This window comes from Sparus aurata, chromosome 12 (genome assembly GCF_900880675.1).
Source record: "Sparus aurata chromosome 12, fSpaAur1.1, whole genome shotgun sequence".
In the NCBI taxonomy this organism is placed as follows: Eukaryota; Metazoa; Chordata; class Actinopteri; order Spariformes; family Sparidae; genus Sparus; species Sparus aurata.
Genome location: NC_044198.1, coordinates 2,276,570 through 2,348,658, shown reverse-complemented (window position 1 = coordinate 2,348,658; position 72,089 = coordinate 2,276,570). Strand labels below are relative to the sequence as shown.

Below are 72,089 nucleotides of genomic sequence, written 5' to 3'. Positions count from 1 at the left end.
TCCTAATGGGCTGCAGGTGAATGATTTCTAAAACATTTAATAATCGGGTACGTTTTGACAATCGATTCTGCACCGTTACGTTGTGTGAAGTGTTACGGCCTTCTCTAGATTGGAAGTGGGACAGAGAAGGGGGGGTTGTGGCTTGCAGTAAACTTCCTCCGCCCTAAATTCAAACCTGGGTCCACTGCGTATGTGGCATGCACTCCAACCACTCGACCACCGGCGCAGATAAGACACTGCCTTCTGTTGTCACCGTGAAGGCAGGAAGGCAGCGCATCATAGGGGAGGATGGAAGTGGAATGCCACAGATTTAGATAGGTAGTGGAGTGCAGCCAGATGTGATTCTTCCTTTTGGAAAGGGACAGCGGTCAAGTGACCAGGTTTGACGAGCGTCCTGCAGTAGCGGTGTTTAACCAAAGAACTCACTCAGTTGTTTCATATCGAAGTGGAATTCACTTCGTTCATCGCGGAAGAGTTGGGCAGAATCACAACTACACACATCTTGTTGTGTGCCACATTGACAGGGCAGACACAACACGCAAATGGCATTCTTAGCAAATTGGCTTATTTGAAAATTGTGTTCTGTGGCTCACTACCACTCACTTATCCATTATGTGGCTCAACCCATTACCATTCAAATATGCCCTGTTGTAACGTGCAATTCAGACAAAACTACCTGCAAATGCCATGTACATCTGACTATGTTTGTCATCACTGCACATAAATATGTGCAGAATAATGCTTCACTTGCCCTCTTTCAAAAATGTATTTATGGCTGTCTATCAGTGTCAAGCTTTTGATCTAAGTTCTGCTTTGTTTACTAGTTTTTATTCCAAGAAGTGCATGCTGCCACCTTTTGAAGTTTCAATAAAATCTGATGAATATGCGGCTGACTTACTGGAATTGAATGGAATCATTCAGAGGTTACCTAGATAGGATACATGTGCCTTGAAAGACAACAGTGCCATCTACTGGCGACTTGTATCACGTACATCATACATTCATGTGCTTCTAAGCTAAATAGACCACTTCCTGTTGGACTGAGAGTGTGGGTGTAAATGAGTCATTTGTGCGTCTTCTCATAACACACATGCATGCCAAATTTCATTCATGTACATGCATGTAGGGCGCCAAAATTGACTGCGATAAAACTTACTTCATGTTTCCAGTGGGTTTCCAGTGGGTGGCGCTATGGATATGACACAGTATTGATGCACAGATCTATTCAGGGCGACTCCCTCTAGATTCCCTCTAGATTTGGCCGAGCCAGGAAATAGTATGAAGGAGATATCAGGACTTGATGCTTCATGGCGAAGGATTGTTATGGCGGGCTCCGCAACTGCCAGCAGGAATGACGTAGGATAAAGATTTTAATAACTTTTCATCTTCAAGGTCAGAGGATGCTACTGAGTGACTTTGAAGTCGGTGGTGTTACATCTGTAGGAGGAGATAATTTAAGTACGAAGATTGGCAATATTTCAAAATGGCGTCCAAAATCAAAATGGCCGACTTAGTATTGATGCTGAGATTTATTTGGGGAGACAGCCTCTACACTAAATAGAAGTTTGGTGTGGATAGGTAATTGTATGTTAAAGTTATAAAGCCTTGATGTTTGACCGCGAGGGGAAAAAATGGTTTCCACCGCCCCGCCCACTAAAGCATGTCGCAGCTGAAAGATTTTAATAACTTTTGTTCTCCAAGGCATGAAGAAAATTCCTGAGTTAATGTGAAGACTGTGGTGTTTAAGCTCTAGGACAAGATAATTTTCTAAGTCGGCATGAATTTGTCAAAAATTCCGCCACACATCTAAATAACTGACTTCCTGTTGTAGTGAGAGTAAGCATCCAAATGGGTTTTTTGTGCGTCTGGTCATGATGAAGGTGCGTACCGATTTGCGTCCTTCTATGTACAAGTAGGAGGCGGGGCATCACAATAGGGGGCGCTACAGAGCCCACGCGTCAACGCCACGCCCCATGACCACACAGATCTCATCAGGGCGACTCCCTCTGCATTCCTGAGAGATTTGGCCGAGATAGGAAATTGTATGAAGAAGTTATGAGGACACGATGCTTTACGGCGAAGGATTCGAATTTCCCGCTCCACTGTGGCCAGCAGGTATGACGTAGGATAAAGATTTTAATAACTTTTCAACTTCAAGGTCAGAGGATGCTACTGAGTGACTTTGAAGTCGGTGGCGTTACGTCTGTAGGAGGAGATAATTTAAGTACGAAGATTGTCAATATTTCAACATGACGGCCAAAATCAAAATGGCAGACTAAGTATTGATGCTGAGATGTGTTCGGGGAGACACCCTCTACACTTACGAGCAGTTTGGTGTGGATAGGAAATTGTATGTTGAAGTTATAAAGCCTCGATGCTTGACCGCGAGGGAAAAAAATGGTTTCCACTGCCCCGCCCACTAAAGTATGTCGCAGCTGAAAGATTTTAATAACTTTTGTTCTTCAAGACATGAAGAAAATTACTGAGTTAATTTTAAGACTGTGGTGTTTAAGCTCTAGGACAAGATAATTTTCAAAGTAGGCATGAATTGGACAAAAACGCCGCCACACATCTAAATAGCTGACTTCCTGTTGGAGTGACAGTATGGTCCCCACAGACTTTTTTGTGCGTCTGCTCACGATGAATCAGCGTACCGAATTTCGTTCATCTACGTGCATGTGGAAGGCAGGGAGGAACATTAGGGGGCGCTACAGAGCCCGCAGGTCACGACCTCGCCCAACGGCATTAAATTATCAAATTTTTCACTAGATGTGACGTATATTCCAAATTTGGTGAGTTTTTGGGTATGTTCAGGCCTCCAAAACTGCAGTTAAAGCGGTACACTAGTCCTTCCAATTACAATAGGGACCTCACAGGTCGATGACCTGCTCGGGCCCTAATTACTTATTTTCTTTTATCTTATCCTGCATGTAGACTTGTTTTAACACCAAACCTACAATTCTAGATTCTGGCTAACTGGTTGGATGATATATTTGCAAACAGAACCGTTAGAACCATTTCTAAATGGCTGCCGAGATAAACCAACAGCAGTCGCCATTCAGACACAGAAGGCGGGCAAGAAAAGGAGACAAAGCTGGAGGGCTGTGAGCAGAATGTTTGCAGGCTTCCTTTCTGTTCCCCTCCCTCATTCACTCCACCCCAGTTAGCTGGAGACACACAGAAAAACAGAGGCTGTTTGAGAAAAAAATGGAGGCAAAACGGAGCTACACAAAGGCAGTGCTTGCGTTCTCCATCGCCAGCTTACTAATCGGCGTCTTTGCTGTGCTAGATGCATGCCTGTTGCCCATTACATGGCAGCATTGCCATGGCGACCGGGGTCTGAGTAATCATTTGTGCAATGACCCCTATTCTCCAGAGGGAAGACGGAGGGATGCAGGAGCTGAGGGGGAGGAGGTTGGAATGAAAGCAGAGCCAGCAAAGCAGAGGAAGGGAGGGAGGAGGGGAAAGAGGGAGGGAGCGAGTGAGGGCGGGGGGATGGGGGGGGAGACAGAGCAGAGCAGCAGGGACCCAGACAGAAACAAAAAGAAAAGAAAACAGATTTTCTTTCTCCTAGCAGCAGGGAAAGAACCTTTTTATAATGAACAGGACTCTCTTTAGAAAGAAGGGACAGGGAGAACGCAAGTTCAAGAAACGATGGAATTCAGTACCTGATAATGGAGGGAGGATAAATGCTGGACTGGAAAATTAAATGTGGATGTTTTGGACAACAGTGGGAGATAGAGAAAGGACAAGACATAATGTTCTTAGACAGTGAAGGAGCTACTGTGCAGTGTTCATTACCAACAGCATAATAAAGCATTAGTGGGGCTACAAATATAAGATTTGTCCTGAAGGTGGTGCTATAGAAGAACGTTTTTGGTGCTAATAATAACACTGTTTTCATTTCATTTCGGATGTTGCTCAAATCTAGGAATGCAGTATCATCACAAAATTATATCCATCATACAGAACATGATTTCAGGAGCAGATCATTAACACTTTCAGACATTCTCTCATTAAAGACATTCTGTGTTACATTGTTCACATGAAACGTGACAGGAATAGTTGCGTTTAGAATATCAAAAGCTCACCAATCGCAGTGTAAGGTGGGTGTGTGTCAGAATCTGTCTGCTGCTTTAAAGATGAGACTTCACTGTAAATCTTGTTGTAAGTGTTGTAAGTGCTGCTGGCCTCTACAGGCTGAACAATTCAATTTGTCCTGACCACACCTAGCATCACAATGTTAGGTGTGAATGATTACACTTGGGACCACTCCCCCCTCTGAAGTGTTATAGGCAGGGTGTGACAGAGCATGCAGAAACTCCTACATGAGAGGATTTTCAGGCTGGTTACAGTTATTCCTTTAAAGGGATTAAAAGAGCTGATGTGATTGGCCATTACTGAGCTCACCATCATTAAAACTCCACCTGCTGACTCTGCAATTGTCCTTCTGATAATGTATTCATGCTTCTTCCACCTCTCTGTCAGCCTGTGCAGTGCTGCACTAGGACTGTGGTTGTCTCTTTGTTAATAAAAGTGCAAATATTAGTAACGACCACTGTGGATGAGTTTGTGCTTCTTCAGGAAATATGATTGAAATCAGCAAATTCCTAAATATGTGTACAGATTGAACTCATGACTAATTAAAGCTGCATCAGTAAATGCTCTTCTACAAACAATTGTTCAAATGTCTTTGTTAATTGAGAAACTTTTCCCACAGAGAATGTGTCATGTCTCTGCAGTTCCCTTCAGCACCACACAGCATTTTGTCATCTTTCAGCTCATTGTTTCATTTTATTGTCTTCCATTTCATTGTTTTAGTTCAGTCCAATGGCTCTAGCCAACCTCATCTCCAGCGGTAACAAGCAGCTGTTTGCAAAGCATGAAATCTGATGGGTCTTATTGATGAATGATGTGAAGAATTCACAAATAATTAATGTTTTTTTATAAAAGACACCACAAAATATTTCTTAATGCGCACACCAATATATATTGCTTTATATATTGTATACATGTCACACACATAAATTCATTCATATTAAGACCCTTTCAATTCCATGAAAATAGCTGTGATGAACCCACTGAACACCACCTGCTTGGCACCAAACTACAGAAACAGAAAACTGGTGACTAGCTTGTGAACATAGTGGATTATTTTGATTCCCATGAGACTTGGTGTCAACCTGTTCTCAATCCTGATTCTTCAAATAGCAGCTTGGTCAGGGGCTTTAAGCTACTATGATTTTCTACCTACACCGCTATGGGTAGATTTTCAAAATAAAGTTTGCTGACAAACACAAAATGCTATGACATGTTGTGAATTGTGGACTGTTATTAACATTGTGAAATGGTTGTGATGTGGTTAGGTTTAGGCACAAAAACTACTTGGTTAAGTTAAGAAAAAGATCAAACTTCGGGTAAAAATAATTGCGTTCAACCTAGGTAATTTAGGTACCTCATGTCACAGTGTAGAAACTACTGAGATCTTGAAGCTTAGGCATGAATGACTGAAACCACAGTGGATTGTCATGTAATGTGCTGTGTGTATTCACTTAGTCTGGCTTTGTGCGCTAACACACATCTGTGGATGCTGACGATCACTGTAGGACTGGCATGTTTAACCTACTGTGGCAGAGAAGTGACAGCAGATCAGAGGCAGAACTGAACGTGTCAGTAGCAGGGCATGTTATTTAGCATGGATTAATACTAAAGAGGGAACACAACAGCTATTTTTTCTGTGTAGCATTGTTTCACTTTCACTTCGGTTTGGTCTTGTCCCACAGTTTTAAAACACACAGTAATGATTTGCCTCATCCTGGTTGGATGCTGTTATTTTCAATCAACAATCGCTAGTAGGACCAGCATGCTAATAGCATAACAACATATGAGCTTCATCTTTCAGCAAACTGATCAGCAGGGGTTCCCAACATGTCACACACATAGACCGTGGAGTGAAACTCCCAAACTGCTGCACCAACCTGCAGCATTTTGCTGCACCACCAGATTTGGTGTAAATGCAGCCTACATCATACTCTGGACATGTGATCACGTCCCAGCTCGAACTTTTTTTGATCTTAAAACTACACTGCACTGGAGGGCGCTTCAACAAGTGACACTGTAGGGGAAACTACATCTTAAAATTTAGAAGTGTATGGCCACAGACTTCGATGCTGTTTTGAACATATTTATTACATTTCTGAGGGTCACTTGCAATAAAAAAACAGCAAAGGAGTACAGATGAATAGAACCCTCTTTTTCAGCCCACCCACAATACCCTCTCCACATGGACAACTAAGGTAAACAAAAAGAATTGCACAGTTTAGTTTAGAAATAATCAGGGTAATCAGTCGAAATGAAGAAAACAACAATGTGTTTTCTTCTAATGTACTTTGAGATCTCAGTCCATGCTATATTGGAAAGGCCACTCCGAAGGGGTTCCAGATTTCAAAAAAGCGAAAAAGTTTGTCTTTGAACCAGAAGCTAATGGGAGGAGTTCTATCACACTCCAAATCCACGGTGAAATTGTGGGTACAGAGTCTGAGATCCACAGGAGAAGAAAGCAGCTCCTTTCACCAAAGAGAAGCACCTGAAGCAGCTTTAGTGAGGAGGGGCCGACACCCAATGCAGTAAGATTTAAACCCAGAGTAAACAGATAGGTGTGAGGTCTAGTTTTTTCCTGATTATGATATTCATTTCTTTACATATCTTCACCCAGAAGTCATTAATAGAAGGCATTAAAATATACAGTGGAAATATGAACCTTCATTTATTACATTTATTATTTTGAAAGCAATGGATTAAATGTATTGCATTTCATCAGTGAGATTTGGAGCCTGTGTTTGACCATGAACTGCAACTCTGTGGCTTTGTTGGTAAATAAGCAACCTGCAAAACCTGACCAAACCTTATCCCACACATCAGCCAAGAAATTCTCTCCCAGATCCATTTCCCAGATAGATTTGAACTGAACCATGTAGTCACTTGATGAAATTGCCGGAGCTTTGTAAAACCTAGTGATAAGTTGAATAGCCTCCTCCATAGCTTAAATGGAAAACCCATTAGGATGCAACTTGATATTTGGTACATTTGGAAATACTTAAAAATGTTATTCTGTGGAAGATTGTACTTCTCTCTGAGCTGATGTGACAACATGGTGCCCTCCATCAGCAGGTCACCCACAGTCTTTGTACTCCTACAAAACCGTATTGAAAAGGCTTGGTTGACCAAACCAGGAGAAAAACCTGGGTTTAAGTGAACATGTGTGAGGAGAAAAAAAAGCCATTTTGGTTTTCTAACTTTCTTATCGTCTTCCAAACTTTTAAAGTATTTTGTGGAATAAGATAAAATAAATGTGCCTTTTAAATAAAGGTGAGCCCATTTTATGCATATAATATATGACACAGAGGAATAGGCCAAATTAAGCCAGATGGATTGTGTGTAATTTTCATATCAGTGCCATATATGAGTGCAGAGAGATGCTACCTAATAGTGTCTAAGAGCCGGCACTGCCAAAACCCCTTCCTTGATCAGGCATTGTAGTGTTTCAATCTGGCTTGCTTGTTCCTCCAGAGAAAGGAAGTCAAAGAGCTGTTTATAACAGAAAGTGATTTTCTTGTTTAAAGAGCTGGGATCATTTGGAAAGGGTACAATAACTGGGGAAGTATAACCATCTTGACAAGATTCACCCTTCCTAAGAGGGACAGTGGCAAAGCTGTCCAAAGGGGCCATGTCTTCCTTAATCTTGCGAATTATGGGCAAAGGATTGGCTTTGTATAGGCCAGAGAAAAAGGGAGTAATGTGTATGCCCAGATAGACAAAACCAGATTGGGACCAACGGAAAGGGGCAAAGCATAGTCGAGACCAAGATACACGAGGGCTAAGGGGCATAGCTTAAGGTTTAGAGTAAGTCATTGTGTAACCTGAACATTGGCCAAAAGAATTGATTATTTCAACAACTTTTCTGATAGAAGATTCAGAGTTGCTTAGATAGAAGAGGACATCATCACAGTAAAGAGAGATTTTATGATATGTAGGGGGCCCACTTCTATGCCTGTCACCAAAGGATCACATCTAATGGCCTCTGCTAAGGGCTCCATGGCAAGGGCGAACAAAAGTGGCGAGGATGGACACCCTGCAACGCAGACGACCTCAGGCCCTTTGTAATGACACAGGCATGACGCGCAGCATTCAGAAGAGATATCCACTTATACATTTGTTACCAAGGTTAAATTTTGAGAGAACTCTCAGCAGGTAAAGTCACTCAATCCTGTCAAAAGCGTTCTTTGCACCAAGGGTAATGAAGAGAGATCTGGCCTCTGACATAAACCATACTGTATGAGATTCAAAAGCCTCCTTACATTGTTTGTTGTTGCAACCTATGCAAACCCAGTTTGGTCCACCAAAATTAAACTTGGAGGGGACACCATCAAAGCCTTTTAGCCAGTATTTAAGCCTGTAATTTTCGGTCTACTTCCAACAGGGCAATTGGCCTGTAGGAGGTGCATTCATCTGCAGGATTGTGCGTCTTTAAAATTAAAGAAATGTTTGCTTCCATCATAGTGTCAGGGAGAGCCCCAGAATCAAAAGAAAGAAGAACTTATGCATCAAAGCCTCAGCATTGTGATCTGATTCAGAAAACAAGGAATGAGTTGTTAATATATTTGTTGTTATAGACTCTTGTACCAGAACTGTTCCATATAACTGGAATAATCTGGGAGCCAGCTTTAGCTTTAATTGAAAGGGCTAAATACTTGATTCATACATCTTATGCTTACCAAACAGTATGGATTTCATAGCCTCTTTAGATAGAATAGTCTCCAGAGCTGCTGTGGTAGCAACAATTTGTTTGTTTAGTTAATCTTCAAGAAGCTGTTGTTCAGCCATCTGTTTTTTCTTAAGATTCACTGAAAAAGATATAGTAGAGCCCTGAATAACGCCCTTATCAGTTTCCCAGAGTAAACGAGGACACACATCTGGGGTGTTATTCTCAGTAATGAAATAATTCAACTGTTCAGGTAAATATGTTTTTAAAATTTAGATTTTTAAGAAGATGGTTTGGAAGTGTCATTGCCCCCTAGTGCTTTGAACCCTGACGGACATGACCAAAAACACTGGTGAGTGATCACTAATAATGAAAATGCCAATGGAGCAAGAAAGTACTCTCTTGAGGGCATATTTAGGGGCAAGGAAATAGTTTACTTACGAGGATGATTTATGCACTTTTGAGTAAAATATACACTGCAGAGTCATAGTGAAGTAGAGAGTATTATAATATTATTTCACCAAATAAAAATACATTGTGTTCTTCCCTTAGAATAACTGATATGCATTGTTCCTGAGAGGTTTCAATAAAATCACTAAAATAACTAGCATATAATATATTTAGTGTGATAGCCATACAGGAATCAGGCAGTCCCTCCCAATTCACTGACCACATTTTCATCAATAAATCATTATACTCTTCATATCCATTACCCTTTATTGCCTCCGTTTTAAAAAAAAATATATTGCTTACACGTAATGCCTAAAAGATCTGCTACAAACAATGACTCTTCTATGAGACTGAACAGACTAGCTGTAGAAGATACAGAGACAGATAAAACAAGTGAAATTGTTCAGATATTTGATAATAACTGTGAGTATGGATACATGAGCATCTTTGCTGACACCTGCAACTGGGGTGCAATGGTGACTCCCTATGCAAGGTACAGATAGGAATAAACATGCATTGTAGGAGGGTGAGGGTTGAAAAATAGGAGGATGTCAGTACAATAAACAGAGGAGTGGTAAAAGGTGCCAGAGACAATGGAGGAGTGAGGCTGAGAAGATGAGGAGAGGAGACAGGCGAGGATGGAACAAGGGAGTGCAGATACAACGATGAGAGACTGAAAATAGAAAGAGACTGCAGTCAGAGTCTAGAGAGACAGACAGAGAAAGCTAATCAAATTAGTATGTTTTATGAAAATGTATTATTATCAATTTCATGTAGCTTTAGAGTTTAGATCTATATGTATTTATTGTATATACTAATATAATCATGTAGTGGTAGTTAGTTAGTTGCTTTTTATTGTCTCCCTTAGGAGGGGGGGTAGGATGGAACATGTGAGTGAAGGTACATTGACTTCACTGGTTACATGAAGTAAAACTACAGCGACAACTGTCTAATTGTCATTTTATGAAATCATGTGTTCATGTTTCATGCTGAGAATGAAGTGAGCTTTTTTCAAGAATTACTGAATCAATGGAATATTTCACCATTGGGAATAACACGCTGTCTCTCTCTCTCTGAGGGTCGAAATGAGAAGATCAATTTAACCAGCCCATGAATTTCTCTTTTGGTTCTGTATTTTTCTGACAGCATAGATGTCTGTTTGCTTTCCACAAGCTTGCGTAGCTTCTGTAGCCGAATGAGATAGAACTCAGTTTAAGGTACTAGAAGCGCTCCTTTATGTTTCAAAGTGGAAGGTGAGGTGAGGAATGTGCAGTTGGTTTCACTACTAAATCCTACACACTGAACCTTTAGCCATCATGAACAATTAATACGAATTGGCTACTGTTCCCTCAGAGAACTCAGAGAGTTCCAAATACCTGACACCAAAGTCAAGCTATTTTTGTGTCCAGCACTTGGTTCAGCAGGTTTGTTCTTGTCAACAACGTATTCTTTGTCTCAGCAGAAGTGTACTAAGTTAGCTTGCTGAACTAGAGTCTGTCTCACTCGTCCTTCAGCTCAGCAGGTGTATGCAGAATGACAGAGAGTCTCTCCACTTTGGAAATTAAAGGTCTCATGCACATCTGCATTGGTTTAACTCATTATTCTTAAAGAGTAATTCAAAAAGAACAATATCAGCAAACCTAACATAACTAAGAGACAAATAGCTAGTTTGGCTCTCTTCAGAGTTTAAAGCATTGACAACCCTTGAACTGAGATTAGGTACATCACAAAAGGGTCAATCCATGCCAATTTCCCTATGGCCTCCCAGTTCATGTCATGGATGTTTGGGGGAAAAAATCTTGTTGAAACTTCTATTAAATTCATGACACTTTGTAAAATCCTACAACTGTACTCCAAATACTTTTTAAGTTAAATTTTGGCTGAGCTTCATTTCTGTGATTTTTTGTATGTGTATTTTGAACCTCACCAATTTCTCATGTTCTCTGGATTGGGATGGATTTTGTCCTGAACATCCAAGAGACAATAACGGAACGTGGCAATATTCATTCATTTAAATAGTTGTTGCTGAATGGTTACAGTAATCAAATTATTAACAGGAAGTCATTTTTTACCAGAATGAAGAAGCCGTCATTTTCAAAAATGTGTACCTCCGCCAAGTTTTCACTTTCTTGCAACCAATGTTGGTTCTACGTGGTATTAATGTAGTTATGTGTAGAGTTAATGTAATTCTATCACATCTAGTTTTTTGGTCCTGAATACAAAAATGAGTGCCACAGGTCTAGTTAAATATGGCTTTGGATTATTTTAATTTCCTTGATACTTTAGTATGGGAAAGTGTTCATATTCATTGTATATATGTAACAAATTAAAAGCTTTTACATAATTAGCTAATTTATCAGTTTCTTGGAGAGCATATGAAATAAATGAAAGATTAATTATTGAGCTTCAGATGTTTGTAGGTGTAATTCTGCCAGGTTTGTAGGTGTAGTATGCTGTAACTTTACCATACAGCAACGCAGATAGCTTTCTCTTATTTGCTCAACTGTTGTCATTTATTATACAAACAGCAAGGTTGTGAATTATATAAGGTAACAGAGAATGTTGCTGTTGGATTAGAGTAGTTTACCAAATTCATTTGATCATTATAGTTAGTATTAGCAGGTTGGAGGCAGGAATACAAAAACCTGAATAAATGAAGCCAAAACAATCTAGTCCATGGCTACATTCATTGAGAGGTAAGAGAGAAGATATATTTAGGTGACCTGATCCTTTACAATCTCTCTGTAGTTTTTCACATTGATAAACAGTATGGAACTTCTCTGATGGTGTAGCTGTCATCGTCATCCTGCTGGCAGGGTAATAACCAGGTATTCTTATGGTACAGCAGTGCGCTATTTATCAAACTGTGGCTATACATGTATTGTTACAATGCATTGCTGTAATTGTGATGCATTGTCATGTTGTCAGGCATTCTTTTATTTTTTCAATGCATTGTGTGTGAAAAAGTTGCTTATTTCCCCCTGAAGCTTCTGATCAAATGTTGCAGGAGATTTCTTACAAAACACTTTCTTCCATAAATCATTATATCATAGACTGCGATGTCGGGATGCTCTTCCTTATATGTTGAATACTAGTGCAAGCACCTCCAACAAGCCTTTATCTCACGAGTGGTGGTCTCTTTACATTAAACTGAAGGAAACCTGTTTTCCATCACAGGGACCCTCTTGGGTGTGCTCCTCTTTGCAAACAGCTACTTCTTCTGGAAGAATATATGAGTGTGTGTCCTGCTCTGCGTCGTACATCCATCATTCATAGGGAAAATTACAAGCAGGCGTCCTTCAGCCATCCCTCTGCATGGTCTTGGTCTCATCCAGAGGGAGCTCCACTCCTACTTCATCCTGCATTGAAATAAATATGTTGTAGCTCTCTGCAAGCTGTAGAAGCACAGTCCCACCTAAGAGAGAGAAACAGTAACAAAGTGATAATCACAAAGGGCAGAAAACTAGTGCTGCACTGGCCTCTACAGGTTCAACACAGGTTATTGCACTCTCTTGGCAAGCATTTGAACCTATGACTAAACCTGTAGAGGCCACTGCAATGCTGGCTGCCTGCAATTGTAACTGTGGGTTCGCTCAGATTCTGTTTTCTTCAATATCCTGTTATCCTTTAGTCATTCCAGGTGTTTCACTACCATAACAATTACATGGTCACTAACACTGTGAGTGATCAGAAATTGTATCGTTCATCAGTTATTATTCCAACATTTTTATTGACAATCGAATCATGAATATTCAGAATTGCAGATCACACAGTTTGAGGAAGCAGAACTATTCCAGGCACATCAGACTGCTGTGATGTCATGAGAAACTTGCTGTTTTTGGCTTACGCATCATGCCCCACAGTGACTGTCATGCTGCTGCCATATATATTTTGCAGAAGATACATTGGCAGTGTGTCTGTGATGTCACAGACAGGTAAGGTTGACCCTAACCATCTGTCATCTGTAACCAGAAAGCCAGAGTTCAGTCATAGAGGGCACTCAGAGACCAGCACTGCTTATAATGACAAGTCTGATATTCCAACACATCCTCATATCTTAATGAAACGAATAGGTCGATGCCCAGTGGCTCCCAAAACTACATATATTACTGTTTCGAGAAAAACACAAGTATTACAGTGTACCAGCGACAGGTGTGCTGGACCGTCATCATACAGTTGCAGTCTGGGTAGGTTTAGGCACAAAAACCACTTGGCTAGGCACTTGGCTTTCTTTATTATTGTTTTTGTTTCCTGTGTAAAGCACTTTGTGCTACATACTCATGTATGAAAAGTGCTTTATAAATAAAGTTGATTGATTGATTGACTGAGATACTACAACTACTTGGTTAGATTTAGACACTGAAAGTACTTGGTAGGGTTTAGGCACTAAAACTACTTGGTCAAGTTTAGACACTAAAACTATGTGGTTAGCTTTAGGCACTAAAACTACTCTGTTTTGGCATCAAAACTACTTGGTTAGGCTTAGGCTCTACAACTATGTGGTTAGGTGGAGGAAAACATTGTGATTGGACTTAAAATCATGTTACATACGTAACTTCAGTTTTGATCATATGTGATATAACTTAACTACCTTCCTAAGCGGACTTGACACTATTTATACTACTTTCCCTCACTTCCTTCTTTGCTGCTGAAATAATCTCTAGGGCCACAAGAGGTCACTGCCTAACAAGAAAATTGCATGTAAGCCATAATAAGCTGCTTTCACAATCGACCTATGTAGTTGTTTGTGTAAGGAGGGCAGGTTAGACATGTCTGTCAATGTGCCAAATGCCTCTAAAACATACTTCAATTCAAAAGCTGCATTCATTAATTTTTGGCCACATGGGGCAGCTCAACCATGCCACAAACCCAACATTGACACATCATTATGGATCACACTTCTTTTCTTGCCAAGGCACTCCCTGCACAGCTTCTGATTGGCCATACTCTGTCTCTGATTGGCCTACCCTGAGATTCTTGTCCTTACCAATCCACTGCTCATGTTTTAATCTGACCAACCCAACCAATGAAGACAACCAATCAAAGGTAGAGTATGGCAAGAAAAACATTGGGCTCTATTGTAAGGCAACAACTGGAAACTAGCTTATAAAGATGTATCTATCAGAAAATCAAGATAACAGTCAGACATTGATCGACACACCAAGCAGATCCCAGTTGCATTCTGCATGACATTTGGGAGAAAAATCAAGTTATTAGTCAAAACTAATATTTAAGTAACTCACTGTCTCATTGTGCCTCTGGTGTGTGCAACCTGTTTGTCTCCTGCTGGTTTACTATGTTGCTCAATCACATACCTGCATTACAACTCTCCCATGGTAGCAGCTTGAGTATCTTGTAACTTCTCCCAGTTAGTGATTTGCTCTGTTTTACTAGATTACTACACTGAGAAGCATGACTCTGACCCAGGAGCAGTGGTTCACAGTTAACAGTGAGCAGCATTTTAGTGAGAAGTTGGTCCTCCTGAGGGACCGGACAAAATGTTCTCCAGTGAATCACTGCCTGTCTGAATATTGTCTGTGTGGAAAAAGAAGATCTTCTGTGGCATTTATGATGCAGTATTTTAAAAAAGTTAATCATTACAAAGGTATCTGAAAGGTTTACACACACACACACACACACACACACACACACACACCACACACACACACACACACAGCAGACACTGAGCAACATCATCATTCATTAGGAGTGATGTTTCTGGTCACCTGAAATATCAGTCTGATATCCATGCTCTTAGACTAGCTAAATGTACCAACTGTGTTGCTGAAGAATCTGCAGTTGGCTGATCAAATGCAACCATAACAAATAGAAGGAGTCAACTAAGAGCCTCAGTAGAAGAAGAGTTGGGACACTGAGTGGAATCCAGTGCACTTTGGGAATTCTTGAAGCCACCATCTAGTGGCCGTTCATGGCACAGTTTCAGCCCTGCCGGTGACTGCTTATATGTCTTCACTGCTTCTGATATGGGTCAGTGTTTGGTGACACTGTGTTACTGTTTTATTCATTCAGATTTTAGATGTTTATCAGTGAGATTTCTGCCTTTACCTCAACACTATTTTTTTGTAAAATGTATACAACAAATTCATAGGGACTGTTTCTGTGGCACAAAAACAAACAAAAAAAAAAACAGTTGACAGTGATGTCTGTGGATTATCCAGGGCAACGAAGACAATGTTTTTTTAACTGCGATAATAAATAACCACAGGAGAAAAAACAGCCAGTCTTTATGTGATAGTGAAGTGTATGGCTGAGTCCTTAATCAGTGGTGAAAGGAGGTGTTGAAAGCAGATCTTCCTTTTTCAAATGATAATGTCCTGATGTCAATTTGTCTTTTTCTTGTCATGTTTGTCAAAGTTCCACACACAACTTTAAACTAAACGTATGCTTCTGTTTCTTTTCCAAAGATTGACATTTTTTCTAAAAACTTGGAAGCCCAATCTTCAACAGAAACTGTGACTACTGAAACATGTAGTCTAACCTTTACCCGGAACACAGGCTGGTTTTTGGAAGTCCCAGCTCTACTGCAGCTGAAATGAGGGCATTCCTGTTAGACAGCCTGGGTGGAATTTGAATAGTACAGAGGAACCGCCTGACGCTCATTGGTCGAGGACCACATATTTCCTGAGCGGCAGTCTGTCACTCAGCAGATCCCAGGCAGCTGAATGGCTCTCCCTGATGAGGGCGGACCTTTTGTCTTTGGTATATATATTTTGGTTTGAGGCCATCTGCAAATGATTGCTGGCTCACACAGGGAGGCGGATCACTGTGTCCAATGTTTCTCCACAGAGCTGACTTGAGCTTTTCTCCTCGAACAAAACGAGTCCCGCTCAAATAGCCGACAGTCGGTATTACTCGGGCTGGAGGTGGACTGGGGGAACATTATAATGATCAACACCATGGAATGCGCAGTGGACGCGCAAAGCCTGATCTCCATTTCCTTAATGAAGATCCACAACTCCAGGACGCAGAGAGGGGGCATCAAGCTACACAAAAACCTTCTGGTCTCCTACGTGCTGAGGAACGCCAGGCAGGTCTACATCAAGGAGAAATACGCGGAGATCTACAGGATGCAGCAGTACGAGGAGGTGATGACGGTCTGCAACGAGATTCAGCAGCTCAACCCGCTGGAGCTGGACGCAGAGGACGCCGACGACGAGGAGCAGGCGCGGGCTGCTTGCTGCGGCGAAGATGTGAGTCTGTGCGGCTCTGCGTGCCACAGAGACGCGGCGCACACCCGGACAGCGAGCGCCCTCCCCGGCTGCTCTCACCTGGAATACGACGGTAAAGAACCGGAGCCCTCCTTCTACCGGAGCTGTTGCATGGAGGCTTCCCCTGTGTCAGAATGTGACCAATTTTCTGCGAACGGCAGAGCGCACTGCAACAAAACCACAGTCCTGGACTTGGACACGCATGTGGTGACCACGGTGGAGAACGGCTACCTCCATCAAGACTGCTGCTGTGACGCGCTCCAGTGCGGCCAGGGCGCACAGTCCCCGGCCAAGAAACGAAAGGTAGAGTTCGCTTGTTGTGTATCCGACGTTGAAGAACTATCAGATTTTACAGCAGCTCGCAAAAGGGTGAAACGGGAGGACTGTTCGTACACACACCCGGACTACACGGACACTTCCAACATCTCCAACCTGATCTCCATCTTCGGCTCGGGGTTCTCGGGGCTGCTGAGCCGACAGACGGACTTGGAGCAGATCTGTAGCAAACAAGTCCTGGCCAGTCTCGGAGCATGGACTCGGGCGATCGTGGCGTTTTGAGTCAAACACTTTATTTTCAGGGGGACCTGGGTCAGTTGTACCGTGTTTTTCCTCAAAGTATGAGCAAGCAGAAGCCAGTGGAGAACTGTTTCCTGGTAAAGAAGTGTTCTCACACAGAAAGTTTACATATGAACTATGTTTCATGTAGAAGAAGTCATTTGTGCAATCATCGAGGAACAAGTATCAAATGTTCTGTGGGGACATTTTTTCATGAGCACACACGAATCAGTGAATGAATTTGTCACCAGTGGTTCGGTGCAGGGGTTTATACATTAGCATATCACATATCATAACCTCATTTTGAACGTTGCAAATGTTCATGTTTTAGCTAAAACATTGAGAAGGAACATAAAGCAAAATCCATTGGAGCACTCTGATCCCACAGTGTCTGAATGATGAGCTGAAGTCCCAGTGCTGACATTAGCCAGCCTCCATACTCCTGTGTAACAGATAGGGCAATTCAAATAATACAGAGGATCAAAGTATCAAATATTATACCTCAAAGCACACCTTTGTCTTAAACCCCATCAGTAACATGTGTGCACAGTTCACTGGTGCACACTGGGCGACATCACACAGGCTGACTCTGAATAGGAGGAGATAGAGGCATTGCAACTGACCCTGTCTCCCCCACAAGGCCTGAATCAACTTTATTTTTGCAGAAAAAAAGAAAAGCTATTTAATGAGAGTAGTTTTGGAAGGGAGGAGAAAGAGTTTGTGCCATATGTATCATGTACAGGCTCTCCTGCTCTTAGAGCGGGAGATGCACTGCACACTTCTGTGACTAATGAAATGGATTGACTTCTGTTGCCTTAAATTTGATGCACACTACTGCTAGCTATCGTTATGAACTGAAAGTGACTGAATGTCTCTACTGTCCCTTTGGAAAAACACCATCTCCAGTTTGGACCTTGCACACTGAGCAGCTTGTTGTCATGTGAAACAAACACCACATTCAAAACTCTCTCCTGATCACTTTCATGGTACATGGACTGAACCAGCTCCTGCCACTTCATCGAGTGCCAACACTTCAGTTCTGTAACACTTGTGGGCTGTCACTGCCCTCATCACCTCACCTCCACTCCAGTGTGTCACAGCACACAGGCTGGGGGATTTTAGCAGTTTGAACATCCTCCTCTCTAAATCATGGTTGTTGCTCAAAGCCTTCACAGCAGTTCATAATTCCTGTCTTGGTTTTGTGAGTTTTCCGTTGTTTTGTAAAATAATAGTCTTAGTCCTTTTGTTTTAAAAAGGCAAACTCATGATTTTAGCCATAACCTGAGAATCCACGCATTAGCTTTATGAGCACTGTGTACAATGTGTACCAAAAATAAAGAGAGTATTCAGCCATTCTCTACATATTTTGTTGTTATTCTTGTATTTTTGTGCTTACTAAATTGTATATCACCGGGTAAAACTGTTCCAGAAAATATTTGTTAAAAATTTATAATCTTAATAAAAAATTAAAATCCTAATCTTTAACTGTTGTGTTTGACTGCAGTGATGAAGCTGTGTGTTGATGATGGCTAATGGAGTTACTAACCTTTGTCACACATGATGACAAACACAGTAATACACAGAAGCAAGACACCATTTTACAGTGTATATAAGTAATATATTACTGCTTGATGAATCACTTAGCAACGTGTCACAGATCTGATGTAAGCAGTTAAAAAGAGCATATAATGAAACAATAACAAATTAGTCAACAATAAACAATCACAGGGTTTTTAACTAATAAGCTGTACAAGTCCAGTGCTGAGGTATAAAAATAGCTCATGCACAAATCTTCAGGACAAAATTGACAAATCTCAATTTCACCAGAAAAAATTTACCATGTTGGTTGACATGGCCAGAATTCATTTGTGAAGCTGAGATTTGTGCTGCTTTCACAGCTTTACTCTGAAACTCTGAATATATGAATTCAGTACCACAAAACAAAATAGTGGGAAGGTGCATCCTTTCAAAGATGAAGCTAAATGTCCTCAGTCGTCCCTATTTATACATTATTAACACAATCTACTATCTGTAGTTTTAAAGGTTAAATTAAAAGTTTGGGAAATACACATCCTCTTTCTGGCAGACGGTTTGATGAAACTGAAACATAAGAAGCTGCAGCAAGCAGACGATTAGCTTAGCGTAGCTTAGTAAAAGAAATGGGGATAAAAGTAGCTTGGATCTATCGAAATGTTACAAAATGTGTCTACTAACACGTCAAATGTTCATGTCATTTAATTGTGTGTTCAATTTACCTCAGAGGTCAGAGTTGGGAATGATGTCATACCCTAGTTGACCACATTGCAGCACAAGTTGGAAACCAGGTTAGCTCAAGTAAGCTATTGTTAGCTATAGCAATTGATAACACCCATGCATTACCTGGTATTTTGCACAGACACGAACCAACGTTGGACAGTTCTGTGTGTAGGGCTGTCTTGATAAGACACAAATAAGACAGACATGCTAATGAACAGTTTATGTTTGTGTTTATGAAGTATGAAATTGGAGAAATAACACCTTCCCAGTTTAAATGGATCCTATTTCTTAAGCAACTTCCTGGTCTCACTGCTGGTGGCCTGGCAAGCGCTAAGAGCAAAGAAAAAGTCCTGCAGTTACTGCATTTTCAGTCTTCATTTTTTCTAAGTAATGAAACAAACAAGATGTAACATGTTAATTAGTGACCTTCACAGGAGAGCAGGTGTTGATATGTTTGGACAGATCCACGCTAGCTGCTACCTGCTATGCTTTCAGTCTCTGAGCTAAGCTACGCTTACCAGCAGCTTCTTGTATCTTTATATGAAACAAACAATGGTCCTTGCTATTTATGACTGTTAACAAATGTATAAATAATTTATAAATAATTCTATATTGACTACACTTCCTGTTAGCCTTCATCTCAGCTGGAATTTCCTCCCAAAACTCTGAGTCCTGTTATCTCTCCTGTGTGCCACTTGGTGGTGTTCTTTAAAATCAATGAATGAAGATATCAGTGGGGCTGTATGCAGAGCAGAGCCACCTCAGGCTGACCCTCCCTCAAACTCTCCACTTACCAGCCCGCAACACCCTCCATCTCTCCTTCTCCTCCTCCTCCTCCTCCTCCTCCTCCTCTTTCATTCCTCCTCCTCCCGCCTGGCTGTTTTTTTCAGAGTGAGGCATGACTCTGCCTCGACACATCGCATCCATTGCTGCTGCTCGCTCGCTCCTCTACCTCTGCAGCATTATTCCAGCTGCCACTACCCATAACAACTTGGAGTTGGTAGGTTGTAATGGAAGTGATAAGGCAATGTGAACAATGCATTGTGTGGTTATATAGTATGACTTGCAGGAGGTTAAAATATCTGAGTATTTATTGCGAGATCTTTGATCAAACATAAAGGCTCACAAAAAAAAACAAAAAACTAGACAAGACAAGACAGCCCTCCAAAACTAAGAAATGGGCTGGACAATGGTGTTTACACAGCTCCTCCATCTGGATTGGAAAAGAGTGACACCCACCCACACACACACACACACACACACACACACACACACACACACACACACACACACACACACACACACAATCAAAATCTTTGATTGACATTTTCGCATCAGTGATTTTTTTATTTGACTTCCCTTACTTGTTTATTTACTTCAATTACTTTCAATATTTTGATTTGGATATATGTCATATATGAAATATTATATGATAAACATACCAAAATGTATGTCAAATAAAAAATATACTCACAAAACCAAAAACTTAGATATCTGAACATGCTAGTTGAATAGTTCATTGCCTATACAATGAAAAAAAAAAGAATTCAGTTAAAGCTCACAATCTGAAGCAAGATAGAAAACAAAAGATGGTGAACTTATTTCAATCATTTTGTCTATTTTACGCATCACTCCCTTTTTTTTCATCAACACATCCACATTAAAGGACAATACCAGGTGGTGGGGGGTGGGGTGCTGGGCGGAGGAGGGGTAGACAACAGAGGGAGGGGGGTTGACAGGAGGGGGTCATGCTTTGTCAGGAGCAGGGGTCGATGTGCCGGGGGGAGGCCACATGTGACAGCAGAAGGGAGGGGGTAGGGGGTAGACTATAGGGAATAGGTGTACAGGCGGAGGGAGGGCCAGACTGTGGCAGCCCACATCATGCAGGTCAGTCAGGTTGGACAGAGGACTGTGGGGGGACGGCGGGGGGAGGGGAGGTCAGGGAGGGGTCTCTGTCAGAAGGGTCTGATGCAGACCAGGTCCAGGTAAATGTGGACATCAGAAAACTCTCCATTCTCACCCGTATTGTAAAGCAGCCTGACGTCTTTTAGCTGCTCTGATATTCTTTTGAATGTTTTCTCTCCAGGTGTGATCAGTTGGAACAATGATGTCACAGTGGTGTGGACAGAGTAAACAGCCTTCTGAACATCTGTACGATGCTCAGGCTTTCACAGACATGCTAATGATCCTGTAAGGCCCCACTCAGATTGACTTAAATGATGCGGCCATTCCTTCACTTGAATGAGGGTAGGGTGTTAATGCTGCTGCGGTGCAGACCACAGGGGGAGGCAGAAACAACCCACTCCATGTGGCCGTGCAGCAAACAATAATTATGATCTGTTGATGCAGACAATCACTGGGAGAAACGGCACACAAAATGACAAAGCAACAGATCAGAGTCTGGGCAGGAAGGGTCAGTCTCATGCTGCTAGCAGCGTAGCTAATGCTATAGGGGGACGCAGTGGACACTTCTCAGTGTCACTTAACGTTAGTTTAATGATGAGTGTGTGCCTCACATCCTGATTGTTAACTATTATCTGTGGAAATGGACCAACAGTTATGAGCAGGACCAGCATGCTAGCAGCTGAACACGGAGCAGCTTCTCCTTGGTGTTTGACAGAGGTTGGAAACCACTTTTAAATGTATTAGCACCACCTTCTGGATTGGCTTGTTGTTATAGGGACCATGGGTGACACTCCCACATCATCGCAGCTTATTGCAACAACACCTGATTTTGTCTGAATGTAACCTCATATGTTTCTGCTTGATATAATTCTGAAGCTGATACATATGGAATTCAGTGGCACTAGATATCACAACAGAGCACCAGCATCTCAGAACAAACCAACAGAGAAAAAAACAGCAGAATCTGAACACACACTGCTGACCAAACTGTAAAATAAGCCAATGCTGATCAAATATGGACCAAAACTGTGTTATTGCATTTTTCACTTTAAGTGTTTTCAGAAACATGTTTAAGTGTACTGATTCACTGTAACAGTAGAATGTTCATGAATATTCAGCCGCCATTTTAAAACAGAGGCTCACCTATCTCAGATCAAACTATCAAAGCAGGCGGTGCTGATCAAATATGGATCAAGTCTCTGTTTCTGCTTAGCCTCTCTTCAGATGTTTTCACAAACTGTTAATCTACATTATGAGAATGTTTATTACCAGGGCACCATGTTGAGAGCAGACACAGAGAGGGCTTAGAGGACTACTATCAACACACGGCCAGTCGGCGACCAAGACAAAGAATAAAGACGTTCGGATAAAAGCACGTCATTACTGCATTATGTCGACATAGAAAAGAGATGTTTGCTGCTGTAATAATGTTCAAAATATGATATAGTTAACCTTAAAGGGTCGATTCACCCAAATTACAAAGACAAACTTATTTTCTTTTACCTTTATTGGTAGGCCTATCAAACAATGTAGATTCCATTCATCCAGGTTATCTGTACTAACACTGCAATCTACAGAACCTCATGTCTGGTGGGTCTTCAACAATTACAACAATGTAATTTTTTACTGTAACAACTAAAGCACTACACTAAACCTGTGTGCATGAGACCTGTTTACTGTGAGGCTCGATATGGTACTATGCCATCAGAGCTCATTTGGAAAGATTTCATCTAAGTTGATCGAATTTACATCCGCCAGTACTCTCTCTGCTCTGAGGTTTTGACCGTAAAAAGCTGATCAAACACTCCATATGTCCTCATTGTCGCTTGTTACTGTGTTCAGATGGCTGCAGTATAAAATAATCAATACAGCAGTCCATGACTGACCATGAGCCACCGTGATGGCACTGGTGACTTGGGGGGGGCACATTCTCAGTTGCTGCTGGATCTTCAAGAGTGAGTTCACAGCACTGTGACGAGTAGTATTCTTGCCCTCTCTGCTTTATAGTTTCTTTCTTTAGTTTCAATACTGTGTAACCTCCAGCCACACCCAGTATCACTGGTGGATGAGTGGGGTCAGAAGTATGTTTTGTGATGTCACTGGGTCTCACTGCGGCCAGGTTCAAGTGACTCTTTGAATGTGTGTTTATGTAGCGTGCTGTCGGTAGTCATCTGATTCTCATTAGAAAACATGATTTTAGTGCAGCTTCAGTTTTCACAGTTAAAGGATGTTTCCACACATCCAAAACTTTAAAAGGTGACACCGTTCACTGCAGTCGACACAGAGAAATAAACTGGCGAGTGGCAAGAAAAAACTGGTAGAAACACAAATAAGCTGCAGATTATATTTGAGTAAAACACAGCAGTTCTCCTTTTTCAATGAAAACCAGGCCATGCTTCATTCAGTCAGATATTTATACTAATGTAAAATGACACAGATCATGTTCCACCCTAATGGGTCACACTCTTATTTGCACAGTGGAGAAAAAATAGACCACGTCTGTTTTTACATACGGGCCACTCTTTTATTTGCATAATACTATAGTGGAACATTCTTTGCATATCATTTGCATATCAAGAACAGATAGGCCACACCCAAACAAAACATTAAAGGGAAAGATAGACCACACCCCTTTACATGCTTGAATTGATGATAATAAATTCTAATGAAGAAACATTATGTGGCCACACCTTAACATTGAAAGAATCAGGCCACTCCCACATGAATATTAAATAACTCACTGGATATTACTGTATACCAAACAATGGTTAACTACTTATCTGCATTTTAGGGATAATATACTGCATCTTATTTGCATATCATAATAAAAACACATGAGGTCACACATCTGGGACATTCCCCTGGAAGAAGTTCATTTTGTATGTAATATTAATAAAAAACTATAGCATAATTATTATTACTCAATGGACAGAGTGGAAGCCTGTATAAATGGAAGTACAGTGACTGGCACTCAGTTGGTGGAGGGTCGGTCATTAATTTCAGGTTGGTGGCTCCTGTCCACATGTTGAAGTGCCCTTGAGCAAGAAACTGAATGATCATTTGTTCCTGATGTATGTGTGGGAACAAAAAGAGTTAGTAGGCTATTTCTATATTCATTGCTCAAAGTGTACATTTTCTCTGAGCTCATTAAAATTTGATTTTAAGAGGTGGCGCTATGAGCATGAGTTGTGACATCACAAATTGTTTTGAGTGAAGTATGAGACATCTTGTGTTAAAAAAGTAGGCTCCATCTACATGATTAAATGCAGTAGTTATACTCCAGACACACGTTAGAGAATCTTTATGCATGTCTTAATACATGTGTGGAGGGGATCTTTGAGTGAACTGTAAAGAAAAATGAAGTGTATGTGTATATGTCTGGATATGTGTGAGTGTGTTGCTGTGCTGTAGAAAGAAAGTGTTCATACAGTTACCTTAAATCCTTAATTGGAAGTGAAAGTCCTGCATTTCAAATCGTACTAAAATTATACTATGCAGGATTATCCTAAAAAAACAATGTAAGGACTTCCACAAAACTACCCGTCTTAATCATCGCATATTACCCTTTAAAAGTTTGTCTGTAACTGCAGAGACCTTGCCCTCACGTATTTTCTTAGTATTCTGCTGTTTTCCAGATGTTTCAGGATTCTTCGTTGACCCTGGAGAAGGGGGTGGGATGACTTAACTTCCATTTTAGGATGATCTGCTCCTTTAAGCAGCAATACGCCAAGTATTAGCTAAATAAACGTACATAAGAGATCAAAGTAAAAGAACTTTCTCTGCAGAAAAAAAAGTCCAGCCACAAGGTCTCTATCGGATTAAGGTCTGGGTTTTGACTCGGCCACTCCAGAACATTCCCCTCATTGTTTTTTAATCATTTCTGTTCACCTCTGTATGTTTCGAGTCATTGTCTTGCTGGAAAATAAATCTTCTTCCAAGTCGGAGTTCTTTTGCAGTCTGAATCTTGTTTCCATTTTGGTCTCATCAGACCAAAGAACCTTCTTCCAATTGACCTTGGAGTGTCCCACACGCCTTTGGTTGAATTCAAGCTGAGATTTAAAGAGCTTTCTTCAACACTAGCCCCATTCACACTGCTCTTTGAATGCAGGGATCCTGCACCAGTTCTCCGCCTCATCTGTGTGAGAGTCTCAGAGGTGGTGATGGGTGAAATTATCGCTCTGGCGCTGATGTCCCACAAAGCAACGTTACAGGACCAAACAACAGTAATGTAGTAACTGTCTTTGGCAACTTATATGATGAAAAAGTACAGCAGTTATACCCAGAAAAGTGTCTGTCATCTTGTCTGCCATCCTGTCTGTCCTACCAACTGTTACCAACATTTCTGCTTTTTTTGGCAAAAGACTTTAAGTCACCAAGTATTTGTGTTTAAAAACAAAAATGACTGTGACGGTCCCTCTAAGAGCCAGGAGTACTGATTAACCAGTGACTGGACCTTCAGACACATGTGCCTTTATACTACAATCAGTTGAGAAACATTCACTGCATTCAGGTGATCTCACTTTCTCTAACTCTGAGACTACTAGCATCCAATGACTGGTTCTCTTGCAATGGATGCTAGTCAGTCACTTTAATTGGATTAAGTCCATTACTTTAAAGGGGTTGAATACTTAGGAAATCACTTATTTTACATCATATATTCATAATAAATTCACTTGACCTTGTAGAAATCTGATTTTTTAGTTTATTTTTGTAAATTGTTTAGTTTCTATATTTTGTTTATGTTGACCATGATTACATTTATAAAAGCCATTAAAAAGAAAAACAATTAAGAGGTGAAAACTTTTTATAGGCACTGTAAATGGGTGTGTGCATTTGATTTTTATTAGATTTTTTTGTGTTTTTCTTACTGTTCTCAACCAAGAGATAAACTCCTCCAAAGGGCCACAAGATAAACCTGAGGGGATAGGAAATAATTCACGTTAGATAATAAGGCCTTGCTACACAAAAATGTATATCCTCTGAAAATGATCCTTTTATCTTTTAGCCTTATAGTGATAGAAAAAAAATTACCCTTTTTAACCTTTTGACAAGGGGCCCACATTCAATGGTGACAAGCCAGAAAGTTTTGGAACATCTTTAAAAATTGTAATATGTAACATCGTAACCTAGAAACTATTATTTTTTGTCAGAAGTATAATCACTTGAAATTATACTTAGTAAAGGAAGTAAAGTACCTGAGTGCTTTCCACCACTGCTATCTATCCACAGTTAAGTCTGCAGCTGCATCTCATTTCAGAATCTTCCTACATGAAGTCCACATTTCAAGCCCAGACAAGTCAGAACGGGTCGATGCAGCTGTCCCATTCCAAACATTCCTCCAAATGAGGCCAAGAAATTCAGCCTTGTTTTCCGTTTAGATTTGCACCCCCAAATCCACCATACAAACTCACTTATGAATCGTGAATTCAGCCAGTCACATCTACTCATAGTCGGCCATTTCCTTGTTGCTTGCTAACACCTGACTGGTAAATATAAGTGGTAGAAAACATCTGTGATAGCCCCAACTGACTAGTCGTGATGCATCACTTCAACACAAAGGACAACTTGAAAACAATACTTCTAAACCGTCAAGATCACTTTCTCTATCACAACATGCATAGTAGTGAGGCCACACAGTTAGCATATTACTTTATTTGCAAATCCACCAATTTGCTGCTGAGCAGAGGTTGAGTAGACTGCTGGTTAACAGTCCACATGTAGTGATGAGCAGGGTGTGTGCACAGCTATCAGACACCTTTCAAAACATTTTCAAGATCATTTTTTAACAAAAGTAAAGACTTGTTTTTAGACCAACCCTCTTCTTATTAAAGGGGTAATCTGTAGTTTTGTTGAAGAAATGTTAATGAGACAGGAAAGATTTTCATTGGCTGATTTTTTTTGTTGTGTGTGTGTGTGTCTAAACAAACCAAATAATCAAACTTTCTTTGTATTCATGACTTAATAAATTGATTAAACAAACTGACTTTACAGGACAGCACAATTTTTACCATTTGTTTATATGTGGCGGACCCTGCCACCTTTCTCGCTTCAAATAGTGTTCTGGGATTGAGATCAGCTTGTTTATTCACTTATGTAGAATGTTCGTATTATCACCTCATTAATATTTGAATCATCAAAATACTGACTTTGAATGTCTTCTCCAAAACTACACAGTGCTCTTTTAAAGCACTGCAGGTATATAGGTAAGGTATACATCAGTCCGGTTCAGTGTTGGGCTTTATGTTTAATATGGTGATTAGAGTGAGTTAGGGTAATCTACATTACTCTAACAAGTCAGTGCAAGTATAAAGTGAAAAGACTGTTAGATTGAGCATATGTAACATCACAGATGTGGACATTCATGCATTTGTTTTGAAAGAAAGGAGTATTTACACTTTAAAATAACTGTCATCAATAAATTATACATTTGTTAATTTGATAAAATAAGTGTAATAGTTATTAATGTTAACAACAGAATGCTTTATAATCAATTATTTAAGTAGTTGTAGATTTTTGGAATCATCACTTGTAACTTTAAAATGACCAATGGCTTAATAAATGTTTTATAAAGAACTGACTTGTTTGTTGACAGTTAAATAACGATGAACTAAGTTTAACTAAGATTTATTTTGATTAATGATGGCTCTAATAAGATGTTACCAGAGAAATTAAGGGACATAAAAATGAGTTCAAATATTTTTGGCAAAAGAGACCCCTCATATTCAAATTCAAGAATATTTAATGAGTCTGAAGGACTATGATTTCTGAAACGGAAATTAAAGCTCAGGTTGGGAGACTATAGAAACCAGCAAGAGTAAGCTACATTTTGAAAGTATCCAACAGAAAAAAAAACCCTTTCCTCTGGTCAGATCCCCTTCCTCCTCCTACCAGAGGTACTCCTCAGAGAACGCCTGACTACATTGACACAAGCCCACTTCACACTGCCATTTCAAGGTGGGAATCATGTGCCTATACCCTGCCTTGCCATCTGTGTGAAAGTCACAGAGGCAGAAAGGGGAAAGGTTTTGTTGTGCTTCTGATCTGCCTGTGGCGTGAGTATCAGAGCCGCATCAGAGACGAGACGACGAGATTTAGAGCAAAACACTTTAACTCACCTTGTCTGTTTCCTTCCACTACTGTGTTGGTGTAGTTACTGTCTCTGACAACTTGTGTTAAAAAAGTAACTGTGTGGCGCGCAGGTGGTCGAGTGGTTAGAGCGCATGCCATAAACGCAGCTGACCCCGGTTCGAATCCGGCCGGAGGTCCTTTGCTGCATGTCACATCCCCCTCTCTCTCCCATATTTCATATCTGTCTACTGCTTAATAAAGGAGTCTATGCCGAAAAAAATCTAAAAAAAAAAAATAAAATAAAAAATAAATAATTGTCACAATCTGCCCTCCTGACCGAGACTTCAGTGAACTTTCCCCCTTAAAACAGCCGTCATCCCCACGAGTTAGAGTCAGACAGTGTCCAGTTTACTGATGGTCATTATGTAATTATGCAATTTAGGGCGAAAAACTTAACTTTGTCACTTTCCAGGATGCATGGTGGGTCAGGATCTACCCACAGCACATTATAGCTGCATCAATATGAATATAAACAGTCAGCAGGTACATATTTAGATTAACAGTTGGAAACAATTAGAAAACAACACACAGATGTCAATGTCATGACGTGTACTGTCGCGCCTCTTTTGGGTCACAACACTGGCATGCTGGATGAAATGACACACTGGAGCATCTTTAAGCTGGTGCTGCTTGGTCCAGAGTGAACAAACAAAGGCAGTGTAAACGCAAGCCTTCTTTTCCTCAATAATGCAGTGTCTGTGTGAAAAGGGCTCCAGGCTGCTCTCCTCTCTCTCACTGGTCAGCAGGGAGATATGTTAGCATCTAGGCTGTTATGTTTTATAAGCTCTCTTAGTCTTTTTCTAACAAAACACACAAAAAACTGTTTAATGTCACAATCTGATAAGTAAAAGCAAAATAGCTAAGCTTAGTCTAAAAAGGTTCCCTAGCACAACTGTCACTCTTCACTGAAGGTGTGTGCTTTGGCTATGAGGTTAGCTTGGCTCAGGAGCTGTGTGGTGTATGCTTATGTAAGCTACTACCAGAGGCTCTTTTATTGGGCTCAGGGACTGTGTGCTTTGTGTTAGTCAGTTAGCGCCTGAACGACAGTCTGTTACTGGTGCTCCATCGTTGTTGGCCGAGGGGCGGTGTGTTTTGTGCTACTGAGTTATCAGTGGCTGTGTACTGCGATTGCAGTCCACCGTTGCCATTGCTAACCATACCTCATTTCTCAAAATCTAAAACTGAATATGATCATAATGAACTAGCTCTTTAGGACCTGCAGACTTACTGAGTGAGCAACATTTTCAGGCTGACAAGAACAAACACTGGAGATGATGCCTGGCTTTTAGCACACCACTTCATCAGGCAGGGGGGTAGCAGAACACAATCAAAACATAACGTATTCTGCTAGGTTACCAAAAAGAATGTAATTAGGTTACAGATACATTCAGTGAGTGAAACTGAACAGCCTACACAAGTGTGTCTTTCCTACAGACACGTTATCAAGATTAAATGTTAAGACTGTTATCCAAAAGTAACATTACTTTAATACTTGGATCTAGTTAGTGAATACATTTTTCAACAGTAATTATGTAGTAACTGTATCGTAGTACGTTTTTAAAGTAACCCAACTCTGCTCTTTATGTGCTGTATTAACTAGTGACTATCACAGAGACCTACTGATACAAAGTGATGACGGTCACATAAGAGTTGAAGAGGATTTCTTAAATGCACCAGTGCTTTTTTTCTCTCTCTCTCTCAGAGTCGAGCTCTAATACTACATTGATTCTTCCGTAAAGCGTCTGGTAGAGAGACTTGACTCTTGTGAAGAACATGCCTTCACAGGCTGCGTCATACAGCAAGTCCCTCGGTCGCTTTTGGACTGCTATGCTTGGTTCCACCCCTCTCTGCAATGCAGTCCAACATCCTGTATGTAAGGGGAATTCCACCTCCGTCCTTATGAGGACTCATAGTAAGTAAAGAAAAAAATGACTGTTGCATGTTGTTTTGGAGTTCCCCTACTCCTGGAACCACAGCTGTTAAAAGAAATCATCCTTCACATGGAGAACTAGTTGTTCTGACTCATACAATATTCAACACTTTCTTTCCTCATTTCAGAATCCATCTGTCTCACTGCTTGGTTCATCTCTGGGTCACAAGCACGTCCAAGTCTTTTTCAGTTAAAACACTGGGGCTCATGCAAGCGGCAGCCATACAAACACTTCTGTCATGTCGCAACATCTTAAAGAATTTGGGGCACTCGTATTTTGGAAGTCCAGACGTAATATCATAATGCCTTGATCTAAATGACCTAAACTTTACATATGATGAACTAAAATAAAATTTAGAACTAATACAAACTTAATGTAAGATCATTATCCTGCTGATGTTGCGATTGCTGCAATATTTGCTCTGTGTTTTTCCAACAGTTTCCAAAACAGGACTTTAAGTTCCACAGTTTTTACAGACTTATTTTTATTGTTTGGTAATATTTTTGTGAAGGAAACTTGGCCGCACATGGAGTGGATCAGGCAGCCTCTTACAGCAATGTTCGGGGAACGTTTTATGGCTAGTTATTAAGTAACTCAAACAAGCAATTTACTTTAAGTTTGTTCAGCTCACGGTTGGCTAAATCGTTTGGAACCTTAGTACAAACAAAGCTAGCTGGAAACAAAGATGCAGATTGAGGATGAAAATGTTCCTGCAAGTAGTTGTGTCTGTTTTAAAGGATTGAAACAAAAACCTTTTTGTTGACACCAAAATAAGAAGAAAACAAACATTTCTCACTTAAAACCACTATTTGCAGACCATTGTCGTATCTTTCGAATTAGCAGTGACCAATGCTATCTTATTACACAATGACTGGTGGAGGCCAAAGTGGTAAACAGTTTGAACTGTAGACAGTATGTACATGGCAGCCATTTTCTTCTGTCATCCAATCCGACTGGGAGCTCAAATGTCATACTGCTGTGTTCCAGGTTTTAAGTTGAAAATGGTAAAGAACCTGACAAATCATTATCATTTCACTGCTTCCCGACTGATCAGCAACTGAAAAGACAATGGCTCTGAAAATATATGGGGCCATACAGTATTCAAGGTAAAGCAATATGTTTGGAAACCCGTTCACTGACATCAGCACTCAACCACCTCCTAGCTTACATTATGATTCTATTACATCCAGTGTGATTTACTTTCAGGCTTTATTAAACGTATCTAAGATGTGCATTCATATTTCATAATTAATTTACACCTTTCCTATCATATTGTGTAACATGTATCTAATGGTACTGTAAGCTAGGAAATGGCTGAATGCTAACTGTCGCTGTTGTCTAACTGAAGCTAATGTGTTATCAGATATGTAGTTCTATGTTGAAATGTGGCCTAGTGTCCCTCCAGATTTAAGTTTCCATTGTCCAAACTGTTTCCTCATTTCACTGCTTCCTGATTCATCAGCAACAGAGCAGATAGTGGAGTGAACATCTGGTGGGAAATCAGGCCATCATTCAATTCACAATATATTTAACAACATCATTTACAATAATGTAGGCTAGGAAGTGGTTCAATGCTGTTAGCCAATGTTAACAAATATGTTGTTTTGTCCTCAAACATGGCCCAGTATCCTTCCCACTTTTCACTAATCAGTAGCAGTGAATGACATCTTTTTGTCAGATTCCCTTCCTCTTTATGACCTTCAATCCACAACACAGCTTCCAGTGGATGTTTATCATATAAAATGGCAGTCATGTTTATAACACAAAAATAGCCTTTCTTTAATAAAAAAAACAAAAAAAACTAACACATGCCAAGATCTTCAAAATGTGCCAACTGAGAGATGCAGAATTGACTAATTTAATCTGGAGTCCATTGAGGATTTTGAGGAAAAAGCTGCATAGCACAACCACAAGAATGTATTCAGATGCAGCTTGTCAATCTGCAGTGTTTACCTGACACAAAATAAATCACTTAAGACTGGGGCTTTTGAGAAAGACTGCTAAGGGCTAGACTTTGAGGGAAAAAGAAAACTAGACTCATGCAGAGATTTGTATCTAAACTGACTTTTGAAATTGTGAAAAGTCTGAACACTCCATTTTGGATGAGCTATTCTGGAAGATTTTCATATCAAATCCCTTATTTTTCCCTCTGAACAACACATGAAAATCATTTTGTTTAGGAAAAAGATAAATCTACCCTCACAGCCATTTCTTATCAAATTCTTAATGGGACTTACATTTTGGGATGAAGTGGGCAATTCAAATATTGGTACAAGTGCAACAAAATTTAAACATTTAGCTTTAAAGCAAAACCAAGAAACTTCCTTAAATGGACTCTTTGAATGAGGCTCCTGCTGATGAGGATCCAAACTCTGAGGTAAATTCAAGTATGAAACTTTAATGAGCACTCTGCTAAACAATTCAACCCTCAACCCTCAAAAGGAGCCAATTCAAACTATCCATTATATAAATACCATGACAAAAATATAGATGCTCCAAAATCACAAAGGTCATCCACAAAATGCGCTGCATTTAAGTTATAGATGGCCTACACGCCTTCATTACCACATGCGTGTGAACATGTGGGAATGTGAGTGTCAAACTACATATGGTTGATTTTTGCTACCGGTGCATTTGCTCAAGAGGATGCCAGAGGATGGGGAAACTGTTGAGATTTTGGTCTTTCCATTGTGTGCACAGCATGAGCGTCAATGCTTCGTTGGCTGGATGGACAGCAGGCTGCCGAATTTGAAGTGCTGGATCACAGGGAACTTCTCCAAACACTGAGATGGGAGGGCAAAAAGAGAGACCGTTTTACTCACATGAGAAAGATGAGGAAAAAACATGGAAGCAATTCAACTACAGTGATGTGAAAAAAGCATTAAAATCATTTTAACATTTAAGTGACTTAGTGTGAATGGTGCCTCTGTCACAGTAACTCCGCTCACTTGTTTCTGCACCATGTAAATTCAGTGAGAGAGTAGCATCACTACTAGCATCAAAACGCTTAACAGCAGTACATGTCACACACACGCACAGCAGCAACTATCAGTGATGCTGTTGAAAGGGATCATATTCTATGAAGATGCTCTCTGGTTTTTGCTCTGATGTCCTTCTGGTGTGCTGCCTCAACTCTATGATCTGCTACCGTTTCCGAGAAAGCAACCTTTAACTGATGTGTACTGTAGCTACAGGATAATACTGCAGCTTTGGACCACTGGGAGGAGGTTTGCAAAAGGGGGGCTGGAATGGAGAGCAGAACTCGACAGATATCATGACAGAGGTGAAAAGACCCAACAGGACTTTAATGGAGTAAACACACACAACTGGTTGTCATCTTTACTGCAGACATTCAGCGAAGGCCAGACCCAAACAGTTAACCTTGACCTGAAGTGTTGCCATTCATTTTTTATACTGGCCTTTCACTCTGAACAGGTTCAAAATGGTCATGGACCTGCCCTGAGAAGGTTCCCAGTTTTAAGGCAGGAACACACCGGCCCAACCGATGGATGACTGAAGCATTTGGAGAGACTCGGACGAGGTCGGGAACAAATCTGTTAGGTGTGTTCAGCTGTGTTGGAGGCTTTCGGAGCTGCTCGGATGTTGTCTGATCCGATTGAACATGCGAAGTCTGAGGAGGTGGGCTGTCGGACGTCTGAGCCATTGGATTTCTGATTGGCGGTGTGCTAGCGAATCAGCGCGGTGTGTGGGAGGGGCAGAATACTGTGTGCGCATTGGTTTTCTATGCACTCCGTTCCGTCATCCCCTGTTTTCATGTTTTGCAGTACTGGCATTAGACTAGCTGTTATTATTTCCGTTCAGGATGAATTAATCTGTGTTCGTTTGGTAATGCCTCGCTGCATGTTTAGTATACAGCTGTTTTTGTCTGAAATAGTTCAGTTTCGTTTTGATTGAAAATAAAGAGAGTTGCGTGCATAAACCTCTAGTCTAGCGTCTTTAACACTAGAGCCACCCGCTTATTGCATCTTGCGCAAGCGCAGAACGTACACACTACTGTGGAGCTGGCAGCACGTCGAAGCGGTGTGTTCAATGCAACATTTCTGCCGAACGTGTCAGATGAGAGGCAACAGAGTGGTCGGAGAGTGGTCGGATAAGGCAGTTGGAAGTCAGGGCGGTGTGTGGGGGCCTTTAGGGAGCAGGGGTGGGGGTTAGGGTGCCTGCGTTGGGGGTTGGGAGGCTGTGCTGGGAGAACACAGTGGAACTGAACTCTGTCTGTGCAGTGACACTATCAGTCATGATCATCTGAGTAGAACTGGGGTGGAAAAACAGGCCTCAGAGAACTTTGGTATGAACACATACACACACATCAATGAAGATTTGTATAGTTATTAAAGGTCATTGATAAAGTCTTCAAACAAAACATTTAAAGGTTACCTGAGAAAAAGAGCCTATTAAAATGTATGAACAAAGATTGAATGATCATTGCAGACCCACTGATGCTTCGTTCCCCTAACTCAATCCACACTGATGTATTTAACTAGCCACCATCACTGTTCTAGTCCTTGTTACTTACAAATCACACTATACATATTTCTTATAGTCTGTATTTGCATTATTGTCAACAAATTACATTGTAGATTCAAAGCAACAATGAATGTTTCCTACTAATAAGAACAGTGTGTCTATCAAAGCCTGATGTATCTTCTTCCACTGTGCCATAAAAGCTCCATTGTAGTCGCAAAACAATTTAAGAGGTCAAATTCAACTTTTTGGTTTTTCACCTTTCCTTTATTGTGTTATGTAGCATTTTTGTGCATCATGTTAAAGCTCTGCAAAGTAAAAAAGCCCATAGTCCACTCCAAAGGGAGTTACTCTCTCCCACAGAAAACACTTTTACTGCACTGCCTTAATTACCTGCTTTGGAGTCGAGCCTTTCATAACTTATGTGCATCACTATTTTACAGGTGTTATATTAATCTATATTTTTATACATTTATAATAAAATATATACACTCCAGTCAGTCAGAAAAAATACAGTTGTTCCTGCTATAGCAGCGTTTTGTTAGATCACACCACCTTGCTCGACATGAGCCGCCCTACTCTGCCTCTGATTCTGCCTGTCAAGTAATGTGCATGTGCAACTCTGAACAAAGACTGAACAGAGGCGAGATGTCTCACTCTGTGGCTAAAATGGAGCATTCCAGACACAGTGCTGCTGTGGCAATGGACCATATGATAAAAATAATATGTTTTTCAAAATTAAAGTAAACTGATTCTACTAGGACTCTCAAATAAAAGCATGAACCTGAAAATTGGTTGATAAAATCATATATCATAATATCATAATCATCATAATATTTTTGACAATACTGTAGGGATGACAATTGTGACTAATCAATCAAAAATCATCAGTAACATGGATGTAATGACAAAGTAGGTCAACACAAGTATTAAATCAAGCAGAACAGTCCAGTAAGTCCAGTTCATAAAAAGATTGACCTTTGATACCAGAAAGAGATGACACCAGTGTCGTATCACCATGGAATGATATCTGAAATCTGAGACCACATACATCTCATATCCCAACAATACCGGTTGTCCATTCAATTTGGATCATCGTAAATCAAGTGCTAGCTTAGCATTAGCCTGCAGCTGCACTTCCAGACACTTATCCCTTGTGGGAAAACGATTAACTGAATGGATTGGATTTGTTGGGTTTACATTCTCCTTTTCAGGGAACCTTTCAGTGTGAGAAACCAGCACCCAACACTGGCCAAATGTGGTTAAATTTAGCCAATCAGAGGCAGAGTAGGGCAGGTCTTGCTAGGAAACGTGATTGCGGTGTGGTAGGCCTGCAACTCAACTCAAATGGAAGCAAAGTTTATTAAACCTGGTGAAGATACAGCCTTACTTGACAGAGGAGTTAGGAACAGATGGCGCTGGGCATGGATAGAGGAAAATGGTGGAGATGGGAACAGGCCCGGTTCTAGATTGCCTTGATTGGGGGGGCAGTAAGAAATGTTGATGGGTCACCAACTGCTCACCACCAATGTGTCTCATATATTTTGCCCCACCACCAAATTTCCCAAATTCATCGTGGTAGATATGAAGGGAGGTTGGGAAATTTGGTGGTGGGGCAAGATGTACATTTCTTTATAATCTGTGACAAAGCAATTTTGTAAACAGTGCTATAAAAATAAATAAATAAATCTTGTCTGATTGGTTGATGCTATATTATTGTGCACCACTTTCTCGCGCTTTGAAAAGTCGTGTGTGCCTGCCTGGGTTCCCTGTTTCTCCCTGCCAGATGCCAGCAGCCTCAGATTAGCCGCTGTCAGAGGCTCTGGCCCCAGGAAGTAACGTTAAACAGTGGCCGGCGGCGCTAACCTGAATTTATAGGTTATGGAGTCCCCTCTCACTAACGTGTGTTGTTTATAATCCTGTCGGCGGGGGTGGGTGAGGCTCGTGGGGCAACAGGACTAACAGCGGGGCTGGCAAGGGTTGAAAGTTGAAACCCGCTTCACAACCGGTACGTAGCCTGCCCGTGTGACGCTTCCCATGTCGCGGAGCGGGACAGAGACAAACTCGGCAGCAGCCGCCGATGGGACTAGGCTACTACTAGCAGTAGCTAGCCGACATGCTAACAACTAACAAGCCTGGAGTGTCCATAGTATCTAATGTGATGCTAACTGAGAGAAGCTGCTACTGACTGTATGCACGGTACAAGAGAGAGAGAGACACCGGCTCTGTTGGCAGAAGAGCCGTGGACTGTGATTACTCTGAGCAGCATTTATGGGAATACGTTACAATATTATATATTTGAATATACTTTTTTTTTTTCGGAATGAAGCGGGGTCCGTTTGGTGGGGCAGCCGAAGCATTTGGGGGGGCATTGCCCCCCCGTGCCCATGCCTAGAACCGGGCCCGGATGGGAAGCCGATCAGCACTTGGTGCCACAAATAGAGGGCGCAGGGTGCTTTCTTCTGCAGCGTGTGTTCGAAGAAAGTGTCTGTACAGCAGCAGTGGCAGCAACATGCTCTTAGATTCCATGCACTCATTCATAGCAGAACATGATTTTTCATTCATAATGGTTCAGCTACTGGTTGATCTGTGTACAAAGCTATCTGAACAAACAACTGCCTTGACAAAACTGTCTGTTTCAAATCGGCTTGCCAGCTATTCCAACACACACGGCTTTGCCCAGAGTTTACACGTCTATCTGAAAACCTAAGAAGAAGCAATTTTTCAAATGCTTTTTTTGATGATGACCGGGCCAAAGTAACAATACAACATCTGTAAATAAGTGTGTGGCCATCATCAGAAGCAGTTCTGTAAGGACATACTTTTACTGTATTTTCTTCATAATTTATTAGCTTTTTTTTAAAAGTGCGATGATATTTGTGAATCTTTTAGACTCACATTTCACTGGGAACTGAAAGTTGAGAGCCACAGACAGTTTGAGTCTTTTCCTGGCACAATGAGAAAATTATAGAATGCCACCAGGCTATCCTTTAAGTGTTTTATTCATTTCCCTCCAATATGTAAATTAACTTGTTGAGATGTACAACTCACTTGTCTTTGATAACAATAAATCAGACACGATGTTGGTTCATGGTGATGAATTACCCCTCTCAAGCAAGTTTCATGTCTGTGCTAGTTGGTTTTTCATAGTGTGCTGAATTCAACTGAAGCTAGTAGCCCGAAGAAGTAGAACAAAGACAAACACTTACACATGACTGGCAGTTAACAGGCAACAATCTGCTGAACACTGGATGGGGCCTTTAAAGTGTACAGGTGAGAGCTGAGTGGCTGCTCTTCTTTTCAAGTATGGACAAGACATGCTGTGTAATTCTGTCCATTCAAGTCAAGCTAACAAGCCAAGTCCACCTCCCATTGTTTCCCTGAGTCCGTGTCATTTCACACATTTAGTTGACGCTCCATACAGGCTCCAGAATTGTCTACTCTCTCACACAGAAAATGGTGCATTTGGCTCTTTCTACTTGTAGTTCAGCTCTCTGCCCAAAACCCTGTGTGGGGCCATGAAAAGGGAAAGAGGAATGCAAGTCTGCTGATGGCTGCTCCAGGCTTGGAGGAAGGTTGGGACAGAGGGAGGGGAGGATTTAATGAAGGGAACGCAGAGGAGGAGGAGGTGGGGGAGGGAGAGGCAGACAGCTTGGCCCCTCAGCTCTTTGGGAAGACTCACAGGCTGCTCTGGAAACACAGGATGTGGGCATGCAGGCGGGGAGAACGGGTTTAGACATCCCCCCAACCCCACCCCCAACCGCCCACACACACACACACACACACACACACACACACACACACACACACACACACACACACACACACACACACACACACTCTTCCATTCCTCTGTTAACCCTTTCCTGCCTCTCTACCACTACCAACAGCAGCAGAGTATCAGGGCTTTCAGCAGTAACCTGATTTCTTAAATGTCATGTAAACAACAACACAGTTTCAGTAATCACGTTGAAAGATTTACAAGAAGACAAGTTTGTTCAGTGACTTTTTTTCTGACAGGTTTCTTTACCATGTCAAGAGGTGGTTTCTAACTAGGGAAAATAGTACTGCTGAGGGAGGTAACAAAAGACAATAACATGATGCTGTGCATGTTTGTACACACAACAATGACGTTAAAGAGTGAATGAGATACATTATGCCTTAAAAGCTGATATAAGTATTCAAGTCCAGTCAGTCCAAAACCTCCACTCAGGACATAAAAAACACACCGTCAAGCTTTAGTGTCACAAAACATGCTGTTCATCTTAACTCAAACCATTTGACTCACCAACGCACAGCAGTGAACCTTTTTCATTCAAAACAAGACAAAAGTAGTGGTGGGATTGTGGGAGTTGTTCTCTTCATTATTAAACAACTGCCATTGCTGATCTATCTTAGTCAGGGGTCATTTTTTACATTTACTATGTAAAAAAAAATCTGTCAAGAGCTGCAAAACATCTGTTTGTCTTATAATGAATGTAACACAGCCTAGAAAGTCTAGATTATTCTAGATCAAGATTATTAATAGGCCTAAATGAGCATTCACTTATATTTTCACATCATGTGGCAATTCTGCAGTGGGCTACTTATGCTTACAGTAGCCCCTTTCACACAAAGAAGCTGCATTATCACTGCAGTGGTGGTTTGCCAAACAGACACTGTTTTTCAGCCAGAAATGTGGCGAAGAGTCGGTAGGACAGGCGGGAGGACAGATGTTTCTCCATGTATATCTGCAGTATTTTTAAGTAAGTGAGTTGCCAAAGACAGTCACGTTGCTTTGTTGGACATTTCTCTTTATTCAGTTGAGTGAAGGACCTGTGTAGATATCAGACTGTCAGATCGACACGCCCTTGATACGTGCAGCCGGCTTATCCATTCACACTGGTTCGGTTCGCCAATACTGCGCCTCTGATACTACCTCCAGAGATGGATCAGCGCTGGAGCAAAATGTCACCCCTCGCCGCCCCCGAGACTTTCACATAGAGGAGGGTGCGGAGAATTGGCGCAGGATCCCTGCATCCAAATGGCAGTGTGAATGGGGCTATTGTAAGGTACTTGAATTCTGCGTTTCCATTTTAATGATTTCATATATGAAATAAAAGAACTGGCCAACAATAAACAGAAATAGAGTAGTTTGTAAAAATTAACAAACCCCAATTCCAATGAAGTTGTGTAAAATGTAAATAAAAACAGAATACAATTTGCACGATTTGCAATTTCTTTTCAACTTCTATTCAATTGAATACACTACAAAGACTAGATATTTAATGTTCAAACTGATAAACTTTATAGTTTTTTTGCAAATATTCAGTAATTTTACATTTGATGCCTGCAACAGGTCCCAAAAGAGCTGGGACAGAGGCATGTTTACCACTGTGTTACATCACATTTCCTTTTAACAACACTCAATAAGCGTTTGGGAACTGAGAACACTAATTGTTGAAGTGTTGTAGGTGGAATTTTTCCCATTCTTGCTTGATATACAACTTCAGTTGCTCAACAGTCTGGGGCCTCCGCTGTCATATTTTGCCCTTCATAATGCGCCACACATTTTCAATGGGAGACAGGTCTGGACCACAGGCAGGCCAGTCTAGTACCTGCACTCTTTTACTACAAAGCCAAGCTGTTGTAACACGTGTAAAATGTGGCTCTGCATTATCTTGCATAAATAAGCAGGGTTGTCTCTGAAAAAGACGTTGTTTGGATGGCAGCATATGTTGTTCCAAAACCTGTATGTACCTTTCAGCATTTATGGTGCCTTCATAGATGTGCCAGTTACCCATGAAGCCATGGGCACTAACACACCCCTGTACCATCACAGATGCAAGCTTTTAAACTTTGCACTTATGACAGTCTGGATGGTCCTTGTCCTCATTGGCCCGGAGGACACGACGTCCATGATTTCCAAAAAACTATCTGAAATGTGGACTTGTTAGACCACAGCACACTTTTCCACTTTGCTTCAGTCCATCTCAGATGAGCTTGTGCCCAGAGAAGCCGGCAACATTTCTGGATGTTGTTGATATAGGGCTTTCGCTTTGCATTGTAGAGTTTTAACTTGCACTTGTAGATGTCGCGACAAACTGTGTTAACTGACAGTGGTTTTCCGAAGTGTTCCTGAGCCCATGTGATAATTTGATGTTGGTTTTTAATGCAGTGCCGCCTGAGGGATCAAAGGTCACAGGCATTTAATGTTGTTTTTTGGCCTTGCCACTTACATGCAGAGATTTCTCCAGATTCTCTGAATCTTTTGATGACATCATGGACTGTATATGATGAAATCCCTCAATTTCTTGCAATTGTACGTTGAGAAACGTTTTTCTTAAACTGTAAGACTATTTGCTCACACAGTTGTTCACAAAGTGGTGAACCTCGCCCCATCCTTGCTTGTGAACGACTGAGCCTTTCAGGGATGCTCATTTTATATCCAGTCGTGGCACTCACCTGTTTTTAATCAACCGGTTCACCTGTGGAATGTTCCAAACAGGTGTTTTTTAAGCATTCCTCAACTTTCTCAGTTTTTTGTTGCCCCCGTCCCAGCTATTTTGGAACATGTTGCAGACATCCAATTCAAAATGAGAGTATATCTGCACAAAAACAATAAAGTGTATCAGTTTGAACACTAAATATCTTGTCTCGTAGTGTATTCAACTGAATTTAAATCGGAAAGAATTTGCAAATCATTGTATTCTGTTTATATTTCCTTTTTACAAAATGTCCCAACTTCATTGGAATTAGGGTTTGTATAAAATAAGAATTTAATTGATCAAAACTTGGTTGAACAAATAACAATTCTGTGTGTAAGCTTTGCATTTTTACTTTCGGGGTATGTAAGGAGCACTGTAGGCCTGAAACAGTGATGATGATATAAAACAATATATATCATTCATTTCCATGTCAAATTCACAGAGAGCCACTGCAGAGGGCAAAAACAACCGCAGGTTGCAGACCCCTGATCTAGGTGATGTTCATGGACGAGGTAGTGTCGATAAGTCTGACATTTAACATATGCGTCGGGCAGCGCTTTTTGCATGATAACATGGTTATAATCTTTTTCCAGCATTGTTATGCAACTTTGTCTATGTAACTGTAAACTGTACCCCTTTACAGGAGACCTTTGAATGAAATGCTTACATCAAGCATGCTAACATAATAATGTTTAGCAGATTACCTATTTAAAATGCTTGCATCAATGCTAACATTTGATGATAAGCACAAGACCCAAAGTACAGCTGAGGATGATAAGAATGTCATTAGTTTAGCAGGTATTTGGCCATTAAATAGTCACAGCTGTGGACTGACCAACAGACAGTGCTGTCTCTGGACCCACCCAGCAGGTATGGCTCTAATAAACAGTGTTGTACAGACATTCATGCTGTCAGCAGGATGAATCCTCATGACTTTCTTGATCCTTTAGCAAATCAGGAAATCCACTGACCAATTGCATGCAAGTTAAGGCATCCAAAGTGATGCTACTCAGCCAATCAAATTTGTGCATTCCAGGCCATAAACATTGTGACTCTGAATACAGACAAAACGAGTGCGCAATACAGGGAGAGAAAACAGAGAGACGGCTGAGCCGGAGACAGAGAAAAATAACTCCACATGTCGTCTCTAAGAGCCGATGAATGTTCCCCCAGAGTTGGTTGGATTTTGGGTCAATACAGAAAGCCATTTACTGATGGAGGGGTTGGCCAGGAGTGCACGAGTGCAGTAGCTGAAACCTTAGTTGAGGGGAAGCAGAAACAGAACTTTGATTCTTTTTCAAAAATGTATTTATTTTAAAAATACACAATTTTTAAAAACAGCCCTTCTCTTCTTAAAGAGATAAGAACATAATATAAATCTACAGTATTATATATCTGTTAATTAGATGTTAAGTAACAATAAATATTGTCAAAATGTTTTTGAAATGATCTGTCCTTATTTGATTTGATGGTCAGTTCTTGATTATGTGCAGACGTTGATACAAATACTAGGCTACTTCAATATATGTCTCACTGATTCAAATGTGAAGACTGTGCAATAGTTTAATTAATATTTAAAGTTGACTGTGTTAACTGTGCAATAAGTTTCATTGTTTTATTTGTCAAATTTCATTGATATTGTGTCAAGTTTTATTTTGTCAAATGTGAAGACAGTGCCAATGTGGAGGCTTTTTGATGACACAGGTAAATTAAGATTATTTACATTTTTTTTTTTTTTTAAATATATTAACATTTGTTGTAACAAGCAGAGAAGAAAATAAATCCTGTCTTCTAATTCAGTGCATCTGTAACGTAATAGTTATTTTTGGGGTAGAAATATCGTAATCGGTAGATGGAAACGGCAAGTGCACAAATGAAAATACTTGTACTCATACTCACTTTGAAAAAAATGGTATCGGTGCATCCCTAATGCTAAGTTAAACAGAGACGATGGTAAACATTACACAACTTGTAAACATAAGCATATTTGTATTGTTATTGTGAGCATGTTCGCATTGTCACATTAGTATTTAGCAAGACATGTTTAGCATGGCCTCATAATACTTCTAGCATGGCTGTACAGTATTAAGCTAAGTGCACAAAAAGTCTTTAGCCCTGATCTTCCAATCACCAACGTTTTTTGGAGATCACCAACAAAAAGCCTCATATCAGAGGCAGACAACGACAACGACTCGCGGCGGTCAGTATGTGAACTGCTCAAAGACGTGATGTGGGACAGGGACAGCGTGTCACAGATGTTATCTAGCAGGCTAAATCCCTGGCTGCATCACAGAGTACGAGCCAGGGGTGAGCAACAGACAATGATAGCAGACACCCCTCTCAGCTCTCCTCTGCTGTCACCGCAGAGACTCTCTGAATCCAGTCTTCTGCATCTATTCGATGGAGGGAGCTTTGCAGTGTGTTACTATGAATCCTTGCTGATCCACAACATAAGCAGGCAGCTTCACGTTTTCAGTGCGAACATGCCTACACATCCAAACTCATTCTCTCATTTGTGTTCTTTTTCTATTCTTCTTGTTCTTTTACTGCCTATCAGCGCACAAACAACTTGAAGACCGCATCACTCCTGTGTCACTTACTGAATGTGTGGTCCTGTAATATGTGACCCCCTGTTGCTGATCAGTCATGTAGTGAGAAAAACACAACTGCAGGACTCCAAGGCAGAAAGTTGTGCTGTGTGTACAGTACAGTAGTGACCACTTTGAAAGTCGAGTAGTGTGGGCCAAGTCTTGCTGAAAAAATATATGGGAAAATTGTTTTATACAGGTTAAATCACACCGGTATTTTTAACAGTTTGGACTGAAATCAGTTTGCTTCAACAGCATGCCTTGATCAGTGGATTTGTTTGTGCAGGTGAGAATTTTTTTTTATCTGGAAAATGTGTACAGTGATTGCAAACCATCCCCACAGAGCTGACAAAGAGATGACCAAGAGCAAGTCAAGCTGGATGAATAGACATCCACATTCATATAACCTTGCTTTGCGGTGGCACAAATTTCTTCTATAGAATTCTGTATGATTTTATGTCTTTAGGTTTTTAGTTTTGGGTAAGCCAAGACTAAAACACAGACTCCTTCTTCACATAACTGCTTGCATCAGTATTATAATTCACTAAAAAACTGGACTGGCCAGTGACAACGACAGAGATTGAAGTACCTCTGCCTTGTACATCCTGATGAGGCCCTGGTTGACTTTGGACCAGGAAGGAACAGCACTGATGTTCCACAGCTGGTTGGAGTGTTCGGCAAACGGACCTGTCTTCATCTACAGAACAGAGAGAAAATTAGAAATATGACATAAAGAGGAAAAAGTGAGTAACAATTATAGTAACTTGTCCACAACTGTGACAAACGGTAGACTTGATAAGGACCCAAAACAAAACTCACTCACTTTGTTCATTATGTTGGAAGATGACAAGAAATCCTGCACTGCCTCCAATTGCTTGTATATCTTAGTCTTACCTTTTACATTTTATTTTTTCGATTAAATGTTTGAAAAACATTCCCTGTACATTTAGAGCAAACTTGTTCCTTTTTTGTGTAGACATACTTGCCAATAAAACTGGTTCTAAATTGAAGCATGTTCATTACTGCATATGAGCAGAGATAGTGTGGATAAGTGTGTGTCTGTGTGTGTGTGTCTTAACCATCGCACTTCAGCCTTTGATTAATATCAGGACAGTGTATGAATCAAAGCTCATTTCTTTAGTTCATTCGACTACACCACAAGATTAAAATTATTTCAATAAGATAACTTTTAAAGCTTCTTCAGTCCTCTTGAAATCATTATTAAAGTGATTTATCCAAAATCTGTTTCAGAGAATCAAACACTCCCTCTGTAGGCTTTACAAAGTTTCTTCTGTGATGAAGCTTTGGTCAGCTTGGGTTGAGTCAGTCACAATGGATTCCAATGATGACCCATTTTCATGGCAGAAAAGCCACATTCTGGCAAAACTATGAGTTTTTTTTAATATAATGAGCTTATTCATGGACAGTGGAGAGGTTTTACACTGTGAAAATGGGTCACCAGCATATATGTGTGTGTGTTTATATCTATCTATCTATCTATCTATCCATCTCTCTCTCTCTCTCTCTATATATATATATATATATATATATATTGAATAATTTTAATCTTGTGTATATATATATATATATATATATATATATATATATATACATACATATACACACACATATATACATATACATATATATTTCACTAGATGTCAAACTTTATTTATATAGCAATCGAAGCATGTATAGCATCGAAAAAAACCCAAACAATTAAAGAAATAACTGACTAATAATTGCCCTGACAATTAACTCCAATAAACCAGTGTTTTAATTTTCTTATAGCTATCATTGCATCATCTGTGCAGACTTTTTAATCAGTCTTCATATTTGACTTTATTTCCATGAAGGCATTGAAAGACAGATCTAAAAAGTCTTTTTGGAATAATAATAAATACCAAGAAAGGAGACACAAACAAATTATTAGTTTGAGACGGAATTTGTAAGAAAACAGATACAGCACAAAGAAAGACTGGTCACAGCAGGGATTTAAGTCCATTTGGAGGGCATTGATGCTGCTGGCTGGCTAATCGATGACCGGAACTTAAAAGCTGCACTTTAGGACCCATTAGTGCCCCCACTGTTGATGTTTGGAAATGCAACTGTGAACTGTAGAAATTATGCTAGTATGTTGTGTTGAGCCAGGTTAGGTAGCCTATAAAGCTGTGATGGTTGTTGTTTTTTCCTTCTTTTAGAGCTCTTTCTTAAACTAATCTTTAGGTTTGTCCTGAGGATTATAAGCAATAAAATAAGGCTAAAAGTAAGAGGAAGACATTTTTTATCAATCTCTCATGAAAATGTTGATAAAAGCTACTGAATATATTGCTTTTTTTATTACATTGATTACTCTGCTTTCAGCAATGTAATCAATTAAGTGAAAAGAACATGCAGAACAAAAGGCTGATTATTGTTCCAGCAATGACCTAAATAACATGAATACATTCTGGATTCAACACTGAGTGTGTTAGTTTACAGACAAACAGTCAGAATACACAGAATAACACCAGCTAGGAATTCACTGTGACACTGACAAAAACAAATGTATGAATTCATGAATGTATGAATGAGTGAGGACTACAGAGCGTTTTCCCACCATTTTCTCCCAAGAGGCAGAGGAACCCAAACCCAGACCCTCAGGCATCAATCTAACAACCACCTCCTTTTTCCATCCCCTCATCCTCCCCTCCTCACACAGCTCCAGACACTTTCCAGGGCCTCGCATGAGAACACATGGGGGAAGGGCATGGAAGAGGGAGGAAAGGGGGGTGGAGACAGCCCATATTCCCTGGAGGGGGGAGTGATTCACAGCAGCATGTGGGGAAGGAAGTGACTCATGTTTAGGACGACGCACACACACAAACACAAATGCAAGAGCTCTGTGTGTGAATTTAAAAAAAGAACATGAGTTTGAAGTATCCACATGTGTGTGTGAGTAGGAGGAAAATACTTGGGTGCACATATGAAGTGTTGCATACATACTGGCCTGTTGGAGCAATCGTAAACACAAGAGGAAACAAAAAAAAAACAAGGTGGCAGTGGAGCCTGAGTAAGGCGTGTAACAGGACAGACAGGACAAATAATTGAAATCACAGGCTACTCCAACTAGCGTGAATAATATAACAGCAACTCTTAATGTGACTCAGTAGTGTATATGGCCCCCACGTGCCTGTATGCACTCCCAACAATGTTTGGGCATGCTCCTGATGAGTCTGCGGATGGTGTCCTGGGAGATCTCCTCCCTGACCGGATCAGGGCATCAGTGACCTCCTGGACAGTCTGTGGTGGTGCTTGGAATTGTCAGATGCATCGATACATAACGTCCTATAAGTGCTCAATTGAATTTAGGTCAGGGAGACGAGAGGGCCAGTCAATGACATCAATGTCTTCGTCATCCAGGAACTGCCTACACATTCCTGCCACATGAGGTCGGGCAATGTCCTGCATCAGGAGTAACCCAGGGTCCACTGCAGCAGCGTAAGTTTTGACAATTGCTGAGGATTTCATCCCGGTACCCAATATCAGTAAGGGTACCTGATGCTACGACTCTCAAAGGATATTCCTCCAGGACAATCACTGAACCATTGCTAAAACGGTCATGCTGGATGATGTTACAGGCAGCTTAATGTTCACCACAGCGTCTACCGACTTTGTTCACTCTGTCACATAGGCTAACAGAGTGCCAATGTCAGACCTGCCAATTCTGGTGTTCTCTTGAAAATGCCAGTTGAGTTGCATGGTGCTGTGCTGTGAGCAGAGGTCCCACTAGAGGACGTCAGGCCCTCATGGAGTCTGTTTCTAACAGTTTGGTCAAAGGCGGGGTATAAATTTGGACTGAAACAATTACATTTAAAGAAGACTTAAACCCCAAGCTACTTTTTTCAACTGAAAACCAATGTATATGGGTCTTTAGCAGTGTTGATTGATGGTCCAAAATTGGGACATTTTAGTGCAATTTTTTTCAAATTCTACATATTGTGTTATAAATATGCGTAGTGACTGCCCCTTCTGGTTGTAAGCTGGCTATTGCTATTTGCGAATCTGAAGGCAGGTGACATATTTGTCAGCAGCTCTTGTCAGCAACCATTCCCCCCTGCCCACTCCCTCCTTTAAGACAAATGTGTTCCAACTCTGAAGACTCTGGAGAGGAGTTTCATCAAAGGAGTCGACAGAGCAGTCGTGAGTATTGAGTGTAGTAACTGAGTAGTTAGATTTCCGCCTCCATTGCTATCTAAAAACAAGGCGTCAATGTGCCGGCAACTGCGTGAGATGGGCGGAAGTGCGACCAACAGCCGGGGAGTTTTAAAACCAGGAAACAGCTGACCACAGCAGTCAGTCCATCACTTCATCTGCAGACATTAAGATTAGCAACTGGACAGCCGCTGGGATCCAGGAGATGCTAGCATCTCCTCGGTCTCTGTAGCTGTTTGGTTGTGTCCGCTTGTTGTTGTAGTGGTAAGCTAGGAACGGTCGCTACTTTCAAATTAAAAGCCCCCCGCTAAGAACCCAGTTCTAAACGCCAATGGGGTGCAATGTAAAGCTCTTATTTTGAAGTTTGCTGTCACCGTTCACAGCCCAACTTCGTGCTTAACGTCACGTCACATGTTACGCCTACCCCCATGGCAGCCAAGTGGCGGCTTTTGGAAAAGGAGGAATATTACACCTCCCTTTTAGAAAGACGGGGCGGCACAGTGCCACCTTTACCTTGGAGCATATGGAACAATGTGCCACCTTTTCTATCTAAAAAGGGCTAGTGACTCAGCGTAGCCTCTAGTGTGTTGCAGGAGATGATTAAGAAGTTGGCCAGAGGAAAGTTGAGAATTTAAGTGCATCAGTTATCAATTGCAGTAAACACAAAGATGGAGAAGCTGCTTGAAAATGACTTTTATCATCATCTCTAACAACAGCTCCTGAAAAGACACCATGTCCACGGCAGAGGAAAGAGGCGACGTAAAAAGAAGATAGACAGGGGTACATTTTGTCAGGACTTTCTAACAGTGGAGACAGCTGTGGACAAGTTAAAAGATGAACTCATAACATTTCTTTAGACCAGCAAGCAACATCTAACACTGTCTGTTTACTGAAACTTATCTTAACTTAAAACAGAATGTGATGTCATTGTTTTCTAAGTAATGTGGCGTTGCTGAACCTGAGCTAAGTAAGCTGTGATGTAAACGTACTATATATACACATAAACGCTTACACGTGAAGATTATAAGGCAGCAGTCTTATTTTGAGCAGGTGTATTATTGCTCTGCTGTCACTTATCAGTTGCCTTTATTAGTACCAGCTGACTGTAAATTGTGAAATTGTATGGACAAGGTTAGTAGACCATATATTGTCATTCAATTCATGAATTGGCATTTCAGTTATGAAAGGTTTATTGCGTGTGTCTCAGTGCAGCAGTGACAGTGTTAGATGTGTACACTAAATTATGATCTAAATTATGATCTTTTTGCTCCAGGAAAGAACCAGGAGTAGCACTGGTTTGAACCCAGTTGAAGAAATGACCAGGCCTGCAGAGCTGGAAGACTCTGTTTGATCAAGTATTGGACCTAGTGACAGTGACATGTAAGTCTAAAGTGGCTGAAGATCTCAGGTAGTTGTATTGATGGTTAAAAACTGTGTGCGCTGTGAAAACCACGTGGCTGTCTGATAAACACATTTTTCTCTGCAGTCCATATTTCATGTCCTTGTGACAATATAAAATCATTAGTTTTTTGCAGCTCATCTCACGAACAAGCTGCCCAGTGGACGTCTGTCTCTAAACATTACATGAGCTGACATCTTTGACTATCATCCCATGAAACATCTCTCTATACTGTGAACTTTTGCACATCCTAACCTAACCTACTAAGCTGTTGTGTGCAGTTGAACAATATTCACTTCTATTGTACAACAGTAATGGAAATGTAGAAACAGCTGAACACAATGTAGAGATCAGGGGTGAAGGTAACTTATTACATCTTCTCAAATTACTGTAATTAAGTAATTTTTGGGGTAATCTGTATTGTAATTTTACTCATACTTAAGTACGTTTTAGACCATGTAATCTACTTTGTTACTCCGTAATTATAATTGAGTACTGTGTACAATTTTAATGAATATCTTAACCTTTCATTTGTAATTTTGTAGCCAAAAAAGGCTCTCTCATAACAGATGGGCGATTGAAAACCTGACGTAGGGACAAATACAGAAACTGTGCAGCAGGCTCAGGTTAGGAGAGGTGACCACAACCACTGAAACACAGAGCAGGAGCTCATTCAAACTGAAGAAACAGAGAATCACAAACTCCTTTGATTGAATGTCTGCCTTTGATAATGCATTAAACATCAGTGGTTAAAAAGAATACTTTGAGCAGTGTTTGACAAAAAGAGTGGGAGAGTGAGAAAGTGAGAGAACTCTAGCACAGCGGTACTTGACACTGAACTTTACACTTTAACAAAAAACAAGAGGGAGAGGAAAGGGACATAAAGCTAGACACAGTAGGGTTACAAATAACTATTATTCAATTTTTTGATTAATCTCGACTAGAAGTTTGTTTATAAATGTCGGAAAATTAAAAACAAAAAAACAAACAAAAAAAAATCAGAAAACTTGTGTAGCAAGAAGTGACATTTTGACAATTTTTGACAATTGACAAACTATTCAGCTCTAAAATCACAGTAAAAAAACAAATTAAACAAAAGTGATGATTAAAAAAACAAAACAAAGTCACAAATAATAAACAACAGTGTAAGAAGCAGAGGCCCTCCTCTGACACAACAGCAGCATCCTTTCATGACTATGAGGAGGAGGGAGAGGTCAAAGCAGCAGGAGGAGGAGGAGAAAGCGGGAAGGAGGTGGTGCCTCTGAGGGGGAAGGAGGAAAAGGATGTAGCTGCTTCACCAACGCCCTCCTCTACTTCCCTCCCCTCCTTTTCCTCTAAAACCAAAAACAAAGCACATGGTTCCTGCTCTGGCACTCTACCAACAGAATCCATCTGCCTTTCCCCCCCGTCTTCCTTTTCCTGGACAAAACCACATGCAGCTGTGGACCGCCAATTTATATCCAACAGCAAACCCATACAAAACCAGTACAATGTTTAAACACACATACGGGACACATAGTCCATACTGAATATATGATTACTTGAATTATTTGAAACACAGATGCAAAAGTGATCTAAAAAGTCAATGGTGACAGGGTACGTTACTGAAAAATTGAATGTTAAATACATTTAAAGAAACTGAAAGAATTCAGTGCCTCAGTGAGGGTCATGCCCATTAGGTTTGAAAAGACATTTACACTCTCCATGCACAGTCGATCTTGTGCCAATGCTTTAATCTTAGCAGGTACAGTGAAGATTTCAGTTTAATAAAGGCTCTAAATAACATCTTTTCAGTTCAGTTTGTAATAATTTTACCAAATAGTATCTATACACAACAAGGTTTACAAGGTGCTTACAGGACAAAAACACTCTAAAGGAATGATTCCAGTGTTAATCATTAAAACAAGACATCTTTTAGTTTTTTTACTAAAACAGCTGCCTCATGCTGTTGGAAAGACTTGGACTATAAAGAATGAACCCAAAACAGTTCAGTTGTGAGCCACAAAACCAAACCAATAAACTGAAATGTGCTGAAACCTTTCAGTGATCATTTGATCAGCTGTTAATACAATACTTCAGTGATAGAGCAGCTTTGAAGCATACTATTGTAATGCGTTTATCATTTGGTCTGAATAATACAATAGAGTCCAAATCCACCATAGTATGGACTCCAGTTTACAATACAGTTGAGTTAAAGCCTAGTGGAGTCTAGTAGACACTGTTGGAACAACAGTGAAATCATTATACAGGAGGATGTATAGATTTAAACTGAGAAGTGTTCCTGTATGTCTGACCACCCCCTATAACCTTTAGTCAGTATACCCAACTATCCTTTTATAAGTTGAATATGCCATATGTCCAAATATTAATGTAAAGAAAAATCAGATGAAGATTAAACTAGATGTCCAGATGATGACTGTGTTTCATTTCCCACCTCATTGATGAACTTGATGCAGTCCAGGAACATGTAGTCTGGGTGATGCTCGTTCACCACCCTCTCATCAATAAAGTGCCGAGGCTCCAGTGTTGGATGATCTGCAGCGAGAGTGAGCTGTGAATGCACACGGTCACCACCAGGTGTCACCATTGACCTTCACATTAACTGAGATGGAGCTCACCTCCACCTCACAGCTCTGTGGAGCCATTTTAACAGCACACAGGACAAACAAGGATGCTAGAGATGTCTTGTTGCTCCCTCTGTGACATGTGACAGTAGGAACAAGTGTTGATAACTGAATGAATGATCATGACTCACTGGGACACAAGAACTGATCTGAGAGTCATCGTTTGTGACACCTGTGCTTTCCTGGTATGACAAGTGGAAAGGTCTGCTAGCTAAACTATTAGCCTGTTTGTTTTATGTTTGCTTTTAAATTTACTGTTAAGCATCATTGTTTTATTGCTTTTGAAGCTCGTGTATGTTTACCTTTTTTAGGCATGAAAGCAGAGCAGACCCACCCTGTGTTCGTTCTGTCTGTTCATCACTGACACTTTATGGTAGTGATGCAGGAGCTCCAGTTGTCAGTGTAGATGCGTGATGTGAAAAGAACAGAACTATTCTTTTTCATTGGTCTGTACCAAATTAACTGAACTAGGTGTGAAAGTTACCACAGCTGTCCCAGAATCCAGATCAACAGCCAGGGGTGAGCAAGCCTTAGGTGCCTTGACTAGGCACTAATTTGAGGCAATTGTGTAGTTACAATTTTTCTAACAAAATATCGTGTTTATAATTATTTCCTATAAATATAACTACAGGTCCACATTCTATTTAAACAAGATAAGTTTGTACCAAATATCAGCTTGACCTACTACATGCTCTAATAACAAGCAGTACACTACAGCCCCAACTCCCAAGAAGTTGTTGGGACCCAGTGTAAAACAAAGAAATGTGATCATTTACTTATCCTTTTTGACTTATACTAGACCGACAACAGTACACAGACAACATATTAATTGTTTTACTTAATCAACTAGAGCCTGACTTATATATATCGATGGCTGATATTGGCCTATCATAAGCCGTTTTTATACTGGGCAGCAAGCCTTTTTTGTGGCTCGGTCTGCGGTTTTAGACAGAGGGCGGGATATTGGGGGTCTGCTTTGGCCCGTCAATTTGCCGCCTAGATATCACGACTGGCATTTTTTTTTTGTCCAATATGAAAACAAAATATAAGTATTATAATACAGAAAATATGCCTGTTGTCATTTTTATTACATCTTTATTTCTATTTTTAATTTTTTCATATAAATCTATGCTTATTCTGAATTTGATGCCAGCAGCACATTTCAAACAAGTCAGGACTGAAATAACAAATGACTGTGAAAGTTGTGAAAACTAAAACTTTTATTATCATTATTCTATTAATCTTATTATAGATAATTATTCAATAGATTATGCAAGTAGAAAAAGCTCGCCACCCTCACCAGTTAAATCTGTCACCTATTATACCATGCTTAGACATTGTAAATTAGGAAAATTGTGATTAAAATTGCAACTCTGCCAGGTAGAATATTGTACTCTTGAATTAATCATTCCATCATGTGTAATAAAACAGTGCTTACTTTACATCAACCTGCATTTACTGGTGCCTGTTTTAGGCTCCTTTCACACTTTTGGAATCTGTTCTATTTAATATGGACAATGAGCTGTTCTGTGGCTGTTGAGCGTCCCGTTACATTGTTAAATGCCACTCTTACAACCATTAACGTTCGTGAATATTCCCGGGGTAAGGAGCATGTTTAAGTGTGTGATTACTTTTTAAGAATGGATGGACAGTTACGTGGCTGGATTGCTGATTATTGGTAAGTACAGTATTAAGTAACGTAACGTTAACACAATGGTTTCTTCTACTGTCTTCCCGGCTGCCTTCAGTGCCCCGTCCCTGTCGTGGACAAGGTGATGGTGTTGGGTTATATTCAAGAACAGATCAGCTGAAAACAGATCAGATGAGAGAGGTCTGACTACGTGAGACTAGATATGACTTGAATACCATACTTGTTAGCCTCTGGTAAAATCAGCTGTTCCAATGTTTAATGTTATCCCGGGACTGCAAAGATTTAACGTCTGCCCATATTTTCTATCCCTAACACTAGAGTAATGCATGGAAGGTATTTCATGGAGTGGAGAATTACTTCTATTAACTTACAGCAGTTACCTGTCATTGTCAATTTGTTTACTTTAGAGGGAGAGGGAGATTAAGAGGATTTAGATATTTTCAGAAGTGGGCCTGAAATGATGACAATTGACTCGGCTTATCTTCTATTCAAAATGATGATGTACTCCCCCGCATGGTCAGTGTAGGCTGCGCAGCCATCTGCAACTATCAGATCCAATAGCAATAGTTTGTAAAAAGGTCCTATCAGCGCTGATTAATCAGTCAAACAGTTTTACATCGGCCAAACCGATTACTCGGTTGACCTCTAGCTGTGACTGACCTGTTGTCACTCTCTTACCAATAAACTGGGAGCTTCCCCAGATGAAGGGCAGAAACTGGAAGTCATCCAGTCCCCATACACCTTGGCTTCCAGCTGGCTCCATTCTGTAGGTCCTCTGCAGTTTCCTCATCACTGACAAATACCTGCAAACACAAAGAGAAGACAAACACGGGCAGCAGGATGTTGGAGTCAGAAAAGTGCATGATCAGTATGAACAGTTCAGCTAATATCATCTTCCTATTCTCTGGTCAAATGATTTGTGATGCGGATAATATCTATTCAATCTTATATTGCAGTAATGATATGTATTGTTATACAATATTAAGGCTGCACTAACAATAACTTATCAATTAATCTGCTGATTGTTTTCATGATTAATTGATAATATTTTAGTCTATAGAATGTCAAAGAAAATGTGAAAAATGCACTTTAAAGTTTCAGATAACTCAAAGTGATGTCTTTGCTCTTTTTGTTCAACCAGCAGTTCAATACGTGAACACTGTTCATACTGTCATAAATCAATACAATCTGCAAATCCTCACATTTAAGAAGTGGGAGCCTGCTTTGACATTTATGACTGAAAAATGACTCCGAAGATTAATCGGTCAAAATAGATCAACTATTTGATTAACAGACAAAATAAATAAAGCAACCAGACACAAACCGGCAGTTTGGCAGTTATTGAAAAACTGCACTATTCCTGCAAATATAATGCAGTCCTGAAAAACTGTTAAACAAAAGGTGAAATTCTGGCCTGATAACAGAATAACGTGTCAAATGATGACTAAAATAACTGACATTCATCCTCTGGGGAACACAAATGTCTGCAAAGCTCTCATGGCAGTCCATCCAGTAGTTGAGATGTTTTAGTGCGGACCAAAGTAGTGGCCAGTGACTGACAGAAAGAATTAAATTCCCTTGTAGACCAGCCATGATAACTTTATGTTGGATGACACACGGCCTCAAAAATAACTGCAATTAACTATAACATTGTTATTTTATTTTAAAACCATCTTTGCCCATGATTATAATGATAGCATGACAGCATAATTTGCATTTTTGTCAGACCTTATAAGAACTATCATTAATAAATGGTCAATTTATAGTTTTTTGACTGTTAACAGTGAAACGCTTCATAACACATCGAAGCAACTGACGTTTATAAGTAAATGGTTAAGAAATACTGAGTAGGTCATCTCTAAACATCATCTGGATGGTCATTATGAAGTTGCAATGGATGTCTATACAGGAATTTAAACAGTCAAACTAAAGTTAAATCAAACTGGCAAAAGGCAAATGTTTTGCTTCTACTTCTCATGCTACAGTTAATACTGATGCTACAGTGTAATGGCTGTAGAAACAGGACATCATCCACCTATAGATTCACTATAGGTGAATTCAGTATAGGTGAATCTATAGGTTCTGCCCACGAGGATGGATGCTTCCTACAAAAACACAGTTCAAATAATGGCACAAAGGAAGCTCGACTGTCATTGTACAACCAAAACAGGATGAGTTGCCTCATTTTCCGTGGTCACTATCCCCAGGTAACAGTGGAACAACTGGAATAACTCTGGAAACTTTCCACTACAAAAGAAAAAGAAGCTAGCTGATGGAGGAGGCACAGAAGGAGATGAAGTGGAGGTAAAACAAGAGTTAACCGATGGGCTGTGTAACTCCGCCTGAGACCAGGGTTTCTGGGTCAAACTGGGATTCTTACAGCTGTGGACAGTAGCCAGTCTGCTAGCTGCAGCCATGTTAGTAATGTTGTGTTTGTGAAAGTGGTGCCAACAGTAATACCACAGGGAAACAAAGAGTTGTCCATTTCTACTTAAACTACCATTTATTTATGATGGTTATTATAAAGTATTCATATAATTTCCTAAAATTGGACTATCCTTAATGAACAAAACATATAACAATGTTTTAAAATGGATCAAATGTTGGGGGTCATTCTTACATGTAAATGTAATGGAATACAACAGGCATTGTCAAGATCAGAAGAAATGTACATTTATGTACATTTATCAATCAGTCACAATAAGATAAAAATGATATGTCATCAACATAACCTTATAGCCACACTGTTTGTAAGCCTATAAACAGTCTCATCTTTACAGTAACATATAGTACAACAGCAGTAACAGCTCACCTGTTAAAAACCTTAAAAACGATAGCCAGCTGATCGTCTACCCTGAGAGCACCGACCTTACAGAGGCAGCAGAGGAACGCAGCAAAAGCAGCTTCATGACCTGAAGAGATAAATTCACACACATTAAAGATGTTCCGACATGCTCAGGATCAGGACCATCAAGTGTTCCTTTCTGGATCCAAGGAAGAAAAATATCAATCAGGCTTCTACCTCTGCTTTGAACCACCGGTAATATTGTCAGCGTATTACTACTATTATCAATGACCCCACTTTTAATGTACATGGTACTACTATTGATACTACCACTGTTTTCACTTGTGCCTGCTCAGTCCGTCATAATTTCCTATTATTCAGCGTAATGTTAACAGGATATTTGGCATTTTGTCCAAATATTTTACTAAAGCTAGACGGAATCATTTTGGATTAGAAGACTCTTTGTGACACTCCTGCTCCACACACTATTTTTAAACTGTTAAAACTATACACTAAACAAAATTTTTTTTTTTTTTATATTGACAATATATTTAGTATACACATCTAAATTTATTATGATATTTTTTTATATTTCATATCCATGTGTAATCCTTAAAGCTTCAGTCTTATTCCTCTCATAGCGCAATTTCTACTTAGGGTTTCACTTGTAGGACTAAGTGCCTGCTGTCTTTGTACAGCTCTGAATCATTGATGGTAATTCAGTGCATCATTGCGCCTCCTGGTGGCCAAACACATACTACTGTCTGTGTTGAATATCTACAGTGTGATACACTTGGCATTAAGTTGCAGAAAGCATCACATTTATGAAATATGGCAACACATCAGCTACCCAATTACCTTTCATCATGATATGACAGATGACAGCAGGGTTATGGGCACAAGTGCTGGGATCGGAATACAGATCAATAATGATTTTACATTCTGATCTAAATCATGAAATTTATCAAATTTGGGCTGAAATTACAAAGATTCTCTCACTTATCCCTAGCTTGGCCTTGCACATATGAGGGTTCTGGAGCAGTATGAAAACCTGTATTTGAAATTCATCAGCAATGTCTTTTCAGAAACAGTGTCCCAGTTACTGCTGATAATCCACAGAACACACTGCCATTCAATTTGTTTTTTTGGCATTTGAACCTTTATTAGGTCAGACATAACTGACATGCTACAAAAGATTTGCAGCCTGGGTCACCAGGACTCATTTCATCTAAGCTTTGCATAGAATTGTAGTATTGGTTGAGGTATTGTTTCAGAATGCCCAAAACAATTTGGGCAAATAAATGGTTTATGTCTTAGGTGTGTGAACGTGTTAATGCTTCATGTTGTCCTACATAATATGTTACCCTTGCTACCTTATACAATATATTATCATATATGTTTTTGTTAATGAAGCATGAAATTGAAGACAATACTGAAAAACAGCAGCAACTGTTACCTGTTCCATAGTCTATCCTGGTGGCGTTCCCCACAGACTCTTTCAGATAGACAGCTATCTCTGGAGCTGCAGCACATCTGTCAGCAGGGAGCACTGCTGACACCAAGGCCTCTGCTTCCTATACACACAGTCACAGACACGCAGCAACATCACCTCTCAGTCCAGGCATGTTCATACAGAGCAAGTGGTCAAATGCATGGCTGTGTAGGAGAGTCTGTGGCAATGACAGTGTCCTTTAGAGATGCACCGTATTTGTGCAGACACTGACCTAATTAAGATGACTGGCCATCAGTCAGATTTGACTGATCCACAGTAAACACACTCTTGTACTTAATAATAAATGCATTAAATGTGAAAGCAGTGGTGGACCTTCAATTTAAATTGGATATGTATCTTATATCTTATCTTTTACTCAAATATACTCTGTGTGGTTTTGTTAAAGTAGATTTAGGCGTCTTCATATAATGTCAAGCAATATAATATTGACTCTGTTACAGTACCAACTCAAATATACCAATATCACAACACATACTCTGAGTTCCCATCTGCCTGTCCAGATGTGAAAACTGAAAACAGAGTGTCTGTTATCTACACCATGGAAGGAGTTTTCAAAATGGACCGTTTCCGTGACCTAAAATGTAATTTGCTAGTGTGCAAAATGCCTGTACATGTGTGGACAGGGCCTTAGACATTTTCTGTGCTTCTGAGCAAGTACAAGTCAAATCATTGCACAGACAAAACATTCAATCCATGTCATCACATGAATGCTTGATGAAAAACTACAGCTCTGAGAACAAGGACTGATGTTACATCTCATTAACAATGATGTTTTAACAACTAGAGTCATAATACACTACTGTTAAGCAGGCCAGTTTTGCTTTGTGAGGTGTATTGATGAAGCCTAATTGTTATGACAGTTAGCCTTTTCCAGCTGCTGTGCAGACACAGAGGACAAAGAGTTCACTGTCGGCCCTGATCACATCTTGATGTGCCACACCTGTCAGGTGGATGAATTATCTTGACACAGGAGAATTTCTCACTATAAACAGACAAACTTGTGTGCACAAATGAGATGTTGTAAACAGCCTCACTTATAGTTATGAACTGATGTAACGGACTCAGACTTTACATCCAGGACTGATATTGATAAACGTTCTGAAAAAAACAGAGCTCTTAGATGTTTGGATGTGTGTGCGTGTGTGTATACCAACCTGGTCTAATTTGCTGTACCATGTTCTGTAGGCCTTATTACCAAAACGTGAAGGCTGGTCGACAGGGGGTGTCTCATTTATCCATCGGTCTAGAGTTCCCAGAAGCTCTAGTAACTTCTCCACTGTCTGTCACACAACAAGACAACTGTGACTGTAGCAACACAAGCTGCATTTACATGTTATACAATATTCCACTAATAATTTCAAAAGGTAACAGATATTATCAAAGAGTAACCATGTAGACTCTTAGTCCATTTCTCTCTGGTTGGAATAAAAATATTCTTTCTGTGCACGCTGCTCCACATGGGGGTTACGTGGGTGACGTGAACAAGTTTAAGAGAGGGACAGAAACATTGATACTATCCCATGATGATATACAAGTTGTTATGATTAACCTTTTTTTACTCTGTGTACACATAAGGCCAAAACAGAGCGGACGTGTTCACTCGGGTTTAGGTTTGTTTGGACAGCACCATCATTAAAACCATGCTATCAGAGTATACTACAAAAACTGCTCAGAACCTGTCATTCTATATCTGTCCATGTCAATGATGTGCTTGATTCACACACAACAAAGTAATATAGTCTGTAGGACGTCCACACACTATATTGTGAAACAAGTTGAAGGTCTCTCATGGTGAAGTAAAACTGTTCATGCTGAAATTGTCAAGATGTGGCGCTTAAAGCATTACAGCGCCAACTCAAAATATGCTACTAGGTGTGCAGGTAGTCGAGTGGTTAGATGCCACGAACGCAGTGGATCCTGGTTCGAATCCAGCCAGAGGCCCTGTACTGCATTTCACCCCCCCCCCCCCCCCCCCCAAATCTCTCTCCCCTTTCTGATCTATCCACTGTCGAATAAAGGTGTCTCTGCCTCAAAAAAATCTTTAAAAAATAAATAAATATGCTACTCAATCCCAGCAATAAGCCAATGATAAGAAAGAGAACATACCTCTGACACTTTATATTCACAAGTGAGCTTCTTTCCCTTCACACCTTCATTCAGTGTCAGAACGAAGCCCATGTAATCAGCATATGCCTGTAAGAAGAGATGTGATATATGTGGTCAATTGTGGTTCAGTAGTTTTTGTACATGACATGGAAAGTCAGACAAAAACAGAAGATATTGAAACATGTTCACTCAGCCACCTACTTGAGATCGCTTCCACTTGCCCATGTCAGGAACCATGCTGATTTCTTTCTTGGGCACCATGAAGGTGTTGCTGACTCTGACTTCAGGTGCTTCATCCTCAGGAGTGGATCCTAAATAAGTAAAGTAGAGATTGGAGAGTTTTAGATATGCAGCCACTTTTGGAATTTAACAAGAGCTTTTCTAAATAAGCAAACAATAAATCTGATGTTGTTGATATTACTGTAGAATGAGTACCAGGTACAGACATTTCTGTGTAAATATGCAATTAAGTTGCATCGCGGGAAATGTAGGATCCATTATTTTCGACCTTGACCCAATATAGGGGCAATAATCCAGTACATGTCCACCTCTGCTGCTTCTATTTTGACATTTTAATGTTTAAATGTGTCTCTTATGACTGGTGTACCTCTACAGCCCTCAAACAGTGAAGTGCAGGAGCAGCCATTTAATCACAATTTTTTAACCGATAAGGTGAATACTTGGCTCCATTTGCCATGTAAGTCTTCGTGCACGGCTGGTTAGCACTTGTATAGCTTAAATAATGGAACAATCTAACCCTGACACTTTCAAGTAAGAGTTTGTCCTGAGGATGCTTTTGTCGTTCTTTGGTGCAACAATAAAAAGTCTCCTCCACATTCACTCTTCATGCTAGCTAACACATCTGGACAGGAAAGCAAGTGACGTTAATAAAGGGCTGTTTCAGAGTTTGATAACGACAGTTAACAAAACAATAGAGTATGACTTAAAGTTTGTATTCAAGTGTGTAACCAACCTAAATGGCAACGTGAGTTATAACCTATTATACAGGTTTAAGGACAGCTTTGCCTTAGATATAGATATGTATATATATATATATATATATCTATGAGCTCTAAGATAGCGGTGATACACATTCTGGGCTTATTAAACCAAAGGTTAAATTGTAAAATGCCCAGCGTGGCGGTGTGCTTACACCACCACCTTTTAACACAGCAGACATACGAGACACAGTACTTGCTAATACTTAGCAGAAGCATTCAGTTTGCTGTACCTGACTGCTGCTCTGTTTCCGCCATGGCGAGGCTCACACTCTTCTTCGTGTGTTTTAGGCAGATTTAAAAACAGACATCGCTCCTTACTGCCCTCCACTGTTGGAAAATGTTGATGACATCTCAGTTCTTCTTCTTCTTGTTGTGGAATTTCGGCAGTGTAGACGCTGTTGAGCGTATTACTGCCCTCCACAGGTCGGATTTGGATCTAGATTCTCAAATATAGTCCTGTTTCATGTAGAAACTGCAAAACTGCATCGGAGATCAATTTATATTTCTCACTATGTCCAAATAAAGATGTAACAGAGAAATCCTCAACTCCAAGTCCTGTCAATCTAGCAAAGAGTACCTTTCGCTCTTCCCTATACATTCTACATTCGAGGAAAACATGCCTTACTGTTTCAAGGATCCCACATTCACACAAGCCAGAAACATGTTTTCCTATAATGCACAAAGAGTTATTTAACCCACAATGACCCAGCCTCAATCTACAGAGTTTCACTGAATCCTTACGGGATAGAGAGTTACATAACCATATTTTCCCAACTTTAGGCTGTATGGAAAAGAAGTGTCTACCCCTGACTTCTCTTTGCCACCTTCTCTGCCATTCTTTTGTTAAGCCGTCTTTGATTGTTTCCCCTAATTCCACTCTCCCCATGGAGAAATGGACATCTATCTCTCTGCTTAAGCTTTCCTTTGCAATGTGATACACCTGCTCATTCCCCATAATTCCAGCGTGCACTGGTACCCAGCAAAAAGTAATGTTGCAAGCAACCCCAATTTTAAAAACCACACTCAAAATGTCATTCACTATGTCAGGACGAGCTATGAATTGCCCCGTTCTTAAAGTTTCCAGGGCAGCTGCAGAGTCAGAGCAGATAGTGACTTCTTTAGGTCTGGCTTCCTCAATCCACCATAGTGCCCAAAGAATTGCCATTAACTCAGTAGTGAAAACAGAGCTTCCATTAGAAATACGTCGACCAATCTTCAGCCCAATCTGCTCCACATACACCCCAAGACCAGCTCTCCCACTAACTGGATCTCTAGATCCATCTGTAAAAATAATTAAATTATTCTCACTGATTGAATTAAGATACTCCACTACTCTTGGAGTCATTTTCCTCTTATCTTTTTCCTGGAGAAATGCCAGCTCAATGTTTAATTCAGGTATCACCCAATAGGGCATAGGTAGCCATCTTATGTGCTCTACATTCCCTTCCTGTTCCAAGCCCAGCTTCCTAGCCCACTGATTTATAATGACGAAAAAAATATCATATTTATTACCTGCAATCTCTTGTAACAGGCATCTTGCTGGGAAGATATGACTACACCCCCTAAGTTTTACCCAGTACTGTAACCCTAATTCAATGCGCCTTAACCATAAGGGCATTTCTCCCATTTCAACAAGCAGGGCAGGGACTGGCGACGTTCTAAAGGCCCCACAACAAAGCCTCAAAGCCCTTGCTTGCACCACGTCTAACTTAGCCAGAACAGTTTTAGAAGCAGATCCATACACAAAACTCCCATAATCAAGAGCAGATCTAATCAAGGCTCGATAAATTAACAACATCGTCTCCCTCTCAGCCCCCCACTCACACCCAACCAGACTTCTCATAACGTTCAGAACTTTTTCACATTTCAGCCTAATTTTATCTACATGCACAGCCCATGTCATACGCTCTTCAAACCATACACCCAAAAATTTAAAAACCTTTACCTTCTCCAGTAAAGACCCATACATATACAGCCCTACATTAGGTAACTTTCTTTTAAAACCAAATACAACATATTTAGTCTTAGATGCAGAAATTTTGAAGCCCCATGTATTCCTCCATTCCTCTATAGACACTAATGCTCTTTGAATCTGTTTTAAAACAAACTCTACAATACACCCTCTTTTCCAGATGGCCCCATCATCTGCGAATAATGACAACCCAAATCCTCTCTCTATTTTTCCAAATATATCATTAATCATTATATTAAATAAAACTGGACTGATAACACTTCCTTGTGGGGTTCCGTTCTCTATTTCTACCGTCTTTGAGCATACACTACCAACCCTTACTTGTATTGTTCTTTACATTAAAAAATCCTTAATCCCATTAAACATTCATCCCCTAACTCCCAAGTCAAAAATTTTAATCATTAATCCCTCCTTCCACAGAGAATCGTATGCTTTCTCAATATCCAGGAATACACTCACTACTACTTCCTTGTTGCTAAATGCCCTTTTGATATCCTGATCCAAAACTGACACTGACTCCATTGTCGACCTTCCCTTCCTAAAACCATTCTGGACATCAGCAATGAGTCCTCTAGTTTCTATGAAACACACTAGTCTGTTGGTTACCATCTTCTCCATTACTTTACAAAGTACTGCTGTTAGCGCTATAGGGCAGTATGAACTAGGGTCAGATGGATTTTTGCCTGGCTTCAAGATAGGGACCACAACTGCATGTTTCCATTCCTTGGGCAAGCATCCCTCTGCCCACACCGTGTTAAACAAAGCTAAAATTTCATCAAGTGCAATATCATCCAAATGTTTAAAAAACTCATATGACAACCTATCTCTCCCTGGGGTAGTATTTGCCCCAGACACAATTGCATACTTCAACTCTTTTATAGTAAAAAGCAGATTAATAGGATTATCGTTTTCTAAACTCCTTCCCAACTTCCACTGATTAACTATCATCAGCTCAGTTCTCTTCCTACACCTCTCATCCCCCATTCTCTCTGATCTATGTACTGCTTGAAAGCTATCTACATACATGTCTGCTTTTTCCTTATTAGACACTGCTACTGTCTCACCCTTCTGTAACACTGGTATCAGTCTTCTTTTATACACCCCTAACATTCTACGTATTGCAGACCACAAGTGCCTTACAGGGGTCTCAGGGCCTAATGTACCACTGAACTTCCTCCAACTATTCCTCTTTGCATCCTTTATGAGTCTTCTTGCTACTGCCCTTAGCCGCTTGTACTCTATTGCATTAACCAACATTGGAAACTTTCTTAGTTTTCTGTATGCTCTATTCCTGCTCCTTACAGCTTGATCACATTCCTTATTCCACCAAGGAACCCGCAAACGGGTTCTAGGTTCCTGCTTCAGAGATATGGTACTGCAAGCGGCTTCATGTATCATGAGACTAATGGATGTATTCCAGTTATCTACAGAGCCCTCATTATCAATCTCTCCCACTAAGCTCTGAACTCTCTTCTGAAATTTATCCCATTTAGCTTGAGAAAAGTTATATCTAGGGACTTTCTTTTCCACTTCTCTCCTCAAATCCCTACCAAACCTGCATAAAATAGGATAGTGATCACTACCCAATGTATACGATTCTATAACATCCCATTCACCAACTCTTGCTAAGTTTTACAAAGCAATTGACAAATCTATATGACTGCTAGTATTTCTGACGATATGATACCTAGTTGGCCTTCCATCATTTAACACTACTAACTCATATTTATCTATAAATTCTTCTACAATAACACCATTTTTATCCCTATGATCACTACCGCATAAAGGATTATGTGCATTAAAATCTCCAATCCATACCACCGGGCACCTTATCTTCTCCATTATCTCATCAAAATCTGACAATACCAAAGGTTGGCAGGGGTTATGATAATTTAGCACAGTAATAGAGTTTTGTTTACTCCAAATCTCCACAGCCAAACACTCAAGATTGGAATTAATATCAATTATCCTATATTGCAACCCAATTTTAACAAAGGTTGCACAGCCCCCACCTGATCTATCAGACCTATCTACTCTCAGACATTCATAACCTGGGATTACAAAATCTAGAGAAGGTTTTAACCAAGTCTCTTGAATACATATCAATTCTGGAGCTTCTTTAAATTCATCAATAAACCTTTTTAACTCCTGACCATTTCCTATTAGACTCCGGGCATTCCATTGAAGGATATACCACATTAAGATGCTAATAAGGATCCACCTCATCCACTTCACCATCATCCTCCATACTGCTGACCCTCACCAGCTGTGACCTATCCATAGTTTGACTCTCCTTCATGTATTGATGTAACTCTTCTGGCATTTGCGTTATACCTAGGAACCTTTCAGCTGCCCCCACCACTAGCCTGACAATATCTGAGCGGTTAGCTGCTTTCTTAGCTCCTACCAATACATCAGACACAAAGGACAGAAATGCCTCCTTTGTAAGGGTCAACGTATCAGATGGAAGGGCCGACTGCAAGTTTGACGCATTGAGCTGGCATCCTACCACTGCTCTAGTACAAGATCTCCCATTTCCGCTTTCTCTATCCACTCTTTTAACTGCCTCTGCATACGATACCTTGTTCAGCTCCCTCACTTCTTGCACCCGCTTAGCCTGAACAAATCGCTCACACCCGTAAAACCCTGCCCCGTGCTCCCCCGCACAATTTGGGCACTTAGGAGCCTCTGCCTTGCAACTTGGTATTATATGATCTCCACCACACTTTGCACATCTTCTTTTGCCCCAGCAACATGCCCAAACATCTGACAGTTGTAGCATCGCGACGGTGGTTTTATGTACTCTCCCACATAATACGCCATACTCCCAAGAAACACTCTCTGCGGCAGTACTCTATCTTTAAACGTCAGCAGTATCGGCGGATCCCCGGCTCCATCCCTATGCTTAAATCTGAACACATTAGTTACTTGGGCCCCCTTAATGTTTTCTAAGATCTCCTTCTCAGATAAGCCAGCAAACACTCCATACACCACCCCCTTGGTTCCTTGCTGGCTTCCTTTAGGGATCAATGCCTCCACCTTGACCACCAGCTTTCCCACACCTCTAGCATCATTATACTGTTTCCTGTTTTTACAGCAAACTCTCAACATTCCACTAAACAGTATCTTGGCCTGAAATTCTTTGCCTATCTGATTTTCTAAAGCAGTGGTAACTTTTAATGGATTCACTGCTCTAAATCCTGCATCTCCTTGATTAGTTCCCTTAACTTTAAACAGCACGACAAACTCTTCAGAGTTTCCAGTTTTCCTAATCTTATTTCCTTCATCCCCTGACGTTTCAGGTCTTTCACTCGATGCCCCTCTCTTAGAGCCCCCTTTTTCCTTCACCACCGTCTGCCACCCACCACCCTCATCCCCATTCCCTGAAGCCATAGCCTCTTAAACCCCTCCTTCCTAACCCTAATCTAATTCTAGTAATACTATCGAAACTATTAATAAAAGAAAAAGGAAAAGAAAAAGTGTCTCAAGCTTGTTGTACGGCAGCAGGTGTAGAGAACGAGCACATGCGGTGCGGTCGCGGCTGTGACCGATCCGTTTGATTCCTCCCCGACATCCCAGTTCCGCTTGTGCAGCCTCTTTATTACAAACCTTCACTTCACTTCCTATGGTTTATTTATGTGAATGCTATAGTCAAAATCATAAATCAATGAATCTAAAAACAAACAAACAAATAAATGCCCGGTGTTGTAAAAAGGGCCATTAAAGAATGTCATGGTAATATATTTTACTTCAGTAAAAGTGAAAGACACCTACACATTTGAGTAAAAGTCATAAATTATCTGATATTAAATGCATTTAAGTGTCAAAGTACAAGCAAATTTAAATATATGTACATGTACCGTATGTATACACTGTACACTAGGCTATATGTCGACCAATTCTTTGATGACCTGAATCAGTTTGTTTGTATGACTGCAGATAAAATAAATAAAATACTCTTAAAATTCCCTAGTTTGGCTCTGATGCAGCATGCAATCTGTAAAGAAACTAGTGAAGAAAGCTTGGCAGATAAATTGGTGCCCAATATTTGCCCCCAACATGTAGTGAAGTTGAAGTATAAAGTAGCAGTGAGTGTACTCCCATCTCTGTCACCGCCCTGCATTCAATATCTCACATAAGCACAAAAAAGTAGGCACAAAGAAAGTCATATCAAATATTAAACAGAGAATTTTTGGAGTACATGATCTCAAGAGACAAGTGAATGGAGTATTGGTGGATTAGCACAAACTGGACTGTGAATGTAACTATAATGGGTGACTGTGCAGATGGATTATAGTGATATCATGTGGCAGAATGTCAGTAAAAGAGGAGAGATAGGAGTGACAGCTCTGCTAGTGCAGCATCTGGCTTGGAGGCTGGTTCCATGGCTAAAAAAAATTGAGGGGGGAGACTGAACAAATGAAATGGAAAGTCATGATAGTGTTAAAAAAAGAAGGGGGACATTTCATCCACTGAAACTGACAAAAGCCATTGAAAAAAAAAATAGAGGTTAATCTAAATACTTCTGATGCAGAGATGGATGGAGAACAAAATCAGTGCTCACGTCCCAGGAAAAGTAGCAAAACTTAGAGGTGTTATTTATGATGTACCTTTGGCAGAGATAGCTCAGGCAGTAAAAGGTGGAAAGGTGGTGAAATCTACAAAGTTACAAACAGTAGTCAGTAGTCCTCCAGTTTGAAAACAGTTTGCCTAAGAAAGTAAGAATGGGATGTTTGAGCAACGATGTGAGAGAGCACCAGCACCATTCGATGTTTTACGTGTTAGAGAATGGGACACACTGCAGGACAATGTAAAGGAAAACTAAGAAGTGCAAGATGTGCAGGTGAACATGAATATGGAAAGGTGGGGGACATAGTGCTGCTTATGGAGGGTGCCCTGTTCAAAGGCAAGCAAGAAAGGTGCAAAAAAATTAATGAACAATCAGGTGTCTTATGCTGACACAGTTACTAAAGTGAAGCAAAGTGAGCTGGACAGACCCAGTGCTGCCCACGTGATAATTGGTGGACTCCTTGCACTATTTATCACGTGGACAGCACTGGGCCAGCTCACTTTCCTTCACTTTTTTCACCAACAAAAAGAGTTCCCGTCTCCTACACCAAATCCATACAGGAGGAGATTAATGAAGACACACTGACTCTGTCAAAATTAACTTTGTTGCTTTTATCTGCAAGACTGTGAATGTGCAATGCAGCAAAACAGAAGGAGTGATAGAATCAAGACAGTTGTTGAGGCAGCTGTAGAGATCCTGGGGTTGAGAGAAATTACAGACTAACTATGATGGACTGTCTCAGGGTATCAGAATCATCCTTATGGTAATACTTAACCTACAATGGAATGCCAGAAGCTTAATTGCCAGTTCAAGAAACTTGTGAAGGATGAAATGATGTTATTTGCATACAAGAAACATGGTTAAGACCACACTTGGACTTTGTCATACCTGAATATAGTTCTGTACCATATGCAAGGCAAGATGGATGATGTGTAACATTTATTTAAGACTCTTTAGCTTATAGAAGAATCAGTGTACCAATAGGTATTAATCCACAGTGACAGAAATGTGCAGAGGAGATGTTAAAGTAATACATTCTATACAACCCTTGCAAGAACTTTACAATAGAAACATTTCAGGAGACATCAGAAAGTGCAGATATGAGATAAATTTGGTGTGGAGACTTCGATGTACACAATACTCTTCGGGGAAGTGAACATACAGATACTGGAGAAGTGGGGAATAATTAATCTAGGACAGAGCACTGTCTAAATGATGGAAGAGGCACGAGGGTGGAAATGATAAGAAATAGAGTCTAGATCTAACCCTAGTGTCTGGAAATATGAGTAACCTATGTGAATGGAATGTAATAACTAACACTAAAATAGGGAGTGATCATTTTCCAATTTTGTGTTCTATTAATTTTGATATGCATGCACGGGAAGAATACACTGTTGAAAGATGGTGTTTTCCTAAAGCTGACCAGCCTGCTGCATTGAGGCTAATGAAGGAATTTCAATGGAGGGTGACATAAATAGCTGTGCAGCAGCTGTAACTCCTTGTTCTTCTTATTAGTGCTGCATCAACATGTATTCCTAAGAGCACATTCAGTGGGGAAAAGAAATTGGTTTTATGGTGGAACGATCAATGCAAAAAGGCTATAAAAGAAAAGAAAAGAGCATTCAGAGCTCTGAGAAATAATTATGTCGAGATAATCTGATTGATTACCAAAGAAATAGAGCTATGGCACGGAAAATAATAGTCATGTCAGGATGTTGTTATTATAGACACATATTCAATATTTAACTGTAATTCATCATCACATTAACAGAGTTACATACATTGGCAGGTATAAACACTCATCAAAACATTGTAAAAATACATCCTGTGGTTTGGTGCCGACCTGTATACTAAACATATAAGGGGTAGTTAACATTTATAATCATTAGAAAACGTTACAGATGTTGCTTTTGGTTCCTCTCGGTTTCCTAAAGATATTAGTATTGTTGTGGATGTGTAAATGAGAGACATTAACTAATAGCACTAGAAGGGCACTTTATAAAGTTCACTCCCTTGACTTGTATTAGTTCACAGGGCTGAGCTGAATGAGGCGTCTATGTATATATGGGTGTTTGGAAATTTGTGAGACACACACATACTGTCAGTATCTTGTTGATGCTTTTTCTGAACTGGTATTGGATGTTGTGCAAAATGCCAAACAATTTCAGCCTCTGAATGGATCGCTCCACATGTATCCTGGCACTGGAGATTATTCTGTTATTGTTCACTTCCTCCTGTGTGAACTGTCCATTGACAAGGAAAGACAGGATGTTCAGCAAAACTCCCTATGGCAAAATGTCCCGAATTGTGAAGCCCTTGTCTGTCATAACCTTATCACCTGGTTGTAGGTGTTTGAGAAGTCCACAGTCAGCTGTTATTGCCTTGTCTGAGGCACTCCCACCGTACAAGTCACTGGCAAAGGTAATCTCCATTGGGAGCCACACCAACTGGAGCTGTCAGTGTGGTCTGTCCTTTGTACTGGCTGTACAAATAACTCTGTGTGTCGAGCCTCTCAAGTTTAAGTTTAAGCTTAATTAGGGTCAGGAGCAATTGATCGACTAGGGGCATAATTTGGACATTCCAATCAGAATGATATTGTAGCTCGAATTTGGAAACAAGCGACTCCAAAAACAGGATGTTGGCAGCTCAGGAAATCCGGTGAAATATTGGACTCTGTCAGGATTTTTTAAAATTTGACTGAAGGAAAAAGTTTGCTTCTGTTTCTCCAATTGTTTTTTCAATTTATCATTCTCTTCTCTCAGCATGTCATTCTCTATCTCCAGCACGACAAGACTTTTTGATGTACTAGGGGCCTGTGCAGTTGCAATGTCAGCGGTGTGTAGTTGATCGAATCCTTCCTCCTAACCACTGGTAGGTGTTTCTTGTGCTTGTTTCTCCTGTTTAGGGGTATGGCTTAAGTGGTCGGGGTATTGTAGAATCTTCCCCTCATCCCATGCAAACCGTGATGGCCCAGCAGCTATGCCATTGGGGAAGTGCCAACTGCACACCCTAGAGTTGCAGTTTGGGGTGAAGTTTTCACGCCTGTAAAAAAAAAAAGGAAAAAAAAGAACAAAATTGATCATCATTACTCAAGTTCTTTATTAGTCATGTGCACAACAATTACAGCAAAGCAGCCATTGGCAATGAAAATCTCAAATCTGAGGCTCCCTCCAACAATGCTCAAATGATATGTTTAGAAAAAGGAAACACGCAACTAAAAGAGAAAACAAAATTAAGAATCTAAGATAGTGCAGTAAAAAATAGTAATAAAATAGAATATAATATTGTGGTAGCAGGTGTAGACAGGCTGTGCACTAATGTCAGTGTTTCACAATCTAGTGCATTGCCCGTAGGAAGTATGTATTCCTATAGAAAAGTGGGAGGTTAAGTAGCTTTTTCATGGATGGCCAAATGAGGCTGTGTTTGAAGGTGGGACGTCAGGGATATTTAGGTTTGTTGTGAAATCCGATATTCCAGGGTATGATTGGCCGTTTTTGACTATTTTTGATTTTGCCATTTTATTTCACCTAAAAAACAATTTACTTGGTGTCATTATTTTCAGCACAACCTCACATGTGTGACTGTACAGTTATTATGACATACTGTATTAACACAATGGACCTAATATCACAAAAAAAAACATCAATCCGAGTAAAAAAAAGTTAGATTTTTTTACTGTGAAAACCACAAATATGTTTAACAATCCATTTTTCATTACTTATAATGCAAATATATATTGTTGTTTGCTAAATATGTGCATAAATTTAAAAAAAATTACAAAGTTATATGTAACTATTTACATTTAAATGCAGACAATGCTCAGGTCTGCCTAAGCTCCTTCCAGTTGAATGAAGAGCTGCACTTGGACGTGCCAGTGGGTCCAGTCCATTGACTCAGGAGGTGGGCCGTGTGGGTGGGCTAGCAGCTAGCTACACACGAACATCCACAGATTCCGATTCCACTTTGTTGTCCGCGCATCTCCAGATCTCCTCAGACCCGAACAGACTCAGTCCGGACTCTTTTAGTTTCATTAATCCACAACAGTCAGTTTAGATGCACAGAACAGAACGGGACCGAACCGTCGGCAAAATCCTAATCCAGCTCGCGCTGCTGCAGGTATAAATCCGCTTGTTTCTTAAGGTGTGTCGTGGAGTCGGGCTCTGCAGCGATTGGCTCTGGTGCGCACGTGGCTACGGTGTGCAGTGATTGGCTCTAGTGCTCTAGTGGCTCCGGTGGACAATGCTCGTGGAAATCGTAAAGCATTTATGAAGTAATTTATTCAGGGTATCGTTGTAGTCCATACAAATCCGACGTCGCACACCCTTGAACCAAGCATCAGCCTCAGGTCAGTCTGATCCTGATCCACAGAGATATTTGAGGAACACATACACACACACACACACACACACAGACAGACAGAGAGATATGCACCTAGCAGTGGCAGACTGCCACTGCTGAAATGTGACCACCGCTGCAGATTTTTTTTTTTTTTTTTACGAGGAGAGAAAGGAGGTGGAGAGTG

General features: G+C 40.4%; 2 protein-coding genes and 1 long non-coding RNA gene across 4 annotated transcripts; 1 reads left to right on the top strand and 2 right to left on the bottom strand.

The window, feature by feature from the left end:
* The first annotated feature begins 15,951 nt into the window (after positions 1–15,951).
* On the top strand, positions 15,952–18,355 carry ier5l (immediate early response 5-like). The gene has a single exon (XM_030436831.1). It carries the CDS (start codon positions 16,117–16,119, stop codon positions 16,996–16,998), a length of 882 nt encoding a protein of 293 aa, XP_030292691.1. The 5' UTR covers positions 15,952–16,116; the 3' UTR covers positions 16,999–18,355.
* A 12,319-nt stretch (positions 18,356–30,674) lies between these two features.
* ptpa (protein phosphatase 2 phosphatase activator) lies at positions 30,675–61,353 on the bottom strand. Of its 2 annotated transcripts, XM_030436107.1 has the most exons (10): positions 61,256–61,353; positions 60,226–60,335; positions 60,025–60,111; positions 59,073–59,198; positions 57,862–57,979; positions 56,433–56,532; positions 54,299–54,423; positions 51,780–51,880; positions 44,342–44,449; positions 30,675–32,998 (listed from the first exon to the last, which is right to left on the bottom strand). In XM_030436107.1, the coding sequence occupies exons 1-10, from the start codon at positions 61,278–61,280 to the stop codon at positions 32,924–32,926; spliced, it is 975 nt and encodes a 324-aa protein (XP_030291967.1). In that variant the 5' UTR covers positions 61,281–61,353; the 3' UTR covers positions 30,675–32,923. The 2 variants fall into 2 exon arrangements, with proteins under 2 accessions (XP_030291967.1, XP_030291969.1); XM_030436109.1 differs by lacking the exons at positions 30,675–32,998; positions 44,342–44,449 and adding an exon at positions 50,431–50,679.
* LOC115592886 (uncharacterized) lies at positions 48,625–50,403 on the bottom strand. Its single transcript, XR_003986235.1, has 2 exons — positions 48,905–50,403; positions 48,625–48,785 (listed from the first exon to the last, which is right to left on the bottom strand). It is a non-coding gene; the product is annotated as an uncharacterized LOC115592886 (long non-coding RNA).
* Positions 61,354–72,089: the final 10,736 nt, after the last annotated feature.

What these genes read in the sequence shown, in the direction of transcription:
- ier5l (XM_030436831.1), top strand. Translation starts at nt 16,117, where the DNA reads ATGATCAACACCATGGAATGCGCAGTGGACGCGCAAAGCCTGATCTCC.
- ptpa (XM_030436107.1), bottom strand. Translation starts at nt 61,280, where the DNA reads ATGGCGGAAACAGAGCAGCAGTCAG. An exon ending in CAGGATAGACTATGGAACAG is followed by an intron (nt 56,533 to 57,861) that starts GTAACAGTTGCT and finishes TTATCTCTTCAG; the next exon opens with GTCATGAAGCTGCTTTTGCT. An exon ending in GCATCAAGTTCATCAATGAG is followed by an intron (nt 44,450 to 51,779) that starts GTGGGAAATGAA and finishes TCTGTTCTGTAG; the next exon opens with ATGAAGACAGGTCCGTTTGC.